Genomic DNA, 72,089 nt, shown 5'->3' with positions numbered 1-72,089 from the left:
CAATCAACCAATCAAGGACCAAACTGAAATGCCAGTTTGCAACTCTTTTGACCAATTATGGCTTTGTTTACTTTGTTTGCATTTTCTCCCCTCTAAAATGTACTGATGACTGACAATAAGGGATTGGTAAACATTAGTTTTACATGTATTTCAGTGTTCTAGTATGGTTCTTAATGCTAGCAGTGAATGTAACTGCTAAGTCAAACCTGTACTTTTACGTTATGATGTGTTGGAAAAGCTTATTTTCCATCTACATGTAAAACCCTTCAAGAACATATATGAATATATCCAAAAACGGTCAAATAAACACCATATTTTAGCTCTAGGATCTATAATGGATGTAGACAGTGCCCGTGCTAGTCAGGGAGCAAGTAAACAGGATTTTACTTGGCCTGCATCTCCAACCTGCTTACACAGTAGGTGTATTCCCATGGTTTACTTACAGAGTGATTCATTTTCATTCAGCTAAAGTTGCAATTAACCTGTCAAGCGATCTTAGCTAAACATGACTGGTTTCCCAGAAAATTGTGGAGATACAAAGTGGAGATAATAATCAGTGACATTTTCATATAAATAAATGTTTGTTTTGCTACTCATTATCACTGATTGATATAAACAATAACGATTCACCTTACACACTGTTCATAAAGTCTTTTTCATTTGCTGTTCTAAACACCCAGTGTCAGGTCGGTCTTTCCCACAAAAAATCCTCTGGCGTACAGGAAACGATACGTTTATTTGGAATAAACAGTAGAAGAATTCAGTAGTTAGCATGACAGTGAGAGCAGCCATGGCTGAACAGACAATTACAGCAGCAAATTACATCCATATTTGCCGTAATTGCATCATGGTTGATTCTATGTGGTCCGCATTCCAATCTTAGTGAATGCAATGTAGAAGCCTTCAGCTACTGAATGAATGAATGCAATGAACTTGAAAGGAGAGCATGTTGTGTGTTGCATTCAATTTAAAAAACCTTCCTACCAGCCATGTACAGTAGGCCTACAGTAACGGTACATTACAGCTAACAGTGGGAGATGCATGTGCGTTCCCTAGCGGCTGTGGGGTGGTGAGACGTTCCCTGGCTCACACCACTGTCTACATCTGCTCCTCAGCTGGGACCCTTCAACACTAATAATACAAATGTCACAGTGCTGAATGATGGCTTCATATTCATTACCAATTGATTTGCAAATACTTGAATTTGCCAGTTTGCTGAACAAAAAGACATGGGGAAAATGCATGGTGAGTCAACAACTTCATGAATTTGTGTTGGTTAGTAAGACGCTGGGATTGGGAAAGACCGCAAGTGGGCGGTATGTGTGTGTGCATGGGCGAGTGCGTGCATGCAGTGATGTTCCTAAGAAGAACAATAATCATACTATAAAATAAGGAAAACTCTGTCCGTCTGTCTGTCTGCATCCATTTTGCTCCTGAATGGGTTGGCCAATCAAACTGCACATGGGCATTGAGCATTGGCATAGGCAGGGACTGATGAAGCTGATTTTTCCATTTTCCCAAATTTACGCTGTTTATGCGCATTTTTTGCAAGCCTGTGCGGAGTTGTAGCGCGCATCCCCAGGTATGGACTAGTTGTTGTTTATTTATCAGTGCTGGCAATCTGCAATACCTGGAAACGGCCTGAAATAACGTACCTGTGTCACAATAATTAAAACTTCAGCATTATGTACCGTAGCAGAAAATCTATGGGCTAAACTGTGCATATCTCAGATAAGAAGAAGAACCAAAGAGAGCTGACTGGGGTTCAGCGGTGTCAAGAGTGATTGTAACACCCATAAAATGCTTTCCGCCATGAGTGGGGTTGAGTGTGTCAGCAGTCTCGGCCTGGACGATGAACAAACGGATAAAGACTGTTGGCAGGCACTTCCCGTAAGCAGTGCCAGAGGCATTTGAAACACCCATTATCGCATATTTGTTGGTGACTTCTTGAAAAACCACTGTGGTAGGACATTGAATTCAGAATTCTGTTTTAGAGTCGAGATACTGGCAGTTTGTCTCTTACTTTCTATTGAACTTAGCGGTAAAAGTAATTTGCTTTGGTACTGTGGTCATTTTGAGGTGTCTTTGATCTCAGCCAGAGGAAGTGTCAATGCCTCCACTCAGCACCTCAGTGCATCTTCTCACAACCCACTACAGTGTCAGAAGTTATGTCCAGAGAACTAGAACATGCTAGTGCTGTGGGTGTGTCTTACCATTAAGCTTGTCTACATAACAATATACATCATAGGTCTCCCTGGTTTTCCTGGCTCCATAGGACCGAACCCCAGGTTTATTCTGCAGGTTGCCATAGCAGCCGCGCCTGGGCTTAGTGATTGGGTATCTGTACGGAAAGAGGAATGAAGAACCATTTTAGGACATGTAGGTCGAATCATCACAATTTTGTGCGGATCAGTCACTTCAAAAGCATTTTCTGACCAGTAGGGAAAGCAAGCGAATGCTGTCATTGAATAATATTGTTGTTTAAAATAAATGACTGGAAAACAGGGAGTGAAGTTCAACTGACCTCACTGTCTGGTCAGCAATCCAGCCGGCATCACAGTGGTCAAAGCCATCTTCATAGGCTGCTTTCAGCTGGTCAGCTGTTGCAATGGTTGCTCCAATGTTTTGGCAAGCCTGGACGGCCTTCTGGTAGTCTAGAGTGTACCTGCTGGTGCTTGCCCGGTAGTGAAAGACAACACCTGGGTGCAAATAGGAAGACAAAAAAAACCAGCACAAATTAAGGTTTGCATAGAAAATTGTTTAACAACAACATAGTAATCTGGAACCCATAACCATTCCAACACCATAAATTATGGTAAATGTCTTATAAAGCACACACCATGAGTGAAATAAATGAGGTTCTCAGTTTCTTTGGAAAGAGTGAACGTTGCAATAAACCATGAGGATAAGTGAAATACTTTACAGTTCACCACAAATGAACTAGATAACTATAGATGATTTAGACGATGCCACGGCCATGAAATCCCCATATTTGTGGACAATAAACATGCGAAGAAATGATTGATGGCACTAATTAACATTGCAGATTGTTGGAAGAGAGGTTATTCAGACTGTATACCAGAGAAAGCCAAAACTATCCCAGTATCCCCCCACCCGTGTTTTCTATGTCTCCCAAAACATGAGTTATATCTCCCAGAATACTTCTCAAATGACAGCATATACTGTAGAATATACTGTAAAGAGACACTAGGTAAGGACTGCTAACCATCCTCCTAGGGGAATATAGCTTTTGGCTGAAGACAGTTCAGTGCAGTTGCATTATCAGTTTGAGCTCTGTGTTAAATTTATGTTAGAAGTGGGATGACACTGAGGAATATTGGAGAGGTGTGTCTATGCAATTGAACAGACTTTGATTGTTGAGTGTGAGAACAAAGGCTTCTGTTGGGTGGAGGCAGAGTAAAGACTCCTGGTAATACCCACTAACCGTCCCATCAAGTGAAAAAGCTCCAGTGGCATGGCGGTACCCCAGATGATAGGGGGTCATAGTTTTAGCTTTTAGAGTGTTCTGCCTCTAAAATAAGAAGTACTGAGAATTGTAGTTACTCTGCGTAACTACTGGGGTGCTATTGTCAAAGAAAGCAGTAGGGCACTCACAGTTATCTCATACTGTTTGCGTTCCCATCACCGCTTACAATGCATTTTACTATTCGGTGAACCCCCCCTGCTACATTCAAAGAGGATCTCATAGAAACAACTTTAAAGACTTCTGATTCCAGTATGATCTGGGTAGGAAATCAAGAAACTCTTACCATTGACATCGAGGTTCACTGTATCCTGTGTGTCCTCAATGCCGTACATGACCTCGCAGCGGTAAGTGCCCGCATCACTGGCACGCAGCTTGACCATCGTCAGTGAAGCATCGCCCACATCTTCAGGGTGACTGGGCACCGACACGCGGTTCCTGTAGCTGGAGCCTATCTTGATGACGCCATTTTGTGCCACCAGAACTGTTGATTCCACCTCTCCCTCTATTTTGGTCCATTTGATGCGCAAGTAATCTTTGCTGAAAATGGTTGTTCCGTTGGTGCTGATGACGACGGGTGCAGAGGTTGGGATGGTGGAGAAGAAGCATGGCAGGTTCACCTTCCCCGAGAGGGAACCGCTCACTGGCCTCATCATAGTTAGTGTGTTGGAGGCTGAAGGGCATAAAACAACAGGGTTAAATGGAGCATCTATCTATATTGTTCAGTTCACTAGTACATCATACATCATATTATTTTTTCTATTCTTCAGTTTCTGCTTCATTCAAATGCTTTCATTTGTAACAGAGGCATGTAGTGTATTGCTGTGTACTGGGTGTGACAACTACACCCAGACTATAAAAAAAAAATAAAAAAAACATACATCATGGCCTGAAAATGGCTCTCGGAAAGTCAATCCTCATCCTCAAACTGATGGGGGTGGGAACTAATATAACACTCAATGTAGTGTATGTACAGTTGTATGAAGCACAAGATAATTGGTCATGGCTGCATCACTCCATGTTATTCCAGTGCTGCAGTCTGTGCATGTTAGTTTCTCCTTAACATGAATACTAACTGATGATGACAAGTAGACCCATGCAAAATGAATTGAAATATGTCATAAGTGTGCAGCACACCTCGCATGACCTCCTATTCTCAGCAAAAACCTTCTTTCTGAATGTTGTTAGCCATGTATAATGCAGCACAGACATTTAGTTTAATTCTTAGAGCTTGAATATTCTGTGTGGGAGACCACAACCAGTGAATCATCCTTATTTCCTGTAGCAAAGACTAAAGCATTTAACTACTGCTAAACCACACTCTAAGTAATCACTATACACCCCTCCCCCCCCAACACACACACACACAGAGACACACACACACCCTCCCACCCGCTGAGCTCCCTCCACTGTATGAGACTAGTGACTGTATCTCAGTCTCACTCATTTGCTTGTGTGCAGCATGAGGCACAGCAAGACTTCCACATGATGCCAGACACAACTCCATGGCAACAGGCTGAATCACGCTATTAGGCTTGTGGAAAGGAATTATCTCATTTGAAGATGTTAGATTTTATTTTTTATTTTTTTTAAGGGGGAATGGGGGAGGTGGGGGTGAACGCTCACGAGGAACAATGTGGGGAATGCTCTGGAAACAGCGGCGGGACAGAGCCTGAGGCATGAGTGTGCTTAAACAGAGGGCCTTATTAGGATGACGGGTGAAACCAGCTGTTATTCCCAGACTGGAACCAGGGTCTAATTGAAAGGTGTCCATCCATACCCAGAAACAGAGCCGGGGACCAGGGGGGCCCGAGACGCCCACTGCTGCCCAACACTGGGTGACCTTCACCTGTCAGTGTGTCTCATAGGTTTCCCAGGAACAGGCTTAACACAGTCTGCTGCCTGAAGAAGGGAGTGAAACCTTAATGCTGAAACGCTGATAAATCACTCAGTTTGCTACAGATAAGCTACAGAATATAGACGGCAGCTGAATGGGACTGTGTCAACTGACTGGATGGCAAAAGAGTGTTATGTTAGTCTAAACACACAGGGGGGGGGGGGGGGGGGGGAGAAAGAGGAAAGAGAGGGGGAGAGAGAGAGAGAGAGAGAGAGAGAGAGAGAGAGAGAGAGATCCATTCTAAACTTACCTGTTCCAGCTGCAGCTTGACAGAGGCAATATAACCACAGGATATGCTTTATATTTAGGATCATCTGTTGAAAGAAATAAAAGATGCATTAGGAGGCAACCCATATAAAGCCTTAAGCATTAGTAGTAATAATTATGTTATGTTAAATATTCTCTCTAACAATGCAATCACGTGTCTACATTTTCACTTTTTTTTTTGCTTGCACTTTTGCACAGATTGAATGAGAAACAACAGAATCTCACTCTATTTCAGTCAACACAAGTTAGAGAGTCTGTTCAACAATTTTCTCATCATACCATGGCAGTGTAGCCTGTGTGTCTCAGGGCAATTCAATGGTCTGTTCAAATCATTTAAACACTGCAAAAAACTTCCATATTAACAAGTCATTTAATCTAATAGTGAATCCTAAAATATTTTTTGACCAGTGGGATGAGATAATGTCACTTGTTTCCAATGCAAATCGATTTATTCCAAGAATTTAACTTGAGTATTACTGATCTTCCTTGTTTCAAGATAATGACACTTTGCAGAACAATCATCAACAGAAATAATTCAAAGGCCACTGGACAGAAGTGGAATTAGGGTTACCCCAGAGGAAGAGTGGTTCCACTTGTTTGAAGGAAAAACAAGATTTGAAGGCAGAAAATTAGACTATGACTTGTTAAGATAGCATTTTTTTTGCAGCGAATGTGTGGGTGGCTTGGCTGAGAGGTAAAACCTCCTGTGGGGTCGGACTGCAAACGCTTTGGAGACAGGAGGACACGCAGCAGTCAGCCCCCTGCCCTCATTTGCACCCCGCTATGTAAACACAAGTGGCAAATTGTATATCCTAGATAACCAATTGAAAACGAGACAATACAAACCCCAACTTCTATGCTCGTTACGTCATGGCAATGACAAATGACCTTAATGTAAAATCAGATGGAGAATATTTCAGGGTGGGTATATCTGTGTGACTTAATGCCAACACTCCCAGAATCTATCCTGAGTCAACGGACCCACCCTGAAAAGAGTCATGGAAAGAAAATGAAATGCTGGGGCTTCGGGGAAAAAAATAAGTGCAAGAAGTCTGGGTCAAATAATGTAATGACATCTCTCGCCCGTATTTGTTTCCCATTTGCGTAAAAATCCCTCTAGCCTATATAATGGCGCGTTCAGCAGGGTCAATTGCATTTGAGGATTTCTAGGAAACTGAAAAAATGGGCCGTTTGTTATACAGAGGAAGATCACCACTTAAGCATCACACAGGCGTATAATTGGTTGCAGGTTTTTGGAGCTTGTGAGGACAGTGGCCCTTTACGCGCAGCTGCGAGATGCTCCCCGCTATGAAATACAAATACCTGCTACTGAGAGCTAGAAAATTTGTCACTTCCTTCCAATAACAAAATGGATTCCAGACTTTGATTTCTTGATTTGGCACCGTATATGACTTTCTTCTCACAGAAACACCTGTTGCTGGCGGATGCTCAATACAATTCATGAAGGGATCAGTGAGCGTTGATTATTGTTATTTCACATCAAACAGTAGGCTATAATAATAAATGTTGGAGTAGCCTAGTCTCCAATACCCTATTCTGTTTTTGGACATTCATTTAGACACAGTCGACTAGCGGGATGCAGTCGGGGTGGGTTATCTAAGGACAAGGGAATGACTGGGCGGGTTCATGTTAAACAAGCTGTGGTTGGCAATACTTAAACATTTTGATATGTTTTTATTCAGGCATGGTTTGGCCAACATTTTCTTAATACCCTAACAAAAGCTTACCTATTTAGAAAACAATAAGCGAACTATAGCCCAGTAATAACAGTCTTAACCCTGGGAAACGGTAGCCAACAATAATATTTAACATTTTCAATGTCATAATAAAATCATAGAAATAACTTACGTTGAACAGTGTTTTATTCCATAAAATGTAGGAAAAATCGATTTATATCCTTAAATCCAGTTAGTCCCAGTGCGTTACATGCATGCGTAAAAAGTGCCCAAGTATCTCCACCGCAAATCGGGCGCAAATGCACTTATCTTCCCGGTGCGCCTTTCTTTTCGCCTTGATGTCCCAGAGTTGCGGGGTCCCTCTCCAGTATGATGCTGGTTCTGATCCGAGCAACAGAAACCGTGAAGTGCTGGCAAGCAACAAGTTCAATTTTGCCTTACACACTCTGTTATTTCGTCAGTGTTAGAGAGAGGAGGGGCAGAGTGCCCATCTGAAAAGTGAATGAGACACCTTGGGGAGGAGGGAAAAAAACTTAATTAGGCCCTGTGTCCGAGAGGTACATCCTCATCCAGTCAGGCTGTTGCCAAATCACACAAATCACTTGCGCCGATCACACATTTCTCATTAGGGGGTTTCAACTTCACTTCGGACCCCTAAATCCCCTCTTAGTTTCACAGCTTTAAGATAATCAGCTATCAAAAAGCATTCCCCAAATATAAAGGGGATGAGTTATGTTTATATCTCGATGTGTATTAGTAAAGGAATTCGAAAAAATAACTACTACCTTTGATTATAAGAAGGTCTCCAAACGATGCGCTGTGGGGAGCGCACCGGTCCTACCCAAGGGTGCGCGGTGGAAACAGGCTGGTGCGTGGCAGGAGGCAACGCAGACAACTGTCTCTTGGTGATTTTCGTTCATATGCTAAGAGTTTGGTCACCCACATGAATTTCTATCAATATTGTGAAGAACTATATCTCTGGCGGAACTTTTCCCATCCACCCAATCGAAACAATTAAGTCACTTTACGCAGCCGCCTCTAACTGCGTCTGAATCTTAGATAAAGAATCACTGAGGTATCAACAAAAAACAACTTTAAAATAAGTTTATTGTTTTAATTTAGACACTGCTTTGGACTGGCTAATTGTTGTGCGTTCACCTGAACACATTAATGCTATGCAGGACGCGTTTTGGAGGAAGGTATCTCACAGTGATATGCTCATTCAGCTCTGGTTTAGACCTGACTGAGTGACTGAACTGGCAGGGAGTCAGCAATGGTCTGATGGGAACTAAACCCTCTGTGCTTGTCTTTTCCACACGGGGGAGAGGCTGGACCACAGTTTGTCAGCCCCTGCCTAATAATCACCGCGATTTGCTACTGCCAGATAAGAGGGTTGGCTGAGGTGTGTGTGTGTGTGTGTGTGTGTGTGTGTGTGTGTGTGTGTGTGTGTGTGTGTGTGTGTGTGGTGATCGTGGGGGAGCTGCTGTCTGGCAATGATTATAACTCCCAACCGTGTGGGGCGGAAGGTGTGTTTTCCGGTGTGTCTTCACAGCAAATCATTTGAATATGCCTGGTGTTGTCTAATATGACTCCTGTGGCCCACTGAATATGTCATCTAAGCTCCCAGTGTGACACCTCAAAAACACAGCTGGTTCAAACGCATTTGCACAGAGATCTCTCCAAATAGGGAAAAAAAAAGTTTTAGTTTTAGTTTAGTTGTCTGTTTGTTTCTCCAAAAATCAGCAACAGCTGTTTAGTGGCTTTAATTCTGAAATTTGGAAAATATTCTGTTACAAAGTCAACATGATGAATCAAAGTTTTTATTGAAATCCCTTGGTTGGATGAACCGGTGACAAATAATAATTTTCACTTGCTCACAGTGTATAGTGAATTTTTTTGCACTAAATTGTAGACATTCAGCTGACTCATGAGTGACTCAGAATGCGTGCAAGTTTAAATTCATAGATTGCCAACATTATAAGCAACCAATAGCAAGTAACATAAAGATCAAAGCCAGAGTGTCCTAATAAAAGATGTAATAAAGTAGCCTATTTCTGTGCCAGAAAGTGCTTAGTGAAGATTTTTTTGGTCAGTGTTTTGTCTAAATGCTTATGGCAACGGACACAGGAATCTTCTTTGAGTCAATGATTATTGACCAGTGACTATTGGTCATTGATCATCCTCTAATGAAGAAGATAGCTAAACAGCACTTTCTATGACAGTGATGTTTAGAAAGAAAGTTTAGAAGAAAAATCTACTCTAAAACAGAGTTCATGTTTACAAATATTTATTGATCTCTGTAAGGACCATGGGACTTTTGTTTTAAGGTGAGTATTGCTTGTACAGTTTTGGCATAATTTTGCATTAGAATTGTATACTACAATAAGAGACTTGCCTGCAACTCAGTTGAGGTATACATGATTAAACCTTTTTCCAATTTGTTGTGTGCAAAAACTAATCAAAATCAGTATTTTATCTCACATCATTCATTTGGAATGTTTGGTGTCCTAGCAACAGAATTGACCTGTAAACTGCTTATCAAGACTGGGACAGACTTAATGAAACATTCATCTTTATCTTTTAATCTTTAACCCTAACCCTGCACATGCACACACATACACACTTAAAGTGGATACAGACAACTTTTCAACTTTCCCCCTGTTGTCCCCCTCTAGCGTTTCCAAGTGGTATTGTTGTTTGCGCTGCTGTTGCAAAGACAACCGGATCGCTTTCTGTTAGAGCCTAGCTCCGTGCAATAGAACAAACCATCTGTCTGCTTATCAACTCCTTGATCATAACACTATATAGTAACTTTCACCACTGCTTATTTTAGAAAGGCCACTGCAAGAAAACGTGTTCTTTGTTTAGATTATCAAACGGACATAGATCATTTGTTTGTTTCTGGCTGCTAGCGTTAGCGTTAGCTAGCGTTAGCAACATGGCTAATGTTGCTAACGCTAGCTACGATAGCTAACGCTAGCAGCCAGAAACAAACATAGTTAGATGTTTGTTTCTTTTGTTCTAGAAACAAACATAGATGTTTGTTTCTGGCTGGTCCTGGCTTCCTTGTAGCTCCTGGTTCGTTTTCTGGCTGCTAGCGGTAGCATTAGCAACATGGCTAACGCTACCACCAGCAGCCTGCTACTGTCCAAACTACTACTGTCCAAAGCAAGAAACAATCCCAATTTGAACTAGAAACCCCGATCTCAGTGCTATGATAGAGGGTAGTGTTTCCACTGTCACTGCGGTTGTTCCACCGTCCGCCATTTCCGCTACTGGGGATAGCTATCTTTTTTTTTTTTTTTTTTTTAACTGGGGATAGCTACCGGACCTCTGTTGGTTGCGCAATGGATGACGCACTTCCTTTGTGCCGTAAGTCGAGCCTTCCTTGTCCCGGGAGATCGTGCCCGGTGGCAGACAGAATTGCATAGTGAAAGCGAGGCTTATAGGGAACCAATCTAAACGCCGATGGTGTCATTATTCTATAGCCGTTACACTGTGCAATCATCATTTACTTCATAATGATAAGTTAAAGCAAAAAAGTTGTCTATAGAGTCTTTAATGTGCACAAAAGTGTATAAGCTGTTTGTGTCAGCTTTAAATGCTTACATTTTAATGCATTTATGACACATGTGGACAACAAAATAATTTTCGGGAGTACAAGAATAAACAGCTTTTTCCTGATATTTGATCTAGGAGCCTTTTTTTTTTTTGTTCCATTTCAAAATCCTGAATGTGGGCGGTAGACGGTTAAGCGAAGGTATCATGTTAATAGTGTTGCTTAATGACAGAGAGCAAGACATCGTGTGAGGCTTCTGTGAATCAAAACTGACAGGTAGGTCTGGTTGCCGGCAGACTAATTGTTGAAAATCATGGTGTTGTCTTCTGAAGCCACTCGGACCAGATGAGAGCCGGAGCAGAGGTGATAAGCCTCTGACAGAGAAGATGGCACTTGGAGCCTGAGGGCCCTTGTAAAAAAAGTCTTAGGTGCCTTTTCCATGCCTGTCTGCGTTGTAATCATCCCAGTTACCCACAATACACCTTCCCATACAAGGCTGGGCTGGTCTGGACAAAAGGACTTTGAAAGAGAGAGAGAGAGAGAGAGACTGACAGACAGAGAGAGAGAGAGAGAGAGACTGACAGAGAGAGATAAAGACAGAGAGAGATAGACAGACAGAGGGAGAGAGAGAGACTGACAGACAGACAGAGACAGACAGAGAGAGTTTTTCCTTATGAACTGCACCAGGTATGAAAATGTGAGAGAGAAATATTTCTCCAAACTCCAAAATATGTGTAATTTCGAAAAACATCCTCCTGACAAAAAACTCCTTTATATCCTTGGAGAAAAACATGAGTGTGCCACACTAGCTGCTATATAACATGCTGTGAAAACCTGAGACAGGAGAACTGACCTAAATATTTTCAATTTTTTCCTTTGTGTGTGATTAAATAATTGCAACTTTCTATTGTTCAATTATCTTTGTTGTTATTATTGCTACTTTTTCTTGATTATCACTGTTTTGCTTTGGCAACAGATACTGTTGTATTTAATGCCAATAAAGCTCATTTGAATTGAACTGAATTGAATTGAATTGAATTGAGAAAGAGAGAGAGAGAGAGAGAGACAGACAGACAGAGAAAGAGAGAGAGACTGACAGACAGAGAGACAGAGAGAGAGAGGGACCGACAGACAGAGACAGACGGAGAGACAAACAGAAAGAGAGAGACTGACAGACAGAGAGAGAGAGAGACAGACAGATATATATATATATAGAGAGAGAGAGAGACAGTCAGAGAGATGGTTGATGGTGCAATAAGTTAGATAAGTGCACAGGTTGTCAAGATTCACTTTCCTCATGAAGAATGACATTTATTGAAACGGTAGCGGTTTGAGACACGTTTGAACACGCGGACAAAGCAAAGGTGTGTGTACTGCAGTCAATAACAGACTCTGACAAAGATGGAACGCTTTCTGATGAGCTCCATCACACACACACAGCTCCGGGAAACAGGTTTCATACCTTAACTAAACAATTTCACTCAGCACCGGGACAAAACGCTGACCTAATTCTGGGTGGAATTTGCCACCTGACCCCAGCATAATTAACGACTTCTCAGTTTTAAAGTTACGGGCATCATTTAATCATTTTACTGCTTTGCCCTCTTAACTGACTCATCATAAAGTTAAAAGTCGCAAGTCACTTACAGCCGTGTAAAACTTCTCTACTGTATGTGTAACCGAGGAACTCCTGTTGCCTTTCAGTACCCATAAATCAATGAGTCAAAGAGCCAATCAAAGAGTGTTTGATCCTAGTGATCTGCTGTGCGGGCCCCAAGATGACCCACATATCACATGACCTATAAAGGTGGTCTACCTCCGGCCCCATGCCACCTCAGACGGCATAAAACGGGCGTTAAATTTCCCTGACCCCGAGGGACACGTTCTACTGAAACTCCCAAGTTTAGGAGCCAAAGATGCTCTAATGACAGGCTGCTTTTTCTGATTATGTCCACCGATTCAATACCAGATGTCTCCCCACAAACTCAGAATTTTTCCTATAAGTTCTGTACAAGGAAATCATCCAATATCAACAACCACAGGCTGAGTAGAGCCCAAGATCTGGAATCACTGTGATATGCGTTTTATGCAGTATCTGACTGCCGAAGCACGATTCCAAAACAAAAGAATATGAGGACGGATAGAGATAGATATTTACTTGCCTGCCAATGATTCATCGGATGGTGAATTGACCGAAAAGAGCGAATGAGAAGCCCCGACATTCAGTGCGAGGACGACGCATCATGTCCGAGCAGCGCTACAGTCTACAGCACAGAGCCAGATGTCAAGCGCACAGTCCATGTCAAACTGTACGGAAGCATCTCTGTGCTTACTTTCATGAGAAGATCGTTCTCTTGGGACAACTTGGTAGACATGTGACTCAAGTCATTTGGTCCAAGTCTCAAGCAAGTCCCAAGTCATTTTTTCTTGGGGAAGTCAAGTCAAGTCAAATCCTTAATTAAGGCAAGTCAAGTCCCAAGTCAAGTCACTTTTCCCCCCCCCCAAGGTACTGCAGTCTTACCTGCAGTATCCGGTCTTTATAAAGAGAAACAACAAGGTATTAGTACCTGTCTAATAAAGATATTATTTATCTAACCTGTTCAAAAAGTATGACAATGAATTGAATTTGTATTATAATTATTGATATTCAGTGAAATTAATGTAATCAAACAAAAAACAAATAACTTTATAAAAGCTTATTTATTTCTTAATTTCTTCTCAATCAAAAAAATATTCCCTCCCCATCACTTTTAAACAGTGAAAAACTGACAGCCAGACTACAACATCAAACTTTGTTACATTCCGCCCCTGTCCATCTGTCTGCCTATTTGCAGAATATCTCAAAAAGTTATGAACAGATTTGCACAAAACTTTGATTAACGGCGATTGGCCAAAGAGGGGTATGTATGGTGGTGGGTGTCAAAGGCCATGGTTACACCTGTCGTTTCATGCTTGTGTAGAATCAGCGCAAACCAGTCTCGTCTTTTGATACTCTGCAAATCGGTGAAACAGAAGCAAAAATAAAGTATGGTTAAATATTAGTTCATTATGGATTAAATGTAGTTTTACATTAACTGTTAGACCATTTAGATTTACACTTTGTTGAGATATAACCAGCAAAAACAAAAGTAACGTTATGGTTAAATATTAGTTCATTATGGCTTAAATGTAGTTTTACATTAGTGATATCAATCATTTTGCTATATCAGGGAGGGAAATTAACACCAGCCACCAGCCAGTTGTGAGAGAACAGATTGTCATATCAGGCTAACGTTAGCTAGCTAGCTACGGAGTTGTGAGAGAACAGATTGTATCTGGCTAACATTAGCTAACATCAGCCCTCACAGACACTTACCGATCCGAATGACTCTTCAAATGACGAACAAAGTTAGATGTTGTAGTCTGGCTGTTAGAAATCTTTGATGAGCAGGTCTTGCATTCAGCAGTTCACCTTTTTCCTTCACATGAAATTTTTGAATTCGAAAGTGATGACTCTTGGCACAGTCGCGGCCGCCATGATGATGATGATCTGATCTGATCCAAAGACCGTATAAAGATCTGATCATACTGTGTGTGTGTAACCACCAGAAATACGAAATAGTATAGAGCGCGAGGGTGTAACGACTAACGAGTGCTTCTCGTTGAAAAAACCGTCAGGTAGCGAGGAGCTTGACTGACAGGGTAGTCATCCAATCATGACAATGCCATTCCCAGTGTGCGCTCGCATACCGGGTAACAACAACGTTGAACATTTTAATATTTAATATTTAGACTGAAAACATAAAATGAACACAAACAAGTCATTTGAGTCATCATGTCTCAAGTCAAGTCACAAGTCTTTAACTTCCAAGTCCAAGTCGAGTCTCAAGTCATTTATTTTCTGTCAAGTCAAGTTGCAAGTCATCAAAACAGTGACTCGAGTCCACATCTCTGCAATTTGGGAATAACTTTCTCCACAAGGTCACAAGTATCGACTTGGCATTCTTGGATTTGATAATCACCCAATGTGTATTTATTCCTTACTATACAAATAAACCAAATCCAAACATGCACTTTACACAAATCGATACTGGACAAATGTTTACTGAGACACACCAAAATTCTGGCACTACCCATCTGAGCATTATTAGAAGAGAAAAAAAATAAAAGCTCAAAGAACCCATGGTTTGAATGCACACTCCAATTATCTTCCAGCAAAACTTGTGACTAAAAAATTACCCAATCTAAGTGTCAAACAAAGCAAAACTTGTGACACATAAAGAGAACAGCCTGCTGTGATTTCCCAAGATACTGGGAAACAAGTTGGGGGGTTGTGAGTGAGTGAACCCCCTGTTCAGAGCAGAAAATGTGGGAAAGTGAAGTTGCCTCTGGACAGACATGAACCCTGATCCTTTGGAGCCTGGTGTGGAGGCCCAGACCACAGTGGCTGATCCCTTCAGCTTTACAGAGGGGCAAGAGAGGAGGTAAGCGACAGCTCAGGAATTGATTTTAATCATGTTTCTTTAGACCAAAAACAGGAGGTCAATACATGCTTTTTTAGTGATGTTCACTAAGGGAGAAGTAATACAAGGGAAGAAATACTGACAAAGTAATTCTGAATATGGGTTAGTACTGTTCTTCTGGTTCTGTAAGAACAAAATCAGTTAATGAATTAGATTTCTTCAATATATAATTCGTAGGATTTTATTGGCCGCATTTCTTTCGGTTTCTTAAGGAAAATGTAGGAAACATCTGCACAGACCTGCTAGAACTTAACCTTGCTAGCAAAGTTTAGAAGGCTTGAGAAGAAACAGTAGAAGAAGAACTGTGTTTTAATAGGAACAGACAACCATGTCAAACAACAGGAGCAGAATGCCACTCTTCTCCCCAGCCAACAACACCCACTCGTTTCTACAACTTCCGAACATAAAAATAATTGAAAGGAAAAAGCAAGAACAGAAAAAAGAAGGAGCTGCACACAGACATTTTGAGGATGAGGGAATAAGTGTCACGACTGTCTCGAGCGCTGGATACCAGGTGTCAATCAGACAGGCACCAGGTGTCAATCAACAGGCAGGTGTCAATCATGTTGGGACAGCTGACGGACTGTCAGTTAGCGCGAGAGGTGTTACACAGATGGGCTCACCCTGCTGTTCACTAATTGGTGCCTCTAGTGAGAGCCACTGACCTTGTCCCTCCATCTCTCCACTGGTCTGCCTTCCTTATCTTCCTCCACTTAGCACTCTTTAGCTAGATGAGGACTCCATTCTGTGAAGAGGGCCCTCTCTTTCCTCCTCCAGCTCTAACTAGAGAGACAGATGGTCAAGGTTAGAGGAGTTTATGTTCAGACACATGCAAGGCGGTCTCCCCTCTCTCTGCCCCGGTCTCTCCCACTGACCCTCTGAGTCAGTTGAAGCACAGATAGAACCAGATTCATCAAAACCGTGCTTCACCTGAACGTTGCATTCCATCGCTTTATTGCCTGAGAGGCGACGAGTGAAATCACAGCACAGGGTTTCCCCCGATTGTGGCGAGGTTGAATCATTTGGTGAGACAATGAGGCCTGTGTGTGTGTGTGTGATCCTCAATTGAACAAATCTGCACGCATTTTCTGTGGAAGTCGCTGGCTGACATGTTCCCATTGAGAAAAAGGTTGGGCTGGGTGATTCAACCACCCAGCCCAAACCACGTAGCGACAGAGCACTTGTGCAAGGATCAAGCTGTAATGATGATCGTTTGTGAATCCTGAGAGACTGAAATTTTATGAATCACTGCATCTGCCACCTTCTACCAAACCACTATGATCTGAAAAATAATGGAAAAGGGAGACAGAGACGGCGACAGAGAAAATGGGTTTGATAACCAGAAACAGACCATTCCCACGTCATAGATGTTAGCCAATTACTGTAAACAGATTGCAGAATTGTGGGATCCATTTAATTCTCTAACCCCCTCTCTTCTGCTGTAATCAGCCTATGCATCACCCCTTCAGGATTACATATTTTCAAATTATATGGGGAGGGTCATATTTCATATATAGTGTCATATTTGACAGCCGAGCACCAAGGTATTTAAAAATGTGTAGTCTATGAAATTTGTGCAGACTATGCGTAAATTCATTGGTTCCCTATGGTAAAATTCCCAGTGGAGACATGGTTCTCACTGTATTTCAACCACAGATGTAAAAAAAAAAAAAATTGGGTGTGCAAGTCAGTTATTGAGCCAGGCGGCAATTAGGCCTACATGAGAGAAGGCACTGTGGACAGCATGTCGCTCCTTTGGTCTCTGACCAAGAGGAAGTCAAGATAATAACATAATGCAGCCGATTCCCAAATCCATGGGAGAAAATCTACTCAACCGAAGAAAATCATTTTGGTTTCTTTGGTTCCAATTACAATTTTAAAGGATGTTTTGGTAAAATTGTAATAAAAATCTGTTTTGGCCACCCATTAAAATACATGGGTGGGTGGCATACACAGCATTTGAAAGTGCTTAGTGGTTACTGGTTACATTACCGTACCTTTCTATGTGCTGGATAGTCATTCTGCTGAGATTTGAAACCAATTATACACTATACAGTATGTGCCTACTGTAAGCAAACACAAACTTAATTTGCAATGGTAACAAATATTTTTCGACCAGTGTTGTAGAAAGGCTTTAAGTGAGTTTGTTTTCAACCTCTTCACTACTGAGCAAAGACTGAGCAACGTTTTGTCGCTAATGTGTCAAGCTACTTATAGGGACATAAAATGGGTAGATATTATCGTGAAAGCTTTGTCTAATTGGAAAAAGTTGTATCTGTCCATGAGTGTGTGACGGCGGTTAGATATATGGGAGAAAAAGAGAAAGTCTCCCTCCTGGACACTCTGCAGCAGGTTGTCATTATCACACACTTCTGGTCAACTACCATCCTCTTAAGCTCAGCAGAACATTTGGTTTAATTCAAATAATGAGGCCATTCAGTTCACACCAGCATCTCAGGGAGAAACCGCTCATTACTTGTAGTGATCAAAAGGCTGCTTCAATGACTGGGTTGAGACAAAGTGAATACTCTTTGCCACTGGCAAAACTATTAGTCCAGTGCAAGAAAGACTTGATCTTTAGAAGATAAGTCGGCACAAAAAAAAAAGAGTAAAGGTATCTATTTGGTTCAGCCACTGAGTAAAGCAGCATCTGGGCAGCACTTGAGTGTGAGTCTTGGGGAAATCTGACATACTTTTGGTTTCACAAGGCCAGGTTTCCTCCTTTGAGCACAGTAAAGTATGTCGAAGATCTGTACCTGACATACAAACTATAATGAAATTTTTTGCTGCCTTGTAACAAGAAAGATCAATAAATGATGGACATATAAGGAAATATATCATTTTGAACCTGACGGCCAGTAAAGCCATGATAACCCTAAGGATAGGCTGGGATAAAGGCATATTGTTTACATTTAACTAGACACACATTATATTGCACATATTCTGTAAACTCTTTTCACCTTATCAATGGCCAATCAACATCTGGCAATAGTTAGTTGGCCTACATGAGTATGATTAATATGGCCTTTCACCATTCCTACTAATGCTAATGCTCTGACGTGTGTGTGTCCGTTTGTTATTGAACACATAGTCCTACGGTGTCTCTCTCGCTCTCTATCTCACATACGTTGACACACAAGGAGCACATTCACACATTCAATTCAAAGGGGTCCAGCAGGAAGGTTACTGCTGGTTTTGTATTGCTCTGAAATATATTCCTTCAGTTTCTAACAGCCTGCCCACTGCTTTACTTCCACACGTGTGCCGCCCCCAGCATGAACAGCAGTGTTGCCCGCTGTGAGCTAAAGGACTAGCAGGTAATGCAGTCTGACACTGCTGGGCCAATAAAACCCATTAAACTTGAGAGTTAGGAAAAAACGAATTGAAAGAAACGCTAACTTAGAAAAATTGTTCCCTTTTCTTCTCTTAATAATCCAATGTAATTTTATATAACCTCAACATGTGGTTGATTCAGAGCCAAAGGCAGTGCTTAGAAAAATGAGGTAATACATACTGTAAAGACCTATTCAAAAGCGGGAGCACACACAATGGCCCAAATCAATTATCAGTTATCACATTTACTCAGAGGCCACCCTCTCTGTAATACAGTAGTGCAAAATGAGCTTCAAGCTTTACTATGTCACCCACGCCATTTCCAGCATGGGATCCAAACTCTCAACTTTAAATGCTTTGTGATTCTAGTACTGAACTATTTCTAGTATTCAACACCATCTGAGAGCATTAAAAGCACTGAATAAATAATAGCCCTCAGATGCCTGAAGGGTGACTAAATTGCTAAAGTATTTCAACGTAGAAATTCAGCAAATAAGTTGTCATTTGCAGTTTTCAAACATTGCTTGTTTACTGCCAAGGCTGTTTCAGACATTACAGCGTAGTAAGCAGTGAGAACAGCACAGGCCGCCAACAAAGAGCGCTCTGTCTGCCTGCAGCACTGTGGCGGGAAAAGAGCGCTAGCAGGAAGACTGCTGTCACTCCCCTGGATGGAGAGAGTCGTACAGGTGCACACAGTAAGTGAACGACGATGATAAGCAAGTGACTGGACGTTTAATTTAAGGCACAGCCATCATCGCTTCCAGCTGCACAGGCTGTCGTATCCCTTTGACTTAGATTGCCCTTGCTTTGGGTGTCATTCAAGGCGGTTTCATTCCCAGCCGCAGACCTGGGATGAATAGGCTTCAGTTTTCACGATACTCAAGAGTGAACAGACCTACATTTACAGAATCAAGTATAGCCTATTCTGCAGAAATGTTCTGAAATAATTAGAATGCCATGTGGTAGCAAATCAAGAGTATTGCTTCCAAAAAATAAATACTTTAAAACGTGTTCCAAATGTGTTCACAAGTGATTCTAGCCTCAAAAACATACCTATTCTGTATTCATAATCTACTCACCCTCATGTCAGTCTAAACTGAAGTTCGTGGGAACACCAAACACACAGCCAGTTAGCCCGTAGTTCCATCTCAGCCTTCTCCCAAACTATTGAAGTTAATGGGTTAGAGGTTAATTGATCTATCAGCTCCCCTTCATGATACACATTTCATATGTCAAATCAATAAGAGATCATATCATCCATAGCTGGATTCACCTGATCAGTCCAATTCATGGAAAGCAAGCTCCTCATATTGTTATATTGTTTATGTACTAGACGACTGAGAAAACTTTTAAAATGTTTTGTCATGTGAGATGGTGCTTTCCTGCCACTGTTAGTTCCAATATTTCAATTATCAAAACTGACTTAAAGACACTATAGACAACTTTTTTGGTTTAACTTATCATTATGAAGTAAATGATGATTGCACAGTGTAACGGCTATAGAATAATGACACCATCGGCGTTTAGATTGGTTCCCTATAAGCCTCGCTTTCACTATGCAATTCTGTCTGCCACCGGGCACGATCTCCCGGGACAAGGAAGGCTCGACTTACGGCACAAAGGAAGTGCGTCATCCATTGCGCAACCAACAGAGGTCCGGTAGCTATCCCCAGTTAAAAAAAAAAAGAAAAAAAAAAAAAGAAAAAAGGTAGCTATCCCCAGTAGCGGAAATGGCCGACGGTGGAGCAACCGCATTGACAGTGGAAACACTACCCTCTATCATAGCACTGAGATCGGGGTTTCTAGTTCAAATTGGGATTGTTTCTTGCTTTGGACAGTAGTAGTTTGGACAGTAGCAGGCTGCTGGTGGTAGCGTTAGCCATGTTGCTAACGTTTCTGGCTGCTAACGCTACCGCTAGCAGCCAGAAAACGAACCAGGAGCTACAAGGAAGCCAGGACCAGCCAGAAACATACATCTATGTTTGTTTCTAGAACAAAAGAAACAAACATCTAACTATGTTTGTTTCTGGCTGCTAGCGTTAGCAACGTTAGCTATGTTGCTAACGCTAGCGCTAGCAGCCAGAAACAAACAAATGATCCATTGTCCGTTTGATAATCTAAAGAAAGAACACGTTTTCTTGCAGTGGCCTTTCTAAAATGAGCAGTGGTGAAAGTTACTATATAGTGTTATGATCAAGGAGTTGATAAGCAGACAGATGGTTTGATCTATTGCACAGAGCTAGGCTCTAACAGAAAGCGATCCGGTTGTCTTTGCAACAGCAGCGCAAACAACAATACCACTTGGAAACGCTAGGGGGGGGACAACGGGGGGAAAGTTGAAAAGTTGTCTGTATCCACTTTAAATCTTATTTTCTCTTCAAGGTATTTTTAAAGCATTTCCAGACACTGACATTTTAAAATAAAAAAATATTTTTAGTATGCCAACTGGTTGAAAATGGTAATATTTACAAATATATTTTTTTTAAAAACCAAACATATTCTTGGTGCAGGTCTTCCCAGCAGTTCAGGTCTTAGAGTTGCCAAGTTTGGGACCAGAACACTATTCATTCAAGGTAAGAGAACAACATGAATGAGTGCATTGTCATACAACTCTGAATGAAGCCACTGCCTGGGAAATATTCAGCACATTTTAGCTGATAAATCCTTTGCACTTTCTTTTTATCTGTCTCTCCATCCCTCCCACTTGGCGATGCACTCTTCTGTAAATTACTGTCAGACACCGACCTGAACTTCCTTTTCACACATGCCTTTATGATGGGATCTATAGGTGAGACAAAGTGTGACATTCCTGTGAGGATTACCAGACTAGCCAGCGCGTGTTGTGGGATTATCCTGGCAGCCACCCGTGGTCTTTGGCAGATGTGTAGGTATCATCAAATTCATGAGGCACAGCAGGAGGGTCCAGAGGTCAAAGGTAGAATGGTCAAATGAAGAGCATTTCTTTATTCCAATAGGTCTCCACAGGTTCATTACTGTCAGTGTGAAGATACATTGTGATGACCCCGGGACCTAAAGCTGGTAGCAGAGTTAAGGGAAGAGGTGAGGAGGTGAAGGCAATGAGAGGCAACATAACCCATTAACCCTCTACAAAACGCCCCTCAGGTAGTTCAGGCCACAGAACATCCATAGAGAAAAGGGCAGATGAAAACGAGAAAAGGGGGAGGTCAAATTATGCTAAATACTAGCCTAGAAAGTGGAAATGAAAAGAGATGGCATATAATTTATTTACATAATGAGAAAGACGGAGAAAAACATCAGCATGACATGATGAATAAGCAGCAGCGAAGCAGCTTCGGTCCTTGGTGGTGACACCCTCTCTTATGGGTGTAGCCTGTTGTCCCTCAGTAGTTGTTACTCTCTCTATGGTCTCACACAGAGCCAAGGCCAAAAGGCTTGGCAGCCAAATTCTAGCTCAGGGCGAAGTCAAACTCTTGAGAAATTGCTTCCATACTCCTGGTCCAGATTCTCCACCATGTCCTCCAAGTCATTAGCACCAACGCCATCAGTTCCCTGGGAAGCACCGGAGGGAGTCAAGTCCCTGTTGTCACATGACCACTCACACATCTGAGGAAGGTCTTCACCACAGCACTGATTAGACCTTGCAGTCTGGAGCGTTTGGGGAAAAAGATGGTGTCATTTGATCGGTCTTTGTTGTCTCTTTATTCGTTCAAGATGAGAGACAGACAAGCAGCAAGTCTCTCATGAGAGCTGCGGCAGGTAATTGTCATTCCCAAAACAGACCAGCAGTATGCAACATGCACCAGGCTTCTTATAATTGCTTTCACAATCCAGGATAAAATCTGGCATCAAAATGTGAGGACACCTCCAGGAGACTGTTGCTTGGTTGTCATTGTTTCTGTTTTGTGTATTGGGGTGAGGGTTGACCGGCTGAAAGTAACTTGCCACTTTGCTGGACAGGAATCAAGAAAACCTATTAATCACTACACTACAGCACTTAATAGGGCTTTAGTCACGCTCATGATGAGTCCTGGATGTCATCTATTCATGGAGGGAGAGGGTGGGGTGGACAGAGAGAAGGACAGCATAAAAACAAGAGAGGGAGAAAGAGATGAGTGTCAGATGAAAACCAAAAGTGCCAGGGAATAGAGAGGGGGAGAAAGTGAGTGGTAATATATTAGCTGTGCCAATGTAACACACATCACATTTTAAATTGAATATTTTACTCCTGAATCTGGGGTTGTACTTTGGGAAATACAGTACAGTATAACACTCTGTACTCTGCTGGAGGAGCTCATGTTATTTGTATGAGAAAAAAATAAGGGGTCAACAACAAATGAAATCAGGTGGACGGCAAGGGCCAGGGTGCAAATGAGAGAGATGATGAGATGTGTGTTTTTACTGGAGCGCACAGGCTACTGCCGTCAACACATAGCTGGACCAAGCTGCACTGCTGAGCTCTTCTACAGTAATTTGAAGTGTTGTTTATTCGCCGGCCAACACCCAGATGTATGCTGTGGGAGGAAGTTATGAGGTTCTTCGATTCAAAAGAAGTGTCACTGCAACAAATTTGGGAGAGGAGATCAACCAACTTTCCATATTACGCTTAGTTGCAACATAATCTAAGGGTGGAAAACTGATATTATTATGTCAGTGCAACACAAATTACACAAGTGCAATTTAAAATGTAACATTTTACCTGAGGATGTACACCAGAACTTAGGTATCAAAATATTTATTTAATCATTTTCTGACAGCAGGCAAATTGCACACAACACAATGAAACACAATACAACGGATTACCCAGCCAGCACGAGAAATGTTACTTCTCAGTCTCTTCTTCGTGTAGCAGTAGTGTACCAGTGTGAAGTCTCGTGATGTGTGGTTACAGTGAGCCCAACCACAGTCCTAAAGGGCAAGGGTCCAGGAATCCGGGGGGCATTCTGTATTAGTGGCTCGGTATGAGAAAACATGGAGCTGCTGATGCAGATCGACTTCACAACATGCTTGAGTTGGATATTCAGTATAGGAGACACCGCTGAAAACGAAGGATTGTGAGGTTTTAGGAAAGCCATTGGAGAAATAATATATTATTTGTTTTTCTGTTTGTGTGAGTAATTAATCAATACCATAAGAACAGGAAGAGAAACAAATAATCATGCAAAAAGTACATGGGAGCTGAGTTTGTGGCATGCTGTGTGTGTCTGTCAGAAAAAATCGTTGTGGGCTTGCTGTGAGGTCAGTGATGAAGACAAAATGATGAAGCAACATTCATTAATGGAAAAAGGGGGAAACGAAAAAAAAGCTAAGAAATTCAGTAGGGCAATCCACATCAATTGCTGCGGTGAAGTTAGTCAGAAGTCTGAATGTCTGAAACAAATGACAGAGAAAGAACAACTGAATGGAGTTTGAGAAAAAAAAAAAGATTCACAGGACCATAGAGCCCTAGGTTTCTAATGAATGTCTTGCATCGATGTTTAACTTTGGTTTAGGGTCACATGGAATAGATTACTCCTAAACTGAAACAACACTGGAGAGATTGTGTATTATGTTGACACTATCTCAGTTATAAGCTGCTGGAAAATCTGCAATATAGAACCTGTTTCCCTCTAGCATTTTCCCATCCAGTCTCCTCCTGTGTCTCCTGTGTTAAGTTCTAAGTCATGTACCAAGAGGTGAAGAGAGGAACCCCAAAATGTCATTATGGACCCAGAAAATAAAAGTAACTTAGGGGAAACAAAAAAGTGCTAAAATGAATAACGATGATGCCAAATATAATGGTGATGCTGTGACTATGTGTGTTCATTATTAAACTAACCTGTGGTTTTATTCCTGTTCGGAGGGTTCTGGGCTCTGGGTGTGAAGCAGTCGACGCTTCCGTCTAGGTTGTATGTCTTCACTGTCAAAAACACTGTGGTCCATAGAAATGCCTTGACACACCAGATTCCGGCCTGCATAGTATGTACACACACACACACACACAAACACACACATTTGTGAAACCACCTCTGATATATTGTAAGTCCATGTTTTGTAATTTTGGCCGTAATGCTTCCTTCTTACACCTACTTTGAGTCAGCACAGTTTTAATGGTGCCATTCCTTTTCAGTACTTCAGAGAAACAATACACTACTGTGTAAAAAAGTGTTCCCATCAGGGCTATGATGATGTTTTCTCTGAGATTCATTCATGCTTACATCAAGGTTGTTATCTGCTAGTCGCATGGCCTCAAAATAAATCCTTTGCTGCTGGACTGCATGTTCTTCAGCACGTTCATCAAATATTTGTCACTGCCTGCACACTGAGGTCTTGTCTTGTTCCAAATCCTTGGGATAACTGGGGGTTTCATTACCAAAACCCAAATTCTTCATCCCCCCAAATGAAACACTGACCCCAATTTCTTGGTTAAACCCATTTTTCATCAGTGTCATTTGTGGCACATTTGTGGCAGTTTGAGGGCATTTTACCTCAGATAACCTTTTCTGACCCCGGACAACCCCGATGTCTTGTGACCTTTATCTGGAAAAGAGATCTGGCATTCCACACAAGCCCGGTCATACTTGGATACAATATACATTTATATACAGACAGACAGACATACAAACACACCTGTTTGCCCTTTAACACTGCTGCTAGCCTATTCCAATTCAAAGATCAACAGATTGAACGCTTGTGTTAGATAAATGAGTCACTAAGACTCCACCTGAACTGATAAGGAAACAAAAAGTACTATGTGGACGATGAATGTAAAATGGATGAACAGCATATTGAGTCTGATATTTCACTACATCTGACTGTCACACAGAAGGCCTTTGCATGATTTTTTCCTTTACTCCTTTTCCTGTCTAGGCGCTGACACCCTCTCAGACTCTCCCTCATTCCTAAAGCAACACTGTCTCTCTCCTTTCTTTACAGCCGACACCTTCTCCTCCGTCGTCTTTCTCTTTTATCTTCAGTCACCCCTCTGTGACAGATGTGCTTCCTGTGTTGTCACTATCAGATGCTAAACCTAGAGGGAAAAGGTCAAAGAGTGAGAGAGTCTCTTTTTCTTTTGTCTCCAGTTCTGCTTTGTCATTACTCTCTCTTATCAGGCACCCAGCATAATCAAAACACAACCAGAGGCACAAGGGTTAACTGGGGTCAAGTATGTCAACAGAGACTTGTGTTAGCCCACAACCATTATAGTCAAATTTGGGTGTGTTCCTAAATGCAAATAAAGGTTAAAATGTAAACATCAATATGCAATGACACACACAGCTTCAGATCTGAGTCAAACTGTATTTGTAAATACTTTGTAAGTGCCAGATGGGTGCGGATTGCCACGCAGAATACAATGAATATCAGTGAGGTCAGAAATCAAAGCACATCAAGCATGTGCACGTCAAGTAAGCATAGTTTACTGTAATTGTTAACATCAATGTAGATTACTGTGAACAAGTAGTGACAGATGGACAAATACAACTGGAGACAAACTCTCTCAAGGCTTAAATGCTTCATGTCCTTAGAACTTAGGTGGCTGCGATTGAACTGGTTGCAGGGGTTATTTGACTCAGACTGGACAATATAAACAAGGGGGACTAACAATGCATTAGGCATGCATTAACATAATATAACAACCATCAGCAAGAGAATATGGCCTGTTTCCACCACGCTGCTTATAGCCAAGAGAGAAACGCCCAGAGACTGTGGATTTGTCGGATGGCTGAATTAGTGTAAACACTACCAGAAACACACACAAAAACTGTCTCTCATACACACAGACATACACATACACACACACACACACACAAATAATATTGGGGACGCACCCATAATGTCAAAAAGGCCAGAATATTAAGAGAACAGGGCCAAATTCACCAAGGCACCACTGCTTTCTGTCTAACCTAACCCATGCTCTCTTGCACCAGTTATATAGAGGGTCATATCATCAGCATCTTAAAGAGTGTAGGTAAAACATTTTCATGAACACGCTGAAAACACCAGTAAGCTGTGTAAGAGGCTTTCTGGACAGCAAATAAAGTACTCAGGCCAAGACCCATACTGAGCACAATCTACAACCCTCATCCATCTTCTCTGAAGCCAGGGTGGGAGAAAGAGCAGGGAGGGCGGCAGTGTGTGTGTGTATGAGAGAGAGAGAGTGAGAGAGAGAGAGAGCAGAAAATGAGGAACAAATAACAGCAGACAACACACGTCACGGTGGAGACATATGCTGATAGCCTTTGTTCGGACCTGCTGATGTTACTACAACATCAATGTGTTTTGCAAGTGAATTATCCTCTTGGGGGGAGGGGGGGGGGCTTGAGCTAGGCTCTGAACAAACAGGGCCATTGAGAGAGCAGGCAGTGTGGTTACCCCAGCAGATTGCAGCGCTGTAGTACAGGGGGGTATGACTCAGCAAACGTGACATCACGCCTGCTCTCCATGATGCACGAAGTGCAAGACCACCTCATGGCCAGCCGTGTTGAAACAATCACAGTGGACTTCATTGGGTGGGTTGATGACTCACTGACAAGTGTTTCCCAGAACCCAGCTACCCCAGGGTATATTCTCTGTTCGTGTGCGTTAGGGTTTGAACCCCCTGCCTCCATAATCCATTACTTTCAACTGTCAAGTTTATTGGACAGTAAAATCAGCTTGAGTAAAACTAAGACTTGAGAGAGTTTCGCTTAAGAGTCTGCATCGTTACTGAGTCACATTGTGACCTATGACATCACAAGGAGTAACGGGAATGGGCGAACATGTGCCATGTTCAATACTTACACACCCTGCTACACCCTGATATGCTAAAGCTGTACACAGGGCAATGGTGGAATATGGGAATTAAATGTGTTTATAGTGTGTCAGTGTAACAGTAAATCTCTATAACGGCACCCTATGCCAAATTTACAGTAGCCTGCTACAAGAGGGGAAGACTGTCCAAAACCTTCCCTCTTGACAGCAGTAATCATGATCCTAACAGATGGGATGGGTGGCTGGAATCATAACAGCAGTCCATCCAATTTTTAAGCAAATTCCTGGAACCTAACACATGTTCAGGCATACAGCATTTACCTTATTTGGCCCCATCTGCTTTACCCCATTTGACTGATGTATGTGTGTTTAGGTGGCTTTGTGTTTACATTTTAATTAGTTCATTTATGCTGAATTACAGTCATTATCCCATGAACAGAATCCTAACCAAACCCCACCAATAGCTTACACCGTGATATCACACACACACACACACACACACACACACACACACACACACACACACACACACACACACACACACACACACACACACACACACACACACACACACACACACACACACACAGCTGAATGCCAAATCTCATCATGTATTATGATGTGCATTGGTCTGGCTGGGCCTTATGCCTGGAGAAAGGCCCGTGTTTGTTATTGCATTCTGAGTAATGAGAGGGCAAGGAGATGATTCATGATGTAGAATCTACTACATACAAACACAAAAACACTTGCCTGAACTTGGCCATGAGATACAGAGGGATAAGCTTTATCAATTCAGACTATGAAAAACCCATTTGACTTTTTTTGGTGAACATTGCTATTGCAATAAATTCTTAGACAAAGATTTTTACCATCATATATTTTTCAGCACTATTTTTTAGAAAAATCACAAATTTGCTATCATTAGTTTTATTTATATTGTTTATATTATTCATTTCTAATATGCAAATATTCCTCCTGATGCAACTTGATTTGTACGTGAGAGAATTTGCAGTGTGCCAGAATAGTTTCCTTCTGATAAAAACTGCACTCTTAACACACACACACACGCACACACACACACACACACACACACACACACCTGTGATGAGGATAGTTGCATCCTGAGATGGGGTGATGCTCTGAACTGCCTCTTCGTTTCTGTTGTCACTGCCATCTTCACCCTCTGTTGCGTCATTGCCACTGAAAGAAATGAAAGAAGGAGAGTGAGGGAGGAAGAGAAAGTGGGAAAACAGTGGGAACAAAGAGAGGAGAAGCCGAGCTAACTGGTGAATACGCATTAGACAATATCTCACTTTACAATGCTGGCAAAGCCTCTTGGTAATCATCTTTCAATATTTTATATTATTGAGCACAAGGGACAGCGGCACAGCCAGACACACAAAGAACGATTATGAGTAAAATCTTCCATTCATACGCATGTGGCCTGCAATGACGGGAGATATAAAACAGGCTTGTAAAAACAGAAATTAGCCACCGTCTGTGCTCTGCAAATGCCAGAGGTGTGGCAAACACATACACAGTTCTGACAGGCCCGGCCTGCTTAGACACAAAATTTCACTTTGCAGCTACAAAAGGACAATGACCTGAAAAAAACGAGGAAAATTACCTGAGATTCAAATGAATTTATCCCACCAATATTCTGTCAAGAATCCGATTGCCATACAGTAAATTAGTTATAGCTGGTGTCACATTGAGTATTGTTAATAATTGAGCAGCCCACCCAGTTAAATTTACAACCCGCCAAGTAAATTTTTGTTTTGGATTAATTTCAAGTGCATGATGCATGAAGCTGGCGATTCTCACTAATGTATTTTTCAGACAATCAAGATTTAATGCTGTCAACCACTGAAAGTGTGTTAGCGAACTACAATGACCATGAGTCCATGCACCTATGACACAGCACATCTGTGCTGCTTTGAGTCTCGCTGTGTCTGTGCTGACAGAAACTGAATGGAGAAACAGTTAGAAACGTTGCCTCAATAATCAGATAGAAGTATAAACAGTTAGCTAATGTTGCAGCGCCATTCGCTTATACTAGACTGAGAGACTTAAGTGCTTGAAAAACTGTGAGTTACAGTGCTCGCTAAATGAAACGAGCACAAAACGAGTTGTCAGTAACTCCTCCCCGCCGACGCCGCCAAAGTAAACTGATAACTTGTGTGAAACACTTCTAAGCCACAAGTAGACCAACATCATGTATTTAGAAGAAAAAAAAATGTGTTTTTATAAGTTGACATGATTGAGTTTAGAACTGGATTTCATACACAGAATGCGTCAGAACAGAGGCTTTGGGGAAATTCCTGTAGAAATAATATAACTTTATAAATCAGTAATCAAAATCATCAGCAAATGAAGAGAAAATGTCATGGCAGTGTGTATGGGGACTGGAGCTGCATTTTTGCATGAACGCTTGTTTCTATGTGTCCAAAATCCATGTGGGTTTGAAACAATGATACTAAAATTTTGAAGTAACAGTTATCAATGGAAAAGAAGAAGCTGTAAAGTCAGAAGCTGCTGTGAATAATTATTCAAAAATAAGCCTAACCTGGGAATTAGTGCATCATCTGGAGTTAGTGAGGTACAGTAAGAAGCCATGAATACTGTGTCTGGTGAATACTGAAAGTAAATCCCCCAGTGCCAAGGGCAATCTAGTATTGTATGTCTATGCATCAGGGCAACAACTGTTGGCCAGCATTTCACTGGACTCGGGATAAGGAGTTCCTGTAATGTAATGTACTATATACACAGACTTACATTGATGGTAAAAATGGGTAAACCATGTGTAGTGTATTAATGAGGCGGACGCAGGTGTAGTGTTCATTCACTTTACTCGGCCATAACTTGCAATGATGGATCAATGCGCATGCGCGCTTACAACACCTGAACAGGACCGTGTTCACAGCGGTCCAAAAAGCATAAGTACGCATATTTACCATACAACAATTATGTGATCAATATACCACATTATCTCCCCTTTTAGCTGAGAATAACATCCAACTAAAATGATTTCATATAACACTGGAAATATTAATAAACATGTTTTTCTTAACTGAACAACAGTTGTCTGGTAATTATTAACAAAATATATATGGCCTCAGTTTAACTCAAATAGCATTTTTTCTTTCAACATTTCCTCATGTATAAGGTATGAGTGTTCAGACTGTCCGAGTGTGTGTATATAGACACAGTCCACTGCAGTGGTATACAGTCTTATGGCATATATCGCTTTGGTGGGTTACTCACTCGGGTTGAGCGCCTCAGAGCCACGGGTTCGGGCTCTGGGAGCTCTGGTGTCTGAATAGTAGAGTCAACAATTTCCTGAGAACTGCTGCAGTCTTTAACATCAACCTGTTCTGCATGTGATTCCGTACCATCTGTATCAGGTTCAGCAATGGCTCGAGCTCGCAGCTGGTCTCCATGGCGTCTGTGTACTGTATCGGAGTCCTGCTCTCTGACTTCATACAATACAGGGCCTGTCTGTCTCACCACCAACCCTGGAATCCACTTGTGACCTCCTCCCACAGTGCTACGCAGATATACAGCGTCGTCCACACTAAAGAACCGTTCTGCAGCACTGCGGTCATGGCGGTCTTTTTGTTGATACTGTCTCTTACGCACTGTCTCTTTGGTGCAAGGCTTAAGAAAATCCAGCCTTGTCCAGACGTGTCTGTGTAGAAACAGGTCTGCTGGGGACTGCCCGGTTGTGCAGTTAGGCGTCGTCCGATATTGCAACAGGAACAGTGAAATCTTGTCCTCAATGTGCAGGGAAGTGTTAGCAAGCTTTTTCATACCTGCCTTGAACGTCTGTACATATCGCTCTGCCAGACCATTAGTTGCTGGATGTCCCGGGGCACTTGTGGTGTGCAGAATTCCATTCAGCTTGGCGAAAGTCTGGAACTCCTCATATGTGAATGTGGTAGCGTTGTCTGTCACAATTTGTTCAGGCAGACCAAAGGAGGCAAACAGTCTCCTCAGCCTCGTAATGGTAGCTTGAGAGGTGATTTGTGACATGCGAAACACTTCCAACCACTTCGTATGTGAATCGACAACAATCATGAACATGTTGTTCAGGAAGGGTCCAGCAAAGTTTATGTGCAGTCTCTTCCGACTCTCTTCTGACTCACCTGGAAACTCCCATGGGTGCAGTGGAACCCGCTGAGGCATTTTTTGTTCCAGCTGGCATGTCTCACATTCCTTGCAAATTTGCTCCACATCAGAGTCAAGGTTTGGCCACCATACATATTTGCGAGCTAGGGCTTTTGTTTTCACTATGCCTTGGTGCCCAGAGTGAATCTCTTTTAACACTGCTCTTCTCATCTTTGAGGGTACGATGACTCTGGTCCCCCATAGGACACAACCTTGCTCTGTGGACAACTCATTTCTCTTTGTGAAGAACACCTTCAAGTGTTCCTCTACCTGGTTAGGCCAGCCTTCCATGACATACTTATACACTTGAGATAGCTCACTGTCGGTGCGTGTCGTCCTTGCGACTTGTGTGGCGTTGAGCGGTGCTCCTTGTAGATGCTCTACCAGCAGTGAGTGGACTAGAGCTGCAGTCACAGCCGTTCCTGTGTCGCTGGTCTCAGGCAAAGGACAGCGGGAAAGTCCATCAGCATTACTGTGCTCCTCTGACTTGCGATAGACAATGTGGTAGTCATACGCTGATAGTAGAATTGCCCACCGCTGAATGCGTGCAGCAGCCAGTGTAGGCAGACTCTTGTGCTCACCAAACAGTGTCAGAAGGGGGCGATGATCAGTCACTAAGTTAAAATGTCTACCCCACAAGTACTGGTGGAATTTCTTTACACCATATATCAGTCCCAGAGCTTCCTTCTCTATCTGAGAATATTTTTTCTCTGCTGGGGACAGTGTTCGGGAGGCATAAGCAATTGGTCGCTCCTCCCCATTTGGCATAGTGTGTTGAATAACTGCTCCGATGCCGTATGCAGAGGCATCACATGCTAAGGTGAGTGGTAGACTGGGGTCATAGTGGGCTAAAACCTGGTTACTAGTCAGCAGTTCTTTACACTTAACAAAAGCAACCTGTTCTACCTCAGTCCATTTCCAAGTCACATGTCCTCTGAGCAGTCTGTACAGTAGTGGTAAGACTGTGCTTTGCTGTGGCACAAATCTTCCATAATAATTAAAATGTCCCAAGAAAGCCTGGAGCTCCTTGATGTTGGTAGGAGCAGGAGCCTCCTGTATAGCTCTTACCTTGTCCTTTGAAGGGTGAATGCCATGCTCATCCAGTACATGGCCTAAGTACTCTATTTGAGTTTTGCCAAACTCACACTTAAAGCGTTTCACTCGTAGTCCATTTTCCTGAAGGCGTTGTAGGACCTTCTGAAGGCTGTGGAGATGTTCCATCTCTGAGCGTCCCATAATGAGCAGGTCATCAAGAAAAACTACCACTGGTAAGTCTTTCATCAGATTTTCCATAATCCACTGGAATATGGAGGGTGCAGAGCTAATTCCAAAAGGAAGTCTGTTATACACAAACAATCCCCTGTGGGTGTTGATATAATCCCCACATAGGCGGAGTGACATGTCTCTTTTCTCCACCGGCACTACTGGTGCTGCCCATTCACTGTGCTTAACTGGAGATATAATGTTAGCTTCCTCCAGCCTCCTGAGCTCTTTCTCTACTCTCTCTTGCATAGCAATTGGGAGAGGTCTGTGTTTACAAAATTTAGGAGGTACATCCGGTTTAACTATGATTGAGGCTTTTATGTCTTTAAGAGTCCCCAACTCCTCTCTGAACACCTCTGAGTATTTATCCAGCACTCCACTAAGTGACCTACACTTTGTTTCATTCAGATACTTTATCTGTTGCCAGTTTAGCCTTAGCCAATTTCTGCCACACAGTGTTGATCCATTTCCCTTAACAACTAAAAGTGGCAAATCCACTGTTTGACCTTCATAGACCACCTTAGCTGTAATCTGCCCCAATACAGGAATGCGACCTCCATTATAAGCTTTAAGCCCAACTTTAGTTCTCTGCAGTGGCAGATGTGAGAAGTTCTTTCCGTATGTTCCCTGTGATATGACACTTCTTGCAGCCCCAGTATCTATTTCCATCTCTAAATCAACATTAGCTACAGAGAATGTTTCTTTATACAGGTCAGCATCTTCACAGTCAAAATGGTGAACACCCCTAACTCTGTGTCTTCTTCAGCTTCCACATATTTAGTGTGTTTCTTTTGCCGTCCTCTGCCCTGTGAATTCCTTACACCCTCTGTCTGTGTCCTGGAACGACAAGCCTTTTTAATGTGCCCAGTCTTGCCACAGTTATGGCATTTGGTATCTCTGAAATGGCACTCGTTTGCTTGGTGATTTTTCCCTTTGCACCGGTAGCAGTTCTTGGTTCCCTGTGGCCTCACTTTGTGAACGCTTCCTGCCCCGACGTTTTCGCTCTCCATCCCTCTCAACTGACATGCGTCTCTGTCGGCAGTCTCCGTGTTGAGGGCAATCTCAAAAGCTTTAGCAAAAGTGAGATCATTTTCAGAGTAGTCTCCTCTGGCAGGCTTCGTTTCTTATTCCACTGACGAACCGATCTCGTAGTGATGAGTCTAGGTTCGCACCGAACTCACAGTTAGCTGCGCATTGCTTCATCTCAGCTACATACTGCGCCACTGACTGGTTAGCTTTTTGATTACACCGGTTAAAACGAAACCTTTCCGCTACCAATAAAGGCTTTGGCTCAAAATGTTCCTTGAGAATGGCTACTATTTCGTCAAACGTTTTGTCTTTTGGCTTACTGGGTTGCACTAGATTTCTCAAAAGTCCATAAGTAGCTGCGCCCATTACACTTAGCAACGTGGCTACTTGCTTTTCTTCAGCTATGTCGTTAGCTTCGAAGAACTGGTCCAGCCGCTCAATGTACGCCGACCATTGCTCATTTTCTGGCTTGAACTCGTCAATTCTTCCAAACAGGGCCATCGTACTCACTATTACCGACACCGAGTGTCTCTCCTTCCCCGCAAGGAAAACGTCAGTTTTATCCTCGTCGCTAGTTTCTGTAGTGTATTAACGAGGCGGACGCAGGTGTAGCGTTCATTATATAACTTGCAATGATGGATCAATGTGCATGCGCGCTTACAACACCTGAACAGGACCGTGTTCACAGCGGTCCAAAAAGCATAAGTACGCATATTTACCATACAACAATTATGTGATCAATATACCACACCATGTAAAAAAAAAAAAAACAGAAAAGGGGGGAAATGAACAAAATCTGAGATATTTCATTGGATCCTGAATCTGAAACTGGTAAGGCTGGAAAGACATAGAAGAGGCTACTGAAGCAGTGGGAGCTGTGTGAAACCTGTCTGCTGATCTTTCTCTCCCCTCCTCATCTCTCTGCTGGTCTTTTATCTGCTGGAGCTGGCGGACGGCATCCTGCAGGCCTCTGATCTTGGCCTTCTTCTCGTTCAACACCATGACAAAACGAGAGTACAGTTCCCTCTCCATCATCTCCTTATCTTGAACATGCTGCTCCAGTCTGGTGAGAGAAACACACAGACACACAGGTACATGGACACACAAACGCATACAGGTGCACCCCAACCCGCCCCCCACACACGCAAACAAATGCACACACACACACACACAATTTAACAGCTGAAGATACTTGTCTGTCTGTCTTCTGTGAGTAATTTACTAGAGAGGATGATGCTGATGACTCCACCCTGCCCAGACGTAAGCCACTCTCATCTGCCGTCTGTGGCAACAATCCAAGTGTTAGCCCAGAGCCAAGGAATAAACCAGCAGATAAACAATTACATGAAATGCTATTGAAAAGAAGTCAAGCACCAGGCATACTGAAAATGAAGTAAATACAAGGAAATCAATTGGAATTAGTTCCCAGAAATCACAAGCTCAGTTTGCAACCTTGGGTGGAACCCGCAGCGTTCTGAAGAGGGCGACCAATGATGATGTCATTCTGGGTGATTACTGTGCTTAAAAACAGCTGGCATGCAAACAACACAATCAACAAACACGAGCGCCCAACATCTTAAGGAAATAATAATATTCTTTAGGGCTTTCTTACTTTCCTATTGAATTAGGTCACTTATTCTCCGTCACACAAATCCTTTTTACACGCACATGAACACGCACACATTCTGATCCACCAGCGCAAAACATGAGGCTGCTTTTCTCCGTGTCCTTACTGTCCGAGGATGTGCCGGTGCTCCTGTTTGAGTCTAAGGTTCTCCTCCAATAGCTGTTGGTTTTCTGACTCCAGATCAGTGCTGTGCTGTAGGGATTGGCCAATCATCTCGCGGTTCAGCTCCAGGGGGTCCGGGGCCGGCTGTAGCTCCACAGAGCCCAAGTGCACCTGAAGGAAGGAGGAAAGAGAGAGACTGAGACCAAATAAGACTAGACTCATCATGAGTCTTTGTGTACTTTTTTGTGTACCTGGATAAGCGGCTAGAAAATGAAAGGATGGATGGATGTAAGGCAATACGTTGATGTTATCATATAGAGCATCTTACAATAATGCAAACAGTGAAATAAGTAAGCATCTGTACCTCACCATCATCTCCAGTAGCCTAGTAATAAGGGCAAGGAAAAGGTTAATGGTGATTTTTTTTTAGAAGCGGCAGGGTAAAACAATCCAACAGCATGTTTCCTTTGAAGTGGGAGACTTTTCAGATGATGAAGTGTTTTCTATCTGGGGAAAGACAGGATGAATTCAGTGCTCACTGTTAAACTGTCATGTGAGCGGACAGTCTCCTCTCTCCTCCACTCACAGAAAGGCTTCAGATCTAATAAAACATCCAGCGTTTTGGTTTTCATTGTGGCACGGAGCCACGGAGCAGAGCAGAGGCATTACAGCGGGCTACAGAGAAATGGAGACAATTTTGTAACATTTTTGTAGGTCTGTTAAATTTTAGGAAATTCCACTCCAGTCCTCAAATTTGAAATGGGATATATAGGACGAAATGGTGCATGTATATAGTGTGCAGTAAGAATTAGATATGCCGTTATTCAAGAGACAACCCTGAGGCACAGAGAATCAGTAACGGCAGCCTGACCTGGAATGAGTATATACTCATCAAAGTTGTCATTCTAAACATATTTTCAGAAAACCGCACAATCTTTGTTTGCCTGTTGCCTTGGAGACAGCTCCCAGACCCTCTCTCTCTCTCTCTCTCACACACACACACACACACACACACACACACACACACACACAGAAAGACAGAGAGGGACTGGTCATAACGCACTGGGAAACCAGAAGGTGGTGAGGTGCTAAATCTTCGCTGGGCTGCGTCGGGGTCGCAGACCCACTATAATAAAGCCGCCATCTTCAAAAGCTCTCATAAAATACTTGTCATTTTTGTCCGGGGCCAATGCTGTCCTGGCAGGCCACACAGCTGTTTTCTCTTTGCAACACTTTGCGATGAATGGACATTCGCTTCCCAACTCTTGCTACCTAGCTGTATGTCTCAAATATTCCTATTCTCTGGTAGTCTCCCTCTCACTATTTCTTTCTTCTTTCTCTCTCTGCTGCAGAAAGTTGCAGAAACATTTCTACAACTTTTCTGCCTAAAATTCTCTATTTAATGAAACCACAAACAACATTAACATGGTTAAGTCTCATTAATTTCAGATTATTTAAGACCTGGTTATAAATAGCACTGTAGACCAGTGTTTCTCAACATGGGGTCCAGGGACCACCAGGGTCCTTGAGGGGGTTTCAAGGGGTCCCCAGCAAATTGATGAAATGTTAAACTTCTCATTTATTTAATTTACAAGAAGCTAACACAATTAGAGAATGACTGTTTTGATCATAGTTTCACTGTTATCTCTCTACCTACAATACAGATAGTCATGGACAAAATCATATCTAACAATAAAAATGTTCTCAGATTTGGGTTTGAGAGAAAAAACGTCATTAAATGGGGGTCTGTGGCCCTAATGTGGACTAAATTAGGGGTCCTTGATATGAAAAAGGTTGAGAATCACTGCTGTAGACTGTGATTGCTGAGTGATAATGACCCTATACAATATCATTCAACAACCAAATTAACACAGAACAACAGATAACTTGCCAAAAATCTCTTTGCACAAGTTTTCTAAAGCTTCTCAGTCATGGTCTGAGTGATTGCCCAGTTAAGTACTGGCATCAGTCTGAGTACTGCCAAGTAGCCAATGAGGAAAGAGTCCCAAACGTGATAAGGCCAGCCTGATCACAACATGGAAATCAGTGATTTAACAAAAGTCATCCTAATGGAATCGGGACACGGAGGAGACCACCCAGGATCTAAAGAAGACGAGGCTCCCAAGGCCTCATAAAAATCTAGAGCAACATCAGGATGTCACAGTGATCCAGTGCAGGCTCCTCTCTGGGACTCAGAGCGATTCTGTATGACACAGAGCTTCGTAGGTCTCAGACAACTTGACACAGCTGTGAGTCTGTGTTTGTGCAAGGGTGCATGACTTGAAGCAGTTTCTTCCACAACTGTCCACCGCTTGTATGAATCAGTGAGACTAGAGTAAGTAAAGGCCTAATGAGAGTGGGTTATGTTTAACTTAGTCTTAAATTAATCATGAATTTGGACTGGATCATACTGCAGTGTAAGAGTGATCATGCCTAGGTTGAAGAATGCAGTACCTTTACAGTACAGTAGGCCAATTATGGGGGGAGAGAGAGAGAGAGAGAGAGAAAATCAAATACAAGGTACAGTGTATATGTACACACATGCAGAGTTGCACAACTTGCAATGAGTCATAACCTTGAAGGCTTCATACCGCCTCTCCTCCCCTCTGCTACATGTGCCTGAATTTCAGCAGTACTTCCAGTAGAAAGTCTTTTAGTCATAAATCAGCCACCTAAGAAAGGATAATGTGAGGGCTTGGGACAGTGACATGCTGAACAGCGTAAAGTGTATTGTTAAACCTAGTAACTTACATCTACTGTATAATAAGACAAAGTCCCAGTCATTATTATGGCCAAATCAAAGGTTTACCTACTGACTGTACACTGTAAAACACCATATATCTTTCTGAACCTGAGGGTCATCTGTGTGTTACATTGTTCTGCCTGTGTGTTCGCCCTCTGGGAAAACAACAGTAGTGTGCTAGTAGGACAATAGTTAAAAGTGATGCATGGTGGGGCGTCCTGGTGGCTCAATGGTCTAAACCGACCCTGAACTTTAGTTGCGTGTCATTTCCCTCTCTGTCTCCCAGTCTTTCCTCTCTCTTTCCACCATGAACTATCAAATAAAGGCTAAAATGCCAGAAAAAAATTTGTTAAAAATTAAATAAATAAATAATGTCTGGTGTAGGCTGGGCCTACAAATGCATTGTTTTTAATGCAATGCTTACAGTCTGTTGTGTAGTGGAAGCTTCATCTTAATGACCAGAACAGGGTTTGTTCAAACTGAACATTTATTCTCCTTCATACTGCAGTTTAATGAAAGGGGAGAAACAGCGGACCTTGCATCCGACATCTTGAATACACAAGCGAGCGACAAACTAGAACAGCTACTTCCTTGAAACTTCAAAATAAAAGCATCTCTGTCTGTAGCTTGAACAAGGCATTTCAAAGTAAATAAATCCATAGTAACATTGAATAATCATCATTACCAGGTTTCTCATGACGTCACATTTACTGTAAATACTATAACTGAAAATAGTACGTCTTTTATATTGCATCACTCTCTCATGACAGTACTGAACTAGTAACTCAGAGTATCTGTGTTTTGTAGGTAGCACCCATGGGTGTTGCTCCCTGAAAGTAAGATCTGAGTGTTGTAGCCTGCCTCCTACACTAATAAGGCTATTTTCATCCAAGAATGGCTTCAAGTCTTTGATTTTTGACTCTCTCTTAATATCTTGTCCAGATTTCAGCTGACTGATTTCTTGGTTGAAACTATGCTCTTGGGTCACCTTCACCCAATACACTTCTGCTGCAGTGAGCTCCTCTGCAGTTAGCTCTCCCTGAGTCTTTTGACTAGAACGGGCATTAGCTATGAACCTTTTCACCCACGCAGTTATTCTCAGCACTGTTTTCAACCTGCTGTACTTCTCTAGGTCTAATAGTGGCTCAGCTTGTTCAGTGCTAGTAAACTGTACTACAGCCTGAAATTTAGACCTAAGCTCAGTGTTCATCTCATGTGCAACACAGTCCTCATCAACACTCTCTGCATCATCAGTTGATGACAGCGAAAAAGGTCCGCTCCACCACAGCTGGCTCTGGATGAGGGTTTCGACGCTCTGACCTCTGGTTGGTAAATCAGCAGGATTGGTTTTGCCGCTGCAGTGAGACCACAACTCTGGATTTGTGAGACCTTGTATTTCAGTCACTCGGTTTGCCACAAATGGCTTCCACTTTTGTGCTGTGCTGCGTATCCAATGAAGAACAATCATTGAATCTGTCCACATGCTAAGCTGATTTCTTTCCATGTTCAGTGGCTCGAGAAGATTGTTCCCTAAACTTGCTCCAATCAGGGCACCCATCAGCTCCAAGCGTGGTAGAGTCATTTTCTTTAATGGAGCCACCTTTGACTTGGATGCTACAAACCTTGTCACAAATTCTCCTTCCTTATTCTGTCCTTGCAGATAGGCAACAGCGCTGTATGCCCTTTCGCTAGCATCGCAGAAAACATGCAGTTTGATTGTGAGTTTGGTTGAATCTCAATTTGGTACCATCTCGGAATGGCCACCAGGTGGAGCTTCAGCAGCTCTGCACACCACTGATCCCATTTCTCAGCCAAGTCTGGAGGGAGCTGCTCATCCCAACTGATTCCCCTCTCCCACAGTTCTTGAAACAGACACTTTACTTGTATGGCGAAAGGAGTCAGGAAACCAATAGGATCAAAGATACGAGCCGATGTCTGCAGCACATTTCTCTTTGTGTTTTCTTTGCCCTTCAAAATGTCTAATAGTCCCTTCAGATCAAACACAAAGTCATCCTTCTCTGGTCTCCATACTAACCCTAACACTTTCAGCACATTTCCAACAGTGTCTGTTTCGGTTGCATGCTCCACTCCATTTTCTGTCCACTTGGCTCTCAGATCTGGTGAATTTGTCACCCATTTGCACAGGTTCATGCCTGCATGGGACAGAATCTCCTTTGCTGTTGTGGTAACTGAAAGGGCCTCATCCACATCACCTGAGCTGGAAATAAAATCATCGACATAGAGAGACTCTCTCAGTGCTTCCAGTGTCCTAGACTGCTCTGTTTCATACTGCTTGATATGTTTTCTTATTGTTGCAGCTAACAGGAACAGGCTGGGTGAGACTCCAAATACCACTCTACTCATTCTCATGATGCGCAACTCATTTTCACAGTCTTTGGTTGGAGGTCCATGTAGCCACAGGAACCTAACAGCATCTTTATCCTTTTCTGCTAGAGCTATCTGCAAGAAGGCCTTGGTAATATCTGCAGTAAAGGCTATCTGGTGGAGTCTGAATTTGATTAGCACGTCTAACAGATTTGGGTTAAGGTTTGGCCCAGTCAGTAAACAGTCATTTAGGGATGGGCAGCCCTCCTCGTGTGATGATGCATCAAATACTACTCTCAGTTTAGTAGTTACCTTATCCTCTCGAAGAACAGCATGATGCGGCATGTAGTATTTCACAGTCTCAGGTTGCTCTGCCGCTGAAGTGCTCTTTGGTCCTGTATGACATCATTGTACCTCGTGTACAAGGTTGCATCCATTTTTAGTCTCCTCTTGAGGCTTTCAAACCGTCTTTTTGCAACTCTGAAGTTGTCCGGAAGATCTGATCTGTCAGGTCGCCATGGTAACTCAACTTGGTAGCAGCCATCCTTGTGTGTTGTAGTCTGTTCAAAGTTCTGAAGAGCCTCTGCTTCCTCTGGGCTCTGGGTTTGCTCATTAATAATGCCCAGTGACTCCACCTCCCAAAAGGCATGCAGCTGTTTTGAGATCTGGGTGTCCTCATCTAGACTGATGTGCATGCAAGTGGCATCGGTTACACTGGATGTTGATACTGGCCCTTGCAAAGCCCATCCAAAGCTGCTTTCTATGGCTACTAGCCTTTGTTATCCTCTGGACCTTGCCAGCCACTACTTGCCAGTAATAGTCTGCTCCTATCAATACTGACAATTCTGGCTCAACAGCACCTTCTAGCAGAAAATCAGCAAGCTGCAGACCATTTCTCTTTAACTCTTCTAAGATGGGTAAACCAGGGACCTTTATTACAGCACTGCATACTTGAGGGGTTTCCACTGCTTCGATCTCAACTCTTTGTTGTGTGTTCCATACATTCTCCAGTGATACCCTCACAATATTGCGCTGTGCTGTTACAGGAGTAGTGGATCCAAAGGTGTGTAGATGCAGTGTCTCTTGCCTCACCACTGGTAGGCTTAGCGCTTTCACCACACCCTCATGAATGAAGCTTCTCTGGCTGCCTCCATCTAACAGACAGCGCATGATTTTTCTCCCTGCTGGGCCCTCTGTCCATACCTTGACTGTCTGGAGCAGTACTGTGTTCTGGACATTAGCTTTCAGTTTCACTGTGCTGGACACAGAGGACACCACAGTGGCTGTACTGCCACTGTCAGTGTCTGGCTTTGCTTCACTTTGATCACAAACTGACTGGTGATGTCTGCGACTACACAAGGCACATGAAACACCCTTAACTCTGCAGAATTTGGCTATGTGTCTTGGGCCTAGGCACACGAAGCATCTTCCCAATTTTCTCAATTTCTCTTTACGAGCAGCCACAGAATTATCTGGACAATGTTCTGGTTTATGGTTAGCACTATCACAATATACACATGTCTGAGGAACAGTACTCGCTATGTGCAATGCAGGGCGCACTCCATTTTTTAGGCCTGTTTTCACTGAAGGATGCTGGCTTAGCGAATGATCTATTACTTGGCGGAATGTCCCTTTGAGTATTACCTGGTCTGGTAAGCTGAAGTGCTCTCTCTCTGCTTTGCACTTCGTTTTGCAGGAACTGGATGAGTTCGAGCACCTTCCATTCATCGCTGGAATCTGACTTGCGCGTGTAGGCTAATGCTATGTCGTCTGGTATGAGCTGTAGTAGTACTGGGCATAGCAGGCAGCCATGTGTGTCACTGTGAACCCCTAATGATTCTAGACTGCAAATCTGTATTTCACATTCATCGTACAGGTGCCTGAGAGCTACGATATCTGCAGATTTTTTCACAGGGGTTAGGTTCAGCAATTTGGACATGTGTGCACTGACTACAATGTCTTTTCTTCCAAAGCGGTTCTGAAGCAAATTTATTGCTGCATCATAATCACCATCGGTCATAGTAAGTCCCGCTACAGCTCTTGCTGCTGCTCCAGTCAAATAGGATTTCAGGTAAGTGAATTTGTCCTTCTTCCACAGTATCTTTGTTATGAATAGCGGTTTCATATTGAGACCAGAATTCTTGCCACTGGCTTATCTCTCCACCGTATTTCTCTATCACTAACTTGGGCAGCTTAACAGTCTGTTGATTTGGTGATCTGACTGAACTTAAACTTGCATCGCTCACCCGCACACTCACAGACTCCCGTGCCTTCTGAATGAGCCTGCTGGCGCGAGCCTTCCACGTGAGAATGCGGTCCTGGTATTCCTGTGTATGCAATCTCTGCCTCCAGTTCGTCCGTCGGCGTTTCGTCCTCAATGCCTTTGTCCAAGTCCAGTAAAGTTTCTTCTTTCGTTGACAATGCTGAAAGCATTTCACGGAGTTTCTCACAGTCTGGCAGATCTTTGCTCACCTCCTCTTCCATGCGAGTTAGCAGCTTCGTTGTTGAGGTGCGGATTGTTCCCCGCTTCCGTTTCATCCGTTCAAAGCGTTCGGCCATTTCTGCTGTTAGCGTTAGCTATCGTTAGCTTCCAACTTCGAAGTTCAATGTCTCTTAACAATCTTGACAACTCCCGGGTTTCGGCACCAAAATGTTGTGTAGTGGAAGCTTAATCTTAATGACCAGAACGGGGTTTGTTCAAACTGAACATTTATTCTCCTTCATACTGCAGTTTAATGAAAGGGGAGAAACAGCGGACCTTGCATCCGACATCTTGAATACACAAGTGAGCGACAAACTAGAACAGCTATTTCCTTGAAACTTCAAAATAAAAGCATCTCTGTCTGTAGCTTGAACAAGGCATTTCAAAGTAAATAAATCCATAGTAACATTGAATAATCATCATTACCAGGTTTCTCATGACGTCACATTTACTGTAAATACTATAACTGCAAATAGTACGTCTTTTATATTTCTCGATATACACGTTAAACTAAACATTAATTGCCTTATTTAATTGCTTAAATCAAACAATTGACAACACAGTCAACAAATCCTATGAAAATAACAAAATCAGCAATGATTTTATTTTGCCAACAAGTCTCGTCCATGTAGCCGGTGCCCAATGCAGCCATGTCCCAGCAGGCATTGAACTCCATTGTATTAAAAAAAACGATTAAAAACACGTCTTTGTGAGCTGTATTTCAAGGTTTTTAGCTTACAATTGGAGCCAATGACATGCGGGTTGACGGCTAAAAACGGGAAAGTAACGGGAGTAGAGCAAACGCATTGTTGATTTTGTTATTTTCATAGGATTTGTTGAGGGTAAGCAATGCATTAAAAAACACCAGCCTTATCCTTTAACACTGGAATTGCAATACCATTGAATTTAATGGTATGTCTCATACTCTGACAGACTCAGTTGCAATGTCAGACTACACAAATTAATGACACAATGAAGTTAAAGTTTCTCAAGAATACACATTTCTCGAGAATCATTCTCTGGGAAGCTGCGATCGGTGAAACAAGACACATTAAAACAAACATGAAATGATTCCTGATATTCATCAATGCCCAGTGTCCCAGATTTACTTTTTGGCTCATCTGTGAACTAAAAGAAAATCACTTACCACAAATAGTTTTTACTGGCCAAAATAATAAAACTATGCATTTGTCATAGAAATATATAACCACTCTCATTTTCAATGCTATGTTGTGTATAGAAACAGGCAAAGACCAAACATTTGAAGACTCATGTGAAGACATTCAAATGTTATTGGCTCAAAGCGGTACCAGCCGGTGTGGCAGGTACTGATTTATTCGCCAAAGACAAATTTTACTGCCATTTGTTGCTCGGTGGATGTTAATTTCTGACCCTGCCTATGCCATACAGTTGTGCGTTTCAGTGCCTTTGCATTCATTGTTACTGAGGAGACCTGCTGTAGTAAACGTGTGAATTCCAGATAATGACAAGGTTTTCCCTCTGTTAGCAGAGTTAGCAAAGAGGAAGTAAAATAAGTAAGTAAATCTGGAAATGTAGCCACGTAACATGCCATTTCTGTTTCAGTTAAAGAAATGGATAAAATGTTCTTTTCGTCTAATTGATTGAAGTTCCCTGTGGAAAGAAAGACAAAAAAAAGCTAAAAAGCTTTCTTGGTTCTCTCTTTCTTTTCTCGTTCATCTGCTTCCCTCCCGAGACGCAGAGATAAAGCTAAAGGTCAGTCTGCACAAAGTGCCAGCTCCTGCCAAGGTGTGGGAAGTCAGACTGCAGTGGGCAGGACCACTGCCACATGTTTCCACAGAGTTACTGACACACACACACAAAAAAGACAAGATAATCTTTTCATAGCAGTTGTTCAGTTGTACATAAGAAGTTTGGTGCATCTAAATTAACAATATGTAATATGTAAATTTGCTTTGACAATTACATTTTGAATGTTCCACGATCAGCGCAGATAACAAGAAAGAAAGGAGAGGAAAAGAGCTCTGACATGTACGTGGAAATAATAGGAGGCCTCACTCACCACATACCTACGCTTAAGGTAAAACAAACAGACATAAGACATAAGTCTCTGCGAGTCATCTGGGGCAGAGGTCACGACCTGAGAAATCGACTTTCAGGATGAAATGTATGTAAAACGATACTGTGCATCCTCTACACCTGTGGCAGCAGACAAGTGAGAATTAGCAGAATATGGGCATGTAAAATATTGTGTTCAGTATGTAAGGCCACATTACAACATGGTCCGGTGTGTGTGTGTGTGTGTGTGTGTGTGTGTGGTCTGACCGTTTGTTTGTGTGTGCCTCCAGACAGCTAGCCAGACCATAAGGTCAAACCCATGGAGAGGAGGGAAACGTAGGTGTGGAAGACAAAGCCAAAAGAACACAGCCCCACTGAAAACGATACCACAACACATTGTGGGCATGGAGGGAAACAAAGCTTTCCTTATCAGTCTGCCCAACTCTCTGCTGCTGTCCTAAAGTCACCTTTTATTCCCATGGGTCAGAGGACAATATCCCCCCTATTACAATAATCTAGGTTATCTTTGCCTTTTATTGTCATTCAAACACAAAGGTTTAACTTCTACATCAAGTTTTTTTTTATAATGGAGCATTTTCACTAACTTCATGCTGGACCTGGCGCTGCCCTCATGTAACACATCATAAAAATATAGTGGACCAAAATGTCATTTCAATCCTAAAATCAGCGAAGGTCAAGGCCCCATTTGTTTTTCTGTCTCAAAATAACTATTGTCCGAGAAAACAAGGAAGCGAGTGGGTGGGCACTGCGTAGGCGCAAGCATGGCAGAGAAAGAGAGAGAGGGAGAGAGAGAGAAAACCTTTCCATCTGCATGTACAAGGGTGGTCAAGGGTCCTCAGTAGGGGAAGTGTGGGCATCGAGAACAGAGCTCGCCCCGCCAGCTCCCTCGACCAGCGTGCAGAGGCGTCAGGTCAGATAAAGAGCAGGAAGTGAGAGGCGACAGCGGCCAGGCAATCGCTGATAATCTGAAGGTTCCCATAAATAGTGGGCACAGTATGGCACAGTGCGGCCTGAAAGCAGACAAAGGGGAAAAATACTGCATTCAATTTCAAGGATCTGTATGGACTGTATGGCTAGAATACAACGGTGAAATATATCGGTAAGACCGCAGCGAGGTCTGAACAGCCTGATGTGGTTCACTCGCATGAATATTGTAAATATCAACCACCAAGACAAACTGTAATTTAGTGGCGATCCACTGTGAGGTGTAACTGTCTGTGAAGCAGAGATGAGTGGGAGGATCAGACTCGGTATAGTCTCCACTGTGGCGCGATCAGGACTCGACTCTGGCTTCCAGTCATACCACAGTTTCCCAGAGACAAGAATCAAAAAGAAAACTTGAGCTACAACTGCAAAAGCCAAACATGTAACCCAATTTGTTTTCATTTTTGCCGTTGTCATTTTTCTTATTACTGTCTGGTTGTGGTTTTCTTGTGTTTCTTTTGTTTTGTTTTATTTTTTTCTGCGTATCCGCAGTCAAACAGTATTCTTGCACCACCTCATGGAGTTGAAAACTGGAAACACAACAAATGGAGGTTGTTTTATTGAAATGATCGTTACTGTCTTGGCCTGTCCAACCTCAAAGAGCTCTGGTAAAGATGTAGAAACGATTTGGTTTTAACCAAGCCATAATTCTCATACCAGGGTTCCCACACTCATTTGGACAGCACATTCAAGGACTTTTCAATGACTTTCAAGATCCTGTTAGTGGAAATTCAAGGATTCAAAATGGCCCGTTTTGGGGTAAGACATGCCATTGGTCAAAACTAGACATCACAGAGACCTCAGTTTTTCCTCATGGTCTTGTCAAGTCAAAAAATCCTGATGAAATCATTTTAAAATTGCTGCTGTATCAACACAAATATCCATCACAGGGTTTTCCTCAGGATGTTAAGTGTTGATCTTAGAAGCGAGAGAGAGAGAGAGAGAGAGAGAGAGAGAGACAGAAAATCAAATCAAATACAAGGTACAGTGTATGTGCACACATGCAGATTTGCACAAGTTGCAATGAGTCTTAACCTTGAAGGCGAGAGAGAGAGAGAGAAAGAGAGAAAGAGAGACACTTTTGAGGCCATCCATTATTTTTCAAAAACTTTTAAGGCCTTAATTAATTTTTCTCAAATCGAACCTGGGGTGATCTAGGTTTCTCCTGTGCTTCTGTTTTATAAAGCCGGAAGGGAATCCCAGTACAGGAATCCCCTCTCCCATGTTTAGCTTTACACTATGGGCCATGTGCATGTCCAGCTCCCAGTCTCAGTGGTTCTCTGCCTATTTATTAGTGCTGTGAATTATATGCACTTAAGGCCAATAAACATAGATGCCTTACCACCAGGGGAGAAACAGACGTGTCAAGAACACACAATATGTTGTAGCAGTGAATCAAAGCAGACTGTGTTTTATTTGCTGGAGCACTTAGCCACTACAGTTAGAAAATCACCAAGTGATTCCCGGTATGTGAATGTATAGCGCACCAGCCTCCAGTTTGGTTGATGCTTGTTTGACCTCTACCACACTGCCTGGTGTACAAGTGCACACTGTATTTATCTTATGCAGGGACCACCTAAACACTATATATTGTAATTCCCCTAAGCACATATTTATAAATTCATGAATACATAAACACATAATAGGAACCTTTAGTACACATTTCTGAGTGTCACTGTTACCACAGCAAGCACTGTAAGATTATGTTCTTAAAATACTACATCATTGAATAAAATACATGTTACAAGTTAGAATTTTCTATTATCCATTATTTTTATTTCATTGGCCATTAGCCTATCTTGAAATATGACGCTAGTGGACAGAAATTTGGCGGTGTTTCTTGACAGCAACCTCAGTTTTGACAAGCAGGTCAAGAGGCTAATGCAGTCCTGTTTCTTTCAGCTGAGAAATATATCCAAAATTAAACCATTCTTATCTTCTACTGACCTGGAGAAGGTCACCCCATGTCTTTATCTTCTCTCGTCTAGATTACTGCAACTCCCTCTATTCCCGCCTCAGTTGAAAGTCCCTCTCACGCCTCCAGCTCATACAGAACGCAGCCATCAGGGTTTTAACTGGTGCCAAATGTAGAGGCCACAGTACTCCAATCCTTGCTCTCTTAAACTGTCACTTTCAGAATTGATTTTGACATTTTACTGATCACTTTTAAAGCACGACTAGGTGTGGCGCCTAGCTACATTTCAGACGTTTTAACCTCACATGAGCCAGAATGCAGCCTGAGATCCTTAGGCAGAGCTCCTCTGGCTGTTCCTCAGTCTAGACTGAAAACAAAAGGTGATCAGGCCTTTGCCATTAGGAGACCCATAAGCAGTGCTTCAAAGATCTACGCCAAGAGTTTGGCATCAAGGAGAACGATACCAAACAAGAGATTCATGAACTTCTGCGTGCCAAATCAGAACTGAGGCAGAGGATGATGGAGAGGATGATGGCCGTGCTCAGGCAGCAGTGGACAGAAACGGGAGAGGACCGAGGAAGGGACAACAGGCCTTCAGACTATGCAGTATATGATGCAAATGTGAAGATGGAGGCAGAACACCTGAACAAGAGGCTGCTGGAGAGAAAGATGACAAGAAAAGAAGAGTATGGACAAAAGCCTATAGAGTTCAGGCAGCAGCTCTGGAGGGAAGACATGAAAGAAGGACTATTTGGAGAGAATATAAAGATGGAGCAGACTATATATAAAAAAACCCTGAGACACAGCCACAGACTATGGCCATCAGGTTAACTGTGAGGATTGTTTCAGAGGGATTTTCCAAGAGTTCGACATCAGTGAGAACGTTACCAAACAAGAGATTTATGAACTGCTGCGTACCAAGCCAGAGCCGAGGGAGAGGATGATGGCCGTGCTCAGGCAGCACAGAGACGAGAGGAGGATCGAGGATGAGGAAACAGGCTTTCAATACTGAGAAATGTAAGAACACAGAGGCTCTGAAGGAGGAGAAACAACATCTGAACAAGAGGGTGCCAGAGAGACAGATGAACAGAGAGGGAGAGGCTGGACGAGTCAGCAAATGATGACTCAAACTGAGAAAACCAACTCTGTGTGGGGACATGTGGGGACATGAAAGAGGAAAAGGCAAAGAGTAAACAAGTAAAGGTTGCTAAAAGGAGAAAGACACAGACAGAGCAGGGAAGGCTTAAGATTCTAGCAGAATCATCCAGTGAGACTGACAATGAAAAGCTGCATACTTGAGAGGAATGAAAGGAAAAAGAGGATGAAAAACGTCGACAAATAATGAAAAAAATCGAAAAAGTAAACTTTCATAAAGACATGAGGGCAAATAAAATGAAGACAAGTAAGGAGAAAGATGACAGGATAATTACTGGGAAAGAGAGACAGACAGATGGCAGGAAAGCTGAGCACAGGGATGAGGACATGATGCAGTATCACCAGCGAAGAGCTGAGATGAATAGATTAGCAAAGGAGCACAGCATAAATGTTGACAAAGAAAACAGAAAACAAGGAGAAAAAAAGAGACAGAAGCAAGTTGAGACCAAGTATCTAGAGGAGCAAAACCAGGTGTGAAAATTGAGAAAGAACAACAGCGCTATGACAAAATACTAGGGGAGAAATGAGTAGAAGAACAGAGAGAAGTTGTGGAAAGTAGCAGAGAATGGAAAAGTAAATGGCCTTGCACACTGCGAGGAGGAGAGACAAAGACAGAAGAAAAAAATGAAAAAGACAATGAAAGAGGAGGAAAGGGCAGAGGAGAGAAAGTCAGAAGAGAAATGGAAGATGGAGGTTATGAAGCTACATGAGCAAAGAATACTGGAGAAAGAGAGGAGAAAAATGGAAGAAGAGCAACAGAGAAAGAAGAAAAGAATGAAAGAGGAGAGCAACAGACAGAGACAAGGAAAGGATGAAAGCACAAGACTCGAATAGAGACTAAGAGATAAGAAGAAGATACAAGAGGAGCAAATGAGGGAGCAGGAGAAACTACAAGAGCAAGAGAACTATAGACAAATAAAAAGAGTGGAAGAGGACAAATGTATCAAAGAGGAGAGAAAAAAGAGTGTGGAGGAAGAGAACTTCCCAACCAAAAATTGGATGAAGAAAGAAAGGACAAAAAGAAGCAAGAGGAGAGAATAAAAGAGAGAGTGAGCTCTGATTAGCAGCTTCTGTGGGGAGAATTAAAAGAGGCAGCAAGACCACAAGAGCAGCAGCAGCCTGAACATGAGTTACATGAGGAGGCACCAGAAAAAAAATCTGCTGGAGCAGCTGGAACTCCTTGCAGTTAACCGGATATGGGATGCAAAATGTGGCTGCTGTTCATCTGATGATTCTTCAGATGAAGACGAGAACAAGCAAAAGGGATGCTCACAAAAATCAAGAGCTGGTGTAAACCTAAGGTGAGACGACAAGGGTAAAAAAAATAGTGGAGGAAGTGAGTAAAAGAGAGGAGGAGAAAAAGACACAAAAAGGATGGAGGAGGAGAAATTAAATGCTGGTGGAGCAGAACCAAGGAGGCGAGGAAAGGATGGAAGAAGAAAGAAACAGAGTGTGGAGGAAGGAAATTTTAAACCCCACCAAAATATGGAGGAAGAAAAGCAGAAAGAAAAGGAACAGGACAGAATTAAGGAGAGACTGCAGGCTTTTGTGGAAACAATCATAAGAGGCAGCAAGACCACAAGAGCAGCAACAGCCTAAACATGAGGAGGAGAAATTAAAAAAAATAGTTTGCAGCAGCTGTAACTCCTTGCAGCTGCCAAACGGATATGGGACACAAAATATGTCTCCTGATCATCTGATGAGTCTTCAGATGGAGAGCCACAAAAAAGACAAAAAAAAGGGATGCTTGGGAAAATCAAGAGCTGGTTTAAAACTCACCAAAAACCTTAATTTTTTCCTTACATTTTTAGCAACCACCAGCATTGAGGCTTTTGGGCCCACTGACCCAGGCCTTGAACATTTGCCTGACATATGATTATGAGACTGAGGACTGATCAGCAAAGGGAAAAACAAAGGAGGCACCAGGACAACAAGCGCAGAGACAAGCTGAACATGAGGTAGATGAGAAGCAGCAAGAAAGGACCGCTGATCATGAACATGCCTGATTGGCTCCCAAACCTTTGCCTGTTATTAAGATGCATCACACATCAATTGTAAATAAAAACAAACTATGATTTGTTCTCCTCTGCACATTATCTGCCTGAATAGAGTTATAGTAGCTTGGATACAACACACACACACACACACACACAATTACACACTTCAGAATTGGGGTCAGAAGTGATCAGTATAAGTCAACACAGACGACGCTGCATCTCCAGTGAGATTTCTGTCTGGCGTCATGCTGCGAAGCTGGAGTCCCTAGTGAACCATAAGTTCTGTTTGACAAACGAAAAACATGGAATAATGTCACATTCATCCACCCAGAATCCTGTGGTCTCACTTACCACAACTATCAAGAATCACAATCCCCAATCCCCGTTGGGAGATATAAGCCAAGACCAGTGACGCTCAAATAGCTTGACCAAGGGACAATTTTTCCCACGGCGAAGGCGAGGGCATCACAAGGCAGATTCAGGTTAGGCAGTCAGTCAGTCAGTCAGGTAACGCTTAGTGAGATGTCGCTTCGTGAGATGGCCTCTAGAGGGCGTCTTTGACTAAGAGATGGCCTGTAGCCACATTGACTCCCACACACTGATAATGCCATATTGGATCTCATATATTGAGCCACACTCTTCACCATCAATTTGCAGACATCCACATCTTCTGCTGTCCTGCAAACCTTAACGGTAGGTAATGTTATTCAGTGGTAATTCTGTCTAAAACATTGGGGGGGACCAACTGAAGGTCAGGGGGCTGGGGGCCCTCCCCCAGAAAAATTTACTAATTTTAAATGCATTTCCTGCAATTCTACAGGCATCACTGTTGAGCTTTCTTGAATACAGTAAAAGATACTAAATCACCTTCACCAAAAAAGGAAAATGCTAAGTGACAAACTATTGGCCTAAGTTTTGAACACAATTAAAACAGTTTTTTAATACCATCCTTTTCTCTATTAGTTATATATTTTTTTTCTTTTACAGTGTAATGTGTCGACTTATCTTAACAATGGACTAAAGATCAACACAACCAACTATCCTATATGAAACGTGCATGATTGCACACATATTACATTCTCTTTTTTAAAGACCACTAGCTTTGTATTGTGGATCTGTAATGCTCCATTAACTTACATTTTCTACTAAGTCACATGAGAGAAAGCTAATGTAAAAGCACATTACAATATAATCCAGAAGATAATGAGAACCTGAGACTGATACAATTCAAATTATTCAACAGAATTTATTATTCCCACCCCACCCCGCAGGTACCATAACATTGTGTGTGTGTGTGTGTGTGTAGGTGTGTGTGTGTGTGTGATATAGGCCTAAATGTTGTCTAACAGCCTTGCAGCATAAACATGAATATGAGTGAATATGAATAGAGTTAAGCTGTCCAAGTAGTCAATTTTGTCCAACAATGTCTGATAGGAAATAACTGAAATATTTGTGTGAAGAATTCCTTCTAAATCTCCTTTTTCCTTTTTTTTTTTAAGTGACATCCAATTGCACATAAATTTTGACTTATTTTATATACATTAGTCTTGAAAAGTTTGACTTGTAAATGCATGCATCTAGCCTACTCCAAATAGAAATAAAGTTATACGTAATAGGCTAAATATAATTTCAAATAATACAAACTCATTTTTGGCATTCAATCAGCTTGGCCCGCTGTTTCTCCTCCACCAATCAGAACATGAAGACTTCGCTTCGCCATTCTAACCGATTATGACATCATTGGATGGAGCTGGACTCTGCTCTACTAATCAGAGCCCCCCCCCCCAATGTTTTAGACACAATTACACCACTGATATAAAAATCAAAATAATCTATTATCCCGAGTTATTCATTAAATCTTTTTGTGACCACCATGCTGTTATATATTAACAATTAAGCTGTCTAATACCTTTTTAACCAACATTTTCACACAGCTCTCAAACCTAGAACATTTAGTTTGGTAATTTTGTCTTTAATTATAGTTTAAAATAATGGAAAAAACAACATAAAGCTGCAGTACGAATAGCAGAGACTGGAGGTGAAATCAGAGTTGCCAATCATCCCTTATGATACAGAACTGTGTCGTAATTAAGAAAAAATGCTGTGTTCCTTAATAAATCAACATGGAACACAGTTTGTTCTGTATTTTTATTCCAGGGTGAAAAGAGAAAATGAGAAAAATGAGAAAGCTACATTTCACACCCTGTTTGCGCTGTTAACCAACAGGATAAGTAATGGAGAATGATGAGGACAAATAACATGTAAATGCCTCCTCATGTGTTGTTTTGTTGCACAGTGTGCTTTCTGTATGCCTCTGTAGGCCATATCAGCGTCACTAAGTGTGTATTTGTGCAAGTGAGTGTTCCAAATTCGTTTTTGCTATGTTGGTATGTTAATGGCGCAGGGTCTGTTATCCTGTTAACAAGTGGAAACATGGTGAACACACAGTGAGCATGCCATCCCCCACAAATGATGCAGGCACCCACTGGGCCAATCAGCAACAAGATGCCGCATCCCTCCAGGGTTCATTAAAATCAGACGAGTGGTGTAAAAGTTATGGTCTTTCAAAATTTGAAATATTGACATTTAATTATAGCGTAACAGGATTAGTATCAATCAACACTTTGAGCTCTTTCACAGGACCGAGACCCACATTTTCAAGCAATCTTGGTACAGTTATTTGGTGTGTACCCGTGTTCCCATGGCACTGTTCTCACCTGCCCAAAAGATATAAATCATATAAACCACTCCAAACAAACTTGGAGTGAATGTACCCTTAGTGACATCAGCACATGTACACGGGTGGGATGCGGTATTTCCCATTGGCAGTGAAAATAAATTTGATATCCTTTGGAATAAAGAGATCACAGACCAGCCAGGCTGGTAAACATGAGTGTGCTGTGTGTAGACTTCATGCTACATGCTTTCTGAAGTTAAAAATTTTCAAATAATTGCCTCTTGCTACCATTTTGAGACACCAACATACTAAGCTGCACAGTGCAGATTAAACGGTACATTTTCTAGTTCAGAACTGACAACATAAAACAATGACGATCATTTGGGTATAAAAAGTCAAACAGGAGAAAACCAAAACCAATACGCCCCTTTTTTTTTTTTACATGTTAATGAATTCACCGCTTCAAGCCATATTGGTCTGGTTTCTGGCTTTGAGAGAGAGATGGTCATGCTAACAAATATTGATTGGACTGTCCTAATATGAATTCTGAAATTCATTAGACTCTCTTTTAATAGTCTCATTTACCCCAACCATGTACTCCATACTGCCCTAGAGTGATTTAGTGAGTTGCAGCCTGATTCTCTTGAATTGTCTCTTTAATAGCATGACTTAAACAAATTAAAGCAAGTAGTAGCACTGTAACACTTTAAAGTATGGAGCCAAAACATCATAGAGTGTGTAGCTGTCCAACTACTTGTGGACCTCACTGTACCACTTACATTTTAGTAGTTGGAGTTAGTAGTAGGAGAGTGTGCTGCTGGCAGACTGAACACAGATAGCATTACCTCTTACACGAGGCTGCTAACTTGTCTCCATGGGTGGCCTTCTCAGATACCACACACACACAAACACACACGCACGCATGCGTGAGCACAGACACACACACAAACTAACCCACAAGCATACATGCACATGTGCACGTACAAACACTCAGCCATTGTTATCCCACTCTTGGAGGCTGTCGCTGTTTTCTGGTAATTGTTGTTAGCCTAAAATTTCACTTCACCGTTGGCGGACGAACTGCTGTCCCTCTTTCACTTGAATTATCGGAAAAATGCTAAACCAGAAGAGACAAGACTGGTGTTCGAATATTAAAAGGTACCATAAATGATTTAGAAACCAGGCGAGAGGTTTATGAACATACAATCATACTTTATATGTTACCTATCTAATCTGAAGAAGTTTTGTGATGACATGATAACTGGGAAAGCTAATGATATGAGATTGCTGCACCTCACTCTTGAGTCACACTTGTGGCTCTTAGTACTGCACTGAGACCAGGCTCAATGTGCATCCACAATAACCATCAACATCAACACCTCAGCTTTTTATTTTCAAAATGAATCATGAACCAGAATTATGCCTGCAGAAAACACCAAGTCGACTGGCTTCAATGAACTTACAATTAGACCTGCACAAAAGAAAAAGTAGAAATGTACTTTGCCCTCAGTCTTTAAATCCGTTTGCTTGAAAGTCCTTAATCTGCAAGCTCATTATTTGTGTCTTTCTTCATGTTAGCAAGTGTCTTTATTAGAATATTTCTTTTTCCACCAATGATGGAGAGGTACTTAAACAGACATTAAGGAGGAGTAAATGTCTGACTAAGTCATCTAAAACACCTGCTCAGTAGCAGTTTAACAACAAAACCCCAAATTACATTTATCATTACAACTTCTGGGGTCATATTCATAAAATATTAATGTCAGGTTAAGTTCACCACCTGTTTTGTCTCTCCCCGCCTTTCTTCTGCTCCCAAAGGAAACTTGCCTCATTTTTGGTCATTTCTCTACCCTCAAATTATCTGGCTGGGAAAATATGTTCCACTTTTCAACTGTGTGTGACATGTTCAAAAAAGACGAAAGAGGGAGAGCAAGGAAAAAAAGAGTGAAGAAAAGAAGCAGGTGTTAGGCAAGAGTGGTAGTTAGCATTTAATGCAAATAGGCCCCCAAGATTCTTAGAGCTGCGTCTACCACACACATACTGTAGCACACAGTGACAATCACAGTCCCAGTAAAAATGAGCATGGATAAGAAAAAGAAAAGCACACAGACACATGCACACATAGGCACACTTGCACACACAGGCACACCTAACAGAGACCCAGAAAGCCAGGGGAGGTTGTCAGACTCTTGTTTGACATTGTTAGATGGAGACAGCCCCGTCCATAAATCAGGGTTTTACAGCCTCTACGGTGCTCCTAAACCCCTGGCCTTCACCCTCTGGCCTCCTCTACCTGAACAGCGGTCCCAGGACCCCCAGTGACCTGCTCCCTACAAGCAACAGCATCCTCCCACAAACCAAAATCAACTGAGAGCACCAAGACCTGCACTCCATCAAACCTGCATGGTAGATCACTGTTTAACGACCGCCTTAGCACAGCATGCGTGTCTCTGTCTGAATACTTGAAGCTTTGGTCAGTGGTAGTTGGCGGCATGAAATCTAGCATGAGGTGTGCTTAAAATTGGGGAATTGACTGTTTATATTAACGCAGGCTAGCCCCACCTCGTCTCTCACCTTGTTTGTACAACAAACTATCAATTAACCTTTTTGCGTGATTCCTATCTGTGGCTTTTTCAACCGTGGCCCGAAGGCAACCCAGCCTTCCTAATCCTGCAATGTAGACAGACTATAAACCTTATCTGTTTAACAGCCCCCTGTAAAGCATTAGACTTCCTTTCTATTTTGTTGTATGTCGTTAGATGCATTTATCCTCAGGGAATAGTGATGAGAGGGAAGTGAATTATCTAATAGGAAGGATATTGTGGAATTCAAGGGTAGACCATTTACTAGTCCTACTTGATTGAGACTGACAACTTTCCAAAGGTCATCTTCAACAGTTGCTTCTCAAACTAGATCTTCCATACAGTATGATGTATCCCTGAAAAAGTTAGCCAGTGCTGCTGCTCACCGAGATGCCTTTGCAGATCTTCTTGTACGAGAGTCGACAGTGATCTGGAGTGAGGTGGAAAGAATACATCTCTTTTTCTCCTCTGCTTCCTCCTCCTTCTTCACCTCCTGTCAGGGCTTGATGAAGATCCTCGACATATCTCTCCCTTTCGACTCCCATGTCATTTGTTTCCCTTGTCACCTCATCTTCTGAAACTGGACACAAAGGTATTGGTTAAACATCTTGTTTTCTTTGAAAGATTGTTTTGGCATTGTTGCCTTATTTGAAAATGAAGAATAGAGAGAAACAGCAAAGAAGGGAGAGATAGGGGGATGGCATGCAACAAAGCCGAACCCAGGACGGTAGGGTACATGTGCCCCAACCAACTGAGCCACTAGGACACCCAGTTAAACATCTCTTGCAGCCAAAATCCATTTGACAGTAGGTTGCGTAGCAAAAACATAAACATGAACTATGCAGTAATGCATGAATGCATGTGAAAGGAGATTTGAAGGGAAGCATGCAGAGAAACCGAGCAGAATGTCATCAGCTGTTGCACAGCTGCTCACATAGGGTCGAGGGTCCCAATTAACACATCAAACAGAAACACAGAAGACCCAGAAGGCCATACACAGCCCGCACATATCTGTCACAACCCCATCTCTGCCTGTCAGCTCTGCAGATGGACAGCAATAGAAAAACTAGGGAGCAGTTATGTTCCAGGTGTCCTTCCAGGGCAAGCATACTCATGTGCATATGCAACCACACACACACATGCACACACACACACACACACTCAGTTGCACATACAAAGACAAGCCTTGTAAGGCTTAATCCACTTTGTACACCTGTAAGCTGCAGCACAGGAGTGAAGAAGGATGATGAAACAAGGTCATCGCTGTCCCTCTGGGTAAAGGACCGATAGTTACAGTATAATGAGTTGGGGTTCGTCCAGGTGCCTGCACAGTGTGCACAGCCTGATGACTGGCAGGCCTGGTGACAACCCAGGCTAGTCAACAGTGAATGATGTGAGGCTCTGTAGCACACATAAGCCTAGAATTGTGGATAGAATTGCGACAAACATGGTCTTCAAAATGCTTACAGATTTATAAATGTTTAGAATTTCCTTTTATGATTGGGACAATACCCGCATAATGACAGAACTGTGCATGTGTGTGTGTGTGTGTGTGAGTGTTTGTGCGCATATCTGTGGCCCCTACCTTCTCCTATCCAGGCTGAGCTGCCATCGCTGAGAGCTAGTGTGAACCCAGCACCCAGGTCTCTGGCCCAATCCACTCGCAAGAAGTAGGGTGTACCTGGGTCAGAGGTCAGAGTGATCTGGCGGACTGAACCACTCATCTCTCTCCTATGATCTGCAGAGAAGCAAAGACAGGGCCTCAAAGACTCTCAGAGGTGGCAATATGCTGTGTGTGTTTGACCTCATACAGTGACAAGATCTTGGCTGTGCTAAAATGACCTTTTGTACAACTTTTCGCCCATTTCACACATTATGTGTTCAAGATATTTTGTGGGCAGATTGTCAGTATTTGGTGGGGCCTGTTTCCAAAAGAAGGGCCTCCAATGGCCAACATCTTGACTTTTGGTGTTGAAAGAAAATGTTAATCTTGCGTAGCAGTTGCATCAAGGTGCCTCATTGTTTTATTGCTTAGATTTGGTAATAAAAATCCTCATGGGTGTGTGTGTATCTTGAATGGGGGTCTCTATGACTCAGTAGAACCACAGGCTCCTTGACCACCAGCAAGGTAATTACATGCTGTTCAAGCAAAGTAGAAAAATCTCAATCTGTCATCTCATTTCAGTGATTGTGTAAATTTAGTAAAAGATATATATGAAAGATGTTCTTACAATTAGAAAGGCCAATTTAATCGTGCACAAGATTGAGATAAACCATTATTTGCCAATACTACACTGATGTCAGAGTGTATTGGCCAATCTAATCCATTACCATGCATACTGTGGATACCAGATGCTAATGTCACCATGCCCTTGGGGTTCTGTCTCTAGGCTAACTGACTCACTGCTGCAGTTAAAGTCCAGTCCAATGCCAGAAGAGAATTACAGTTAACAGGTCAATTACACAGATGTCTATCTAAGGATTACAAGATGATCCCTGAAGTTGTGCCTAAAATGTCACTTCGGTTTACTGGCTATACATTTTTGTGTTCCTCTCAAAGAGCTTGAGAAAGTTTTACTTGATTACGGATGTCCAGGCCAGAACATGTGATTACTGTTTCCACGTGAAGTGAGAGGTGAGTTGGACATCTTCCCTGCTTAAATACAGGGCAAAGTGTGTGTGGGGATGGAGGGAAAAGGACAGCTAAATTGGCAGTTGGCCAATTTGGACATGTTGGAAAAAATGAAAATGAGCCCCTTTGGAGAGTGTACCATAAGTTATGACGTGACCGCACGTTTTTTGGGGGGTTTTTTTGTTTCTCCCTCCAAATAGGCGGACAGAGCATGTGGTCAAGGTGATTCGAAATGAGAGATGCAGCTGAGGCCTGACACACAGACATACCCATACACCCAAACTCCTACACACATACACACACATACAAGTCCATGCACACGCATACACACAGAGCCTAGCAGTAGATTAAAGTTGACCCTTTGTGCTCCAAGAAGGGTGAAGGGTGTGGCTGGAGCGAGGGGCCGAGCAAGAAGAGGGAGCTGAAGGGTTCAACTTTAACCTCATAAAGTGAGCCCAGCTACTCATTAGTTACTGTAACAGCTGCTCTGCTGGGACGATGACCCTGTGGTAATGACAGAAGGACACTCCAATTAAATAAACAGCACTGTGTCTGTCAGGAATGGAGCAGCACGCAGGACCTTCAAAGCCAATTCTGGAATCTTCCTGTTAGCTTCTGTCTGATTCCTCGATTTACAGACACAATCCTTGGATCCCTAAATCAACACGCAAAGCTCCACCTCCACCCTTCACACACAGAACTTAAGCCATTATTCTCTTCTCTTGCACTCTCTGCAATTTTGTGCTCTACTGTGCTCTATTTCTTCAGTTTGGTCACACATGAAAACAGCTAGACATACTCTATATGTTCACTGGTGCAGAAGAGAAGAGAGCCTCTAATTATCTATCATTTGACTTCAATGAAGAGTTCATACAGAGTAGAATAGGTAAGGAAGTTAACTCTCTTTAATGGGTCCCGACCGTTAAGCCAGTCCTTTCACTGTCCTTTCACTGCACTTTCCCCTCATGCTTTCTCCAATATATTGATTATAGTTTCAAGTTGAATTAGTAGCTCTCTTTGGCTAGTCCACTCTTGTCATAACCAATAAGGAATTATTCCAATGTCGGCCTAAACAGCAGCAGGCTGTTCCAAGCCATTTCAAAAGCAGAAACAATTCATATTTGGCAAATAGCTATTAGAATAACTCACATTGCACTACAACAAGGCCTAAAGGTTAAAACCTCTGTCTGAACACCACTACAAGTGAAGTTATCTAGAGTGTTCAAAACTGGTTGACAACATGATCATGTCAGAGATAGATATTTCAAAAAGTGTGACCTAACTTTGATGTATGTCTCAACAGAAAGACAAGGTTTGAGTAGACAAATAGAACTTAACCATAAACGATTTGAGTGCTGATACTTTTGGTGGTTGGCTTGCAGGGGAGCTTGTGATGTAGTAGTAATGGGTCAGGGTCAAGCTCCAGTCATGACAACGCAAGATGTAAGGCTACCTTTCATCACCAGCAGACGCTAGCTTTCCTAAACTCCATATAGCTGAAAAGATTTCTTGTCGCCTTAGGGGAGCTAAAGCATTTGAGGTTGGAATGAGAGATGCAAAGTGGAACAAGTTGCAAACATTTATCAAACATCACTGGCATTGGTTTTCCTCAATGGATTACACAGTCAAAGCTTTTTGATGGATTCCACGTGCATACTAAAAAATGCACTGCATATGCCTGCTGCGACTTTCCTGATGGAAACCAAATCAATCCCAATCCGTTTCCACTTGAAAAGCTCTATTTGCACCCCCAAACACACATTTTTTTGTCATTTTGCTCCAGAATAGACTTATGTTGGTTTCAGGTTAGCAGTCAAAAAGAACCCTGAAGTGCCTGATGTGTAGTTTTTACACTACATGAATATCACATTTTTCAAACATTAAAGACAATATTCATTTCAACAAGAGGGAAATTATTTTGTCAAAAGCAAAACATATTTTGCTAACGTGTGAGGCTTGACCTCTTGACCTGAGCTATTCTCTGTGAACATATTGGTCTACCGACAACCTCACACTCACCCTGGATACAACTGAGCAGTAACAGGTCATTTTCAAGTGTCTCTAATATCCACATAGGATGAGTTATAGTTGTGAGAACCTGGCTGAATCGATAAACGAGCTCAGTCACAAATTCAAGGTGCTCCTTCTCGGAGATTAGTGGTTCCCTAATAATACAGAGACCCTAGCACAATACAGCCATTGACAGCCAAACACCAGTGGTGTAATTACCCTAACTTGCATTCCCAACATGCTCTGCACTTTGCAAAACTCATGATTTGTTCAAGGGTGGAAACATCAGAGAAAGCTGGTGAGCAGAGCCGCTTCAGTAGTTATAGGACTTTCCCTCCAATCAAAACTCGCCTTGCTTGAGGAAAGTTTTGCTCATGGCATGAAAATGTCAATGTTACTTTTTTATTATAATAAGTGCTGTTTGGTGGATGATATGTTGAATTTACCAGTGGAACCTAACAATTGTTTTAAGCCATGTTTTAAAACATATGCATGTTTGCTCATAAGCAAGGCAACATTAAACTGCCAGATTTTGGCGTGGGGTTTGACCTGATGTTCACTCCATACAGAGAAAGCCAGCATTATACATCAAACCCTGATCTCACATATAAACAACTAAAATAGTCAGTCAGTTACTGAAGCCTAAATTGGTCAGTGCAATATAAAACTAATTAGCCTACATCATGACGAAGACAAGTCTGTTGAAAGTTGACACACTCATCTGCTTCTCTAAGAAACCAGTGTCTCCATTCCAAAGACTCAAAGCCACTTTTTTCACTGACAGCATGGTTCCATCCGCACTCTTGCTGTAAAATATGCAAAAGATAATTTATGTGTGGTTTACAATCCGAAAGTCTTCTTACATTAATGGCACTCTAGGAGTGTCTGGGATGGAGGGGTCGAGGGATTTATGAAACATGGTTTAAATGCAATCAAGATGCTGTCGTTGCATGGGTGAAGGGAGGGGACCCCATTGTGAAAACTTAGTGAGAAAAGTGGACCACAAACATTTAAGTCCAACGTCAGCAGGAAAGAAAAGGCTCCATCATTGCCAATACACTTTAAATTATACAGTATGATACAGATGCTCACTTTCCTTTACCTCCCACATGGCCTTTTTACAGATGTTTAGTGAACTGTCACTACATGTATCCTCAGTTACAGCTAACGAATTGCATACAATATGATTTCAATATTAATACTGTAACGACCATATACCAACTTCCGGGTTTCACAGGTTACTAATTTGCCACAGTCGGCGAGGTTTCTGCCTAAACTCGTCTACCTCTGCACAGTACAGTACAGTAAAGGTAATATTCATTCAATGGCTGAAGGCGCCATGTGTCGCAGACGTGCTGCATTGGATCTCCACGACATGTGTATTACTATGTTTTTGTTTTAGGTGTCTCTTTGATTAAATTCACTACATTTCAGTCCTAGGTAAAACCTTAATAAACCCTATTCTGCAGAATTGTGGGTAATAACTTACGTACATGCTAACTACTGCGTTGTCCACTCGATGTGTTTGGTATATGAAACTGAAACCATTGTTGCACTCTGTCTTCTTATCTGCTGACAGCTGCATATCAAGTTTCAACTCTTGTTTTCTCAGCCAATCAGCAAACGAAGTGCGGAGACGTGCGTGGGTACGCTACGTTACGTTACGTAAGTTCCAGGGAGGAGGAAGTGTGATGTGGCTTTGAGTAACAACAAAAATGGTAAGGTTGTTTTTACTGATTAATCGGTCAAACTCTTGTACACCAGTTCCTTAGCGTTAGAGCTGCATCATTTTTTTGTCTAAAATGTGTCTGCATGACACTGTCTCAATAGCTAATGTGTATATTTCGTGGGAAGTAGTACGGCAGCTAATGCTAACCTAACGTTAGCTAACTGCTAACTTTGGCCAATTAATCAAATTACTTTAGCATTATTTGCAACGTTTTTCGATAATCATAGATACTTTTAAGTTGCAGTGTTATTCGCTTGATAACGAAGGCGATCGCTTTACTAACAAATCGGTGCTACTTACGCGAGGAAGAAACATCGCGATCGCCCTGTTTTGAGTTGCTGTGCCACGTAGCTACACCACAGTTTGTAGCAAGCATGCATTTGTGTGTAACGTTATGTGAGTAGGCTACACAGTATTAAAGGATTATTAATTGCAAGCTTGAGATGACTTGAATATCTGAAGCTAAAGTTCGTAAGTGCCAGTGTGTTGTAGGTAGTTATTCTCTGAAGACCCTGCTCAAATAGAGATAATCTGATGTCCGATCAGCACTCTTGTCTTCGCTTATTTTATGTTACAGTGTGTTTGGTCTACGTGTGTAGTGTAGTGTGTGTGCGTACGTGCGTCCATATTTTGATTACGTGACTTGAGGGTGTCATTGTACCCCTAGCTGAGATTGTTCACTGTCTTGTTGTCGTTGCAGTACCTGAATGAACAGCTGGTACAACAGCTTGAAACAAGCTAGACATTCCTAGTGGGAGATACAAGTAGTCCAATCATTAGGGATCATTTTAGAGGGATCACTGAGTCCAATTGTTATTGTTTTGATGACTCTTACTACTTGTAACTTGCACTGGGATCATCTAAACAGTATAAAAATATTCGATTCTGTACTAAATGTATCACTCTCTTGTCTTTCACTCATCTTGCAGTCGGCCATTTTCAACTTCCAGTCACTGCTAACGGTGATTCTCCTGCTGATCTGTACCTGTGCCTACATCAGAGCTATGGCTCCCAGCCTGCTAGACAAGAACAAGACTGGGTATGATCATATACAGTACATAGATAAGACACATTACAATATGGCTACCATACAAATCTCGTCACTATACATGTCACGGTTTCTTTCTCTCTTTGTATGGGAGACAATGTCACGTCAAACTGCATAATTAAATCTGGCAGTTCAGTGTTGCTTAACTCACCCACCCTTCAATTCAATGTACAGCCGAGCCACCAAGCAGCACTAATTTTAATATTTGTTTTAATAACCTTAATAAGCTGTGTGAATCTGTTAAAAGTTTACATTTAATTGAAACTAATCCTAAAGATTCTATAAGGTATGTATGCTTGCCAAATGAGCAAGGCAATATTAAACTGCCATACTTTTGGAATGCGGTCTGATGGGTCCCACATAGAGATATAACTCCCATCTCTCCCATAGAATAGCCTGACTAAGATAGAAGCAACTAAAATGAAGAGATGACTTTGAAACAGAGTCCCAGCTGAAGTTGAATAAGGTTACTGAGTTTTATCTTCAGGTGGAATAAATTTAGTGGAAAAAGATCACATCTTAATCTTATGGTCCTGGACATTATAGTCCATGTTTGTGAACATAAGTAAGTATACCTAGTACCTACAGACTTGAAAGTTAGGATTCCAAACAGATATTAGTACAGCATCCATTGACAATGATATGGCTAAACAGACTTTGTTGACACGTGAAACGGGTTTACACTCAAATGAGCTGTATTTCATAATAGTGCCATGAATTCTACTCAATATCACTGGGTCCAATCACAGTCACCTTTTCCGACTTTGCCAGTTAAAAGCTTTACTTTCATCTGCCATCACAGATTAGGGAAATGTCTTTTTTCTCTCTATGGGAGAAAAGTCAGTATTCACCAATACAAACTGAACTGTAATAGAGATGTTGGTTTTGTTGCATGTGTGAATGCTGAGATTCAGTGGCGTTATAGCTTTAGTCTTATTGAGCCAAGTGACTCTTTCCAAGGCGTCTCTTGACATGTCCCCCTGTAACAGACTCGTCAATTTAGCATCTTAGGCTTATTATTTCAACTAATACGGAACTCTTCATTGAGGCTAGTAAAGTAGCAGCAGGCCTATGTTTTCATCATCATTGGGTCATTATTTTTCTTGGATGTACAAGCTCCATGATTCACCTCTAATAAGTCTGAGGCAACCCAAGAACACACACACACACACACCCCTTTTGAGTGAGGAGGGACGTCCTCCTCAGACAAACACACTGCGAGTGGCAGATGGGATGATTTCATATTTTTCCCTGTTGATTGATTTGTTGACTAAGACATGAACCAATATTTTTGTTGTTTTGGTGCCACATATAATACAAATAATTCTGGTGTGGTAGGGTTAAGCCTAGAGTCTGTTTAATTGGCAAACAGATTCAAAGCTTGTATCTTTTGTACTTAAAAACATAATTATGTACATAATAAAGTTCAGCTAAGCCTAGACTAAATAATGAGGGAAAATCTAGTATTTAGGCCAAGCTTATCCTGTCTGGACACAAAAAGTTTGGAATGGAATGCTGACACCCTCTGGTCAGTTTGAAAGTTAAGACATTGGCTTTCATATATATGCAGTTACACTCGCATACTCACACACACACACACACACACACACACACACACACACACACACACACACACACACACACACACACACACAAACACATCAGAAAAGCAGCGCCCTGGAATGCCTTCAGCTGTCAGGAGAGATAATAAGGATTCCACAGTCCTTACATGGAGATGGATGTGTGATAGCTGCCTGGGTCGTATAGGCAGGTGATCGCAGTCTGTTGTAAAGTTGTGCCAGAGGCGCAGCACTCACCTTCCACTTGGGCAGCTCAACACAGCACACAACTTTTAACCTAGAATAGCCCATCACACTGCTAGGCCTCCTACATCAGGAGGGTGATTTCTGCCTTTGTTTTGATTTAATGCAAGCAACGGGCAGTTTAATTTTACACACTGGGATATGTAAACAAAGGTGAAAACGAGGAGTACATGTGAAAAGCCTGTTTGTGTTTGTAATTTTGTTGTTCTCTGTCTTTTAGGCTTCTAGGGATCTTCTGGAAATGTGCCAGAATAGGTAAGCCACGCTTGTTAATTATGTATTTATTTACTTTTTTGGTGAGTTTTGATAAAATGTCACCACAGCTGTGATTTGACAGATGTAGTCTTGAATTTCACTTGATGCCTCTGTCTAATTCAGGTGAGCGGAAGAGTCCCTGGGTGGCCTGCTGCTGTATCATCATGGCTTTTAGTATACTCTTCGTACAGTAGCAGTCCAAAGAAAAACGCAAATGGAACGATTGGATGATGAACAGACAACAAAGCATGGACAATATGATCCTAGAAGCACAACAGAAGCTCCAGCGGTTGTCACTTAGATAATGTAAAAAGGGGAGACCCATCGCCACTCACCATAGCCATGGAGAGAGAAGATGTGTCTGCGTGGGAGGAGGGGTGAGCAGATAGCCCCAGAGTGTGTCTAGATTCCTCCAGGGACTTCAAGGTCTGTCCGTGTGTGTGTGTAAGCTGATGTGGAATGTTTACTACAGATGTGTGTGTGGGGCCAATGCTTCCTCTGTTATCTGCCATTTAGTTTAAATCTGTAAGGAAGACATTCACTTTGTGTCATCACTTGAGGGATCAAATGCTCTGGAGTTTGTCCAAACATTTCAAACTGTTGCTAAAAAAAAACAGACTTTCTCAATTAAACCTGTTGTTTCATTTGTATTTATCTGTTGGAAATTCCCCAGAGAAAGGACCTTCACAATTAAATGTCACCTGACTGACAAGGAAGCTTATGTTTGTAAACTGAATTGTAATGAGGTGTGATTGCAAATGATCTTAGCAGCCTCTGCATAACCCGCACCCTGTTGTTATATTTAGCAATGATTGTCACAGTACACAGTAAACAAAAATGGTATCAACCCTTCAGGTGTCTAATTGTCTTACATACTTGCCTCAAAGAGCTTGGCGCTATTTATTAAAGAACCTTTTTTGGAAATCCAGTTTGAGAAGGTTGATTTTGTCATTTAAACTTTAGCCTTTTGATTACTGGTTTGCTCCTGTTGGCACCTGGTTTATTCTGTTGTGATAATACTGCACTGTAAGATAAAGTGTCATTTATAATGGTTTCAAACAGGCAAAATACATATTGATCATAACCTGTAAACCTCTTTGTCAATCTTTTTCTTCAAGGACTCTTTTTCACACATAAGTATGGGATTTGCAACAACTTCAAAAACACTTGTACGCTGGAAGTGGAGAGAGTGAAACCTCTTTAAAATACAAAAAATATTCATTTATAATATTAAAGTAAATCACAGGATGTCATAGTAAAATGAAACTACTTCTCAGAGGGGAAACCTCCTCTTTGACAGCTGCTGCACCAGGCAGGTCATATCTCAAGTCCTTAGGATTCTTTCCGGAGAGAGATGGACAGTGAAGAGTTTGCGACGACCTCGTCAATAACCTCGCAGTCAACACTCATCTTCACAGAGTTTTACTGTAAAGGAACTGTCAGCTGACCGTGCCACACAGCGTGACATTACTAGCTATCTGCCCCTTCTAAGACAATAGTGCTGCTGTCTGGTGTTCAGTCCCAGACAGCTTTCTGTACCAGAATTATAAGCAGAGTTAGAATTGGAAGCAGGGTTCAGCAGTCATACAGTCAAAACCTGGACAGTCATACAGTCAAAATGGAATTTTACAATTGTGCTTTAAAGTACCGGAAAGTTTAGGAAACTGAAAAAATTATGGAAGCATATGCATCATTTCCTTTTCAGATATTTCAACTTTTACGGCTGGGAAGTCTAGGTATCCTTGGGGGGAGTAATGGCCCAATTCCACATTATATGGCAACATTATTCCAAGTATTACATTATCAAGCTTCAGTTGGTTAATCCATACGTGAGAGCTGCACAGTTCAAGCAAGTTTTCAATCAAGCATAGCATCTGATTTTAATTTTAAAGGCATATCCCCATGCCATAAGTTGTCAGCCACAAATATTGGCTGTCCCATTTGAGCACATCCTAACAAATACTGACACATATTGATCAGGGGAAATCTTACCATTCCATCATGGCTTTGTCTGGAGAAATCATTGAATTTAATTTGCAAAATGTAAAGGTAACCTACAGTAAAGTAAAAGCTATCATCCAAAATTATGGCAAATTAAGAGAGTCCACCATCTGCTTAGACAAAACTTCTAAAGTATCCCACACATTTCCTTCACCTCTGATACTCTAATCACCGATGACTGCTCAGATCCTAACACCCCCACATCAGCCCTTGTTAGGGAACGTGGATCCCATATTAGTGTGCATCCGTTTTGGCGCGCCCCGGTTAAGATAAAGCATCAAGCGCAGCCTGCCGGTAATGCAGTGATTATCAGGCAGTGACGCAGACACAGGAGACACAGAGGAGCAGGAGGCTCTCAGTCATCTGCTTCTATCTTGAGGAGGACAGATACTGCCGGACCAGAGGGACAACACTGGCTCACCGAACCACGCTAATGTCTTGGGTGATGATGAAGGGGGACTGATAGGGAAGACCTGAGGTCACGTTTTGTGTTTCGTCCAGCTGATGATAGCAGTGCCATTACGTGCGGCAGAGATCATGATCCTTCAGGTTATTCACATGAAATTAACACATTTATTAATCCTTAATGCAATGATAAAACATTAAATTCTATGGCGTATTGGGAAAATAATCAGAAGGCTTGGCAGCTGTCAACTCCAGGGCCTGACTGAAGGGAGATGTACTCTACCTTTTCAAACTTCTGAAGGTTTGGGGGGTTTTTTTAAACTTTTTTTTTGATAGATTTTATGATTCATCTTAATCTCCCTAAAGACTTGGGCACAGTTACTGAACAATGACAATGAAGAATATCTGGCAGAGACTTGAGAGCTGGACGCCTAGAACAACATTTGGACCATTCTCATTGTTTGTAAAGTGACTTATTCTGGTCTCTCCTGATTCCTAGTAATGTATTTACTACAAAATTTACCCAAGCTGATGCCAAGTGGCTAAGGACATGAGAAAATAGACCTTTTCCTGTTCAGTGTTTCAGAATTGTGTTTTACAAGTCATCTGTTGAGCATCATTAGCTTCACCTTCACGGTTTCTCTCTATTTCACTCCCGGCTCCCCCAACTCCCAGCTATATTGGCAACAAAAAAAGCCCAAATTGTCTACACTATACGGAGTGTAAGGAAAACTAATCTATCTTTACGGACAGTTAAAGCTGTATCTACAGCCACACTTTCACCCCTTGTTACAGTGGCATCATGGAAAACAAAGCTCAGCCTGTCACTGCTTGGCAAAGTCTGGTTTTCAAGACTGTCAATGATCACTTACAGAATAAAACTACAGTACATTACTAAACTATGTCAACAATGAGATAAAGGTATTAATTTCCATAATCTTTTGCTATATCAATACATTTTAATTGCACAACTAACGTTTTAAGACATTGAAAACCAGGACCAAAATTAATTCAAAACATGATTTTGATTGCATATCCTTAGCAATGCTTTCCATACACATGTTTTATCTCCTTTGATAAATGAGGCCCATTAACTGTAACCTGACACTCACCACAAGGCCTCTCTCCATAAACCCACTTACCCTTTGTTTTGTATGGGATAGAAGAGCAGCTCGGGATATGTGACACCATGAGGTGGCATGAAATTTAGACTTCTAATCCAAAAGACCTCATTTAATACAGTGTTGTATTTAATGCACCATTAATTTACATGAATAGCTATGGTTAATGTCAGCTGTGCTCTAATAAATGAGAGTCGTTCCCTCTCTGCAGAGAGTTGAATATGATTGATGCAGGTAGCTGGGAGTCATGGCGACCTAACTGAACGGTACAATACTGAGCTCATTCTGTCCCATTTCCAGATATTTTTTTTTTAAATGTCCCCGCTGATTGTGGAAAATTATTCTGAGCTGAATGATGAGGACATTTTTATTGAGGCAAAATCAAATGTCCCTGAGTCTTCCATTGCATTTATGGATTTTTCCCTCAGTAGATAATTCAGAAGAAATTTGTGCAGTGTTCCTAGTGTAGCTCTACACCACAAGATATAATAATATTAGCATTAACTCTCACTTTACTTTCTCTTCCGGTAAAGTAAAGTGCATTATTCTGATTTCATTGTCTATGTCCTCCTTTGATCATGCAGGATAGTCTCCTGCACTCGTTTGAGGGCTTCAAAGGCAATCAGGCTAATAAACTGTCCACCATCTCCTGCTGAGGGGAGCAGAGGTGTCCAAACAAACCTCAGCCTTTCAAAGTGTCAGTGGGGCCTATCTGAGTTCACTGCACCGACCCTGCTGCTGGGGGGGCTGAGGGGCGAACAAGGGGAGGAGAGAGACAGAGCGAGAGAGAGAGAGAGAGAGAGAGAGAGAATGACAGAGAAACAGAAAGACAGGAGGGTAGGACATCATTCAAAATATATATGAATAGGAGGATGAGATGGAGTGGATTAGTCCTAATTATTCTGCAGGCCAACCATTAGAGTCTCTCAGTGCTCAACCTCTCCTTGACCCCGTGTTTTTTTTTCCCCTTGGTTATTTATTTAAAAGCCTGTGGCTTCTTGGTTTATTGATGCCTAAAAGGGCAAGTCTTCTCTTGCTGTGGTATCAGCCACAAACCTAAACTCTCCCCTCTATAGACAGAGAGGATTACAAAGCCTGAGTAATATAGATTCAAAATGCTTGACTTCATACATACTGTAAGCCTTTGTTCTGTCCTCACTTCCTAATTAGGGACTTGGGACCTCTGTTTTCTGCCTCTGAAGGGAGGGAACGAATGCAGGTATGACAAGAGTAATGCTGCCAGCTGAAAGACACCAATATCCTCCATGTAGGGTAAGTCTGGGTCGGTTGGAGCCTGATTACAGCGTGTGTGAATGAGTTTACAATGGACACAGGATAGCCATGCCAACACAGGCATGGCTTAAACAGGTATGCAGTTTATACAGTAACAGTAAGGAAAGGGTAAGACCCGAGCCTTCTAGGTCACCTTAACTCCTAACACATGTCATCTTTTACCAGGAATTTTATGGTAACAACAGAAAAATTTAAACTTAGTCCTGTCAGACAGCTCCCTGTGGCCACAGAAACTGGGGCACTGCATGTTTCCTTTGAAGGTGGCATTCGCAGTTTTCTCAAAGGACATTTCGCTCCACGCTCATTTGCCCGAGGCAGCAGTTGTCTCTCTGTAACAAGCCGGTTCCACATAGCTGGACTGGACTGGACTGGAGATGTGGCAGTGATTGTAAGCTAGCTAGGATGTTTCTGTGATATGCAGTACTGGAGATGCTGAGTAAAAATTAAGATCAAGGCATTTGATTGCACACCTGGCCTGGTGGGTCAAACATGCATGGTGCTGATGTGACAATGTGTCCACAATCTGGTTCATGGAAGCAGTCAGATTGCAGATTTCAAGATGGCAGCAGAGTCATAGAGGTCAATCAGAAAATAGGAGATGCAAATTGCACCTGTTCCTACCGTTTATCCTCTCAGCTTCCCTCTATTTCTCTTCCTCTTTCGCTCTCTCTCTCTCTAACTCCCTCTGGCTCCTCTAAAATTATCATGCATGTATAAGTGTTAATTAGTAAAATGGACACTGTTGTGGTTATTTAGATTCCATCTTTTGTCTTTCCCACAGCAGCAATGCTGTGGAGTCAGTCTGTGTCAGTCAGTCACAGTCATGGAAGATCAGCTCCATCTCCTGCAGGGCAAGTCAAGTCAAGTTTATTTGTATAGCCCTTAATCACAGTTACAGTCACAAAGGGCTTCACAATGCTGACATGAAAACAATATGAAAATGAGCATCACATAGTCTCTTGCGGCAACAATTACGAAAGCCAACACTGAACAGAAGTTCATAAGGATTTATCGACAGTGACAACTAAGTGAGTAAGTATCCTATCATATACAACTCAAACACAAAGCAATTTTGTGATTCCAGATGAAGAATTTATAAAGCCTACCCATGTAATTGTAGCTCTCAAAACTTTGACACAGACCCCCAAATGGCCTCAAAAATGTATTTGGCCATCGGTATTGTGACTACTACAAATATCCACAAAGTTAAGGTAGGCT

At 42.1% G+C, this 72,089-nt stretch overlaps 3 protein-coding genes across 8 annotated transcripts in view; 1 reads left to right on the top strand and 2 right to left on the bottom strand.

Annotated features, from left to right (window-relative positions):
* Positions 1 to 4,137, bottom strand: part of LOC139661471 (brevican core protein-like) — a 45,533-nt gene extending 41,396 nt beyond the window's left edge. The window contains exons 1-3 of the mRNA XM_071539911.1: positions 3,771 to 4,137; positions 2,525 to 2,699; positions 2,214 to 2,341 (exon numbers count right to left, since the gene is read on the bottom strand). Coding sequence (XP_071396012.1) covers positions 2,214 to 2,341; positions 2,525 to 2,699; positions 3,771 to 4,137 — 670 coding nt within the window. The remainder of the gene's footprint in view (positions 1 to 2,213; positions 2,342 to 2,524; positions 2,700 to 3,770) is intronic.
* A 19,307-nt stretch (positions 4,138 to 23,444) lies between these two features.
* LOC139661459 (DNA repair protein XRCC4-like) lies at positions 23,445 to 63,247 on the bottom strand. Of its 6 annotated transcripts, none has more exons than XM_071539892.1 (8): positions 63,226 to 63,247; positions 58,140 to 58,292; positions 56,941 to 57,134; positions 35,641 to 35,807; positions 34,794 to 34,970; positions 28,548 to 28,648; positions 24,537 to 24,669; positions 23,445 to 23,756 (listed from the first exon to the last, which is right to left on the bottom strand). In XM_071539892.1, the coding sequence occupies exons 2-7, from the start codon at positions 58,276 to 58,278 to the stop codon at positions 24,545 to 24,547; spliced, it is 903 nt and encodes a 300-aa protein (XP_071395993.1). In that variant the 5' UTR covers positions 58,279 to 58,292; positions 63,226 to 63,247; the 3' UTR covers positions 23,445 to 23,756; positions 24,537 to 24,544. The 6 variants fall into 6 exon arrangements, with proteins under 6 accessions (XP_071395993.1, XP_071395991.1, XP_071395992.1 ...); XM_071539890.1 differs by lacking the exon at positions 63,226 to 63,247 and adding an exon at positions 62,690 to 62,760; XM_071539891.1 differs by lacking the exon at positions 63,226 to 63,247 and adding an exon at positions 62,686 to 62,732.
* tmem167a (transmembrane protein 167A) lies at positions 62,831 to 67,128 on the top strand. The gene is made up of 4 exons (XM_071539897.1): positions 62,831 to 62,914; positions 63,855 to 63,964; positions 66,017 to 66,051; positions 66,175 to 67,128. The coding sequence occupies exons 1-4, from the start codon at positions 62,912 to 62,914 to the stop codon at positions 66,243 to 66,245; spliced, it is 219 nt and encodes a 72-aa protein (XP_071395998.1). The 5' UTR covers positions 62,831 to 62,911; the 3' UTR covers positions 66,246 to 67,128.
* The last annotated feature ends 4,961 nt before the right edge of the window (positions 67,129 to 72,089 follow it).

The sequence above is a fragment of the Centroberyx affinis genome, unplaced genomic scaffold (assembly GCF_046629955.1).
Source record: "Centroberyx affinis isolate AG114_WGS23_722 - 3 ecotype Tasmania unplaced genomic scaffold, CSIRO-AGI_Caff_v1 ptg003531l_1, whole genome shotgun sequence".
Lineage (NCBI taxonomy): Eukaryota > Metazoa > Chordata > Actinopteri > Beryciformes > Berycidae > Centroberyx > Centroberyx affinis.
The sequence above is the reverse complement of the archived record's forward strand: the minus strand, read 5'-3'. Positions and strand labels throughout refer to the sequence as shown.

Excerpts from the sequence above, each read along its gene's own strand:
- LOC139661459 (XM_071539892.1), bottom strand. The coding sequence starts at position 58,278 with ATGAGTGGTTCAGTCCGCCAGATCACTCTGACCTCTGACCCAGGTACA. Across the intron at positions 34,971-35,640 it reads CACCGGCACATCCTCGGACA|ACTGGAGCAGCATGTTCAAG; the intron begins GTAAGGACACGG and ends TTCTCTCACCAG. Across the intron at positions 28,649-34,793 it reads AGAGAAAGATCAGCAGACAG|TGGCAATGACGCAACAGAGG; the intron begins GTTTCACACAGC and ends CATTTCTTTCAG.
- tmem167a (XM_071539897.1), top strand. Across the intron at positions 63,965-66,016 it reads CTAGACAAGAACAAGACTGG|GCTTCTAGGGATCTTCTGGA; the intron begins GTATGATCATAT and ends TCTGTCTTTTAG. Across the intron at positions 66,052-66,174 it reads CTGGAAATGTGCCAGAATAG|GTGAGCGGAAGAGTCCCTGG; the intron begins GTAAGCCACGCT and ends TGTCTAATTCAG.